This window comes from Ipomoea nil, unplaced genomic scaffold (assembly GCF_001879475.1).
Source record: "Ipomoea nil cultivar Tokyo-kokei standard unplaced genomic scaffold, Asagao_1.1 scaffold2926, whole genome shotgun sequence".
NCBI classification, from domain to species: Eukaryota; Viridiplantae; Streptophyta; class Magnoliopsida; order Solanales; family Convolvulaceae; genus Ipomoea; species Ipomoea nil.
In genome coordinates, this window is record NW_017619354.1 from 2,900,774 (window position 1) to 2,969,463 (window position 68,690).

General features: G+C 34.8%; 9 protein-coding genes across 16 annotated transcripts; 4 read left to right on the forward strand and 5 right to left on the reverse strand.

The window, feature by feature from the left end:
• Nucleotides 1-4,120: 4,120 nt before the first annotated feature.
• LOC109161687 (phosphatidylinositol 4-phosphate 5-kinase 4-like) lies at nucleotides 4,121-6,860 on the reverse strand. The gene is made up of 8 exons (XM_019310178.1): nucleotides 6,262-6,860; nucleotides 5,988-6,155; nucleotides 5,738-5,903; nucleotides 5,551-5,667; nucleotides 5,276-5,469; nucleotides 5,085-5,189; nucleotides 4,885-4,962; nucleotides 4,121-4,796 (listed from the first exon to the last, which is right to left on the reverse strand). The coding sequence occupies exons 1-8, from the start codon at nucleotides 6,858-6,860 to the stop codon at nucleotides 4,508-4,510; spliced, it is 1,716 nt and encodes a 571-aa protein (XP_019165723.1). The 3' UTR covers nucleotides 4,121-4,507.
• Nucleotides 6,861-10,251: 3,391 nt separating this feature from the next.
• On the forward strand, nucleotides 10,252-12,908 carry LOC109161872 (nudix hydrolase 16, mitochondrial-like). The gene is made up of 4 exons (XM_019310428.1): nucleotides 10,252-10,645; nucleotides 11,544-11,658; nucleotides 12,064-12,147; nucleotides 12,357-12,908. The coding sequence occupies exons 1-4, from the start codon at nucleotides 10,575-10,577 to the stop codon at nucleotides 12,627-12,629; spliced, it is 543 nt and encodes a 180-aa protein (XP_019165973.1). The 5' UTR covers nucleotides 10,252-10,574; the 3' UTR covers nucleotides 12,630-12,908.
• A 153-nt stretch (nucleotides 12,909-13,061) lies between these two features.
• On the reverse strand, nucleotides 13,062-16,383 carry LOC109161871 (transcription factor-like protein DPB). Of its 2 annotated transcripts, none has more exons than XM_019310426.1 (9): nucleotides 15,807-16,383; nucleotides 15,316-15,389; nucleotides 15,144-15,187; nucleotides 14,757-14,819; nucleotides 14,488-14,631; nucleotides 14,245-14,313; nucleotides 14,006-14,104; nucleotides 13,726-13,796; nucleotides 13,062-13,395 (listed from the first exon to the last, which is right to left on the reverse strand). In XM_019310426.1, exons 1-9 carry the CDS (start codon nucleotides 16,025-16,027, stop codon nucleotides 13,167-13,169), a joined length of 1,014 nt encoding a protein of 337 aa, XP_019165971.1. In that variant the 5' UTR covers nucleotides 16,028-16,383; the 3' UTR covers nucleotides 13,062-13,166. The 2 variants fall into 2 exon arrangements, with proteins under 2 accessions (XP_019165971.1, XP_019165970.1); XM_019310425.1 differs by having other exon boundaries at nucleotides 13,063-13,395; nucleotides 14,488-14,634.
• Nucleotides 16,384-16,525: 142 nt separating this feature from the next.
• On the forward strand, nucleotides 16,526-20,977 carry LOC109161868 (histidine--tRNA ligase, chloroplastic/mitochondrial-like). 3 transcript variants are annotated; one of them, XM_019310420.1, is made up of 12 exons: nucleotides 16,526-16,576; nucleotides 16,674-17,027; nucleotides 17,386-17,481; nucleotides 17,897-17,985; nucleotides 18,180-18,309; nucleotides 18,710-18,802; nucleotides 19,088-19,162; nucleotides 19,331-19,451; nucleotides 19,757-19,899; nucleotides 20,009-20,137; nucleotides 20,273-20,436; nucleotides 20,691-20,977. In XM_019310420.1, exons 1-12 carry the CDS (start codon nucleotides 16,565-16,567, stop codon nucleotides 20,827-20,829), a joined length of 1,545 nt encoding a protein of 514 aa, XP_019165965.1. In that variant the 5' UTR covers nucleotides 16,526-16,564; the 3' UTR covers nucleotides 20,830-20,977. The 3 variants fall into 3 exon arrangements, with proteins under 3 accessions (XP_019165965.1, XP_019165963.1, XP_019165964.1); XM_019310418.1 differs by having other exon boundaries at nucleotides 16,550-16,585; XM_019310419.1 differs by having other exon boundaries at nucleotides 16,550-16,585; nucleotides 19,334-19,451.
• Nucleotides 20,978-21,878: 901 nt separating this feature from the next.
• On the forward strand, nucleotides 21,879-26,281 carry LOC109161869 (transcription factor TGA2.2-like). 2 transcript variants are annotated; one of them, XM_019310422.1, is made up of 12 exons: nucleotides 21,879-22,099; nucleotides 22,351-22,528; nucleotides 22,923-23,026; nucleotides 23,583-23,653; nucleotides 23,749-23,949; nucleotides 24,095-24,172; nucleotides 24,262-24,321; nucleotides 24,396-24,473; nucleotides 24,574-24,625; nucleotides 24,743-25,014; nucleotides 25,428-25,676; nucleotides 25,835-26,281. In XM_019310422.1, the coding sequence occupies exons 2-12, from the start codon at nucleotides 22,428-22,430 to the stop codon at nucleotides 25,979-25,981; spliced, it is 1,413 nt and encodes a 470-aa protein (XP_019165967.1). In that variant the 5' UTR covers nucleotides 21,879-22,099; nucleotides 22,351-22,427; the 3' UTR covers nucleotides 25,982-26,281. The 2 variants fall into 2 exon arrangements, with proteins under 2 accessions (XP_019165967.1, XP_019165966.1); XM_019310421.1 differs by having other exon boundaries at nucleotides 22,359-22,528.
• A 1,130-nt stretch (nucleotides 26,282-27,411) lies between these two features.
• LOC109161870 (F-box protein At2g26850-like) lies at nucleotides 27,412-29,443 on the forward strand. Of its 2 annotated transcripts, none has more exons than XM_019310423.1 (5): nucleotides 27,412-28,480; nucleotides 28,562-28,647; nucleotides 28,734-28,906; nucleotides 28,985-29,059; nucleotides 29,148-29,443. In XM_019310423.1, exons 1-5 carry the CDS (start codon nucleotides 27,767-27,769, stop codon nucleotides 29,333-29,335), a joined length of 1,236 nt encoding a protein of 411 aa, XP_019165968.1. In that variant the 5' UTR covers nucleotides 27,412-27,766; the 3' UTR covers nucleotides 29,336-29,443. The 2 variants fall into 2 exon arrangements, with proteins under 2 accessions (XP_019165968.1, XP_019165969.1); XM_019310424.1 differs by having other exon boundaries at nucleotides 27,413-28,480; nucleotides 28,568-28,647.
• On the reverse strand, nucleotides 29,406-34,802 carry LOC109161867 (CDPK-related kinase 1-like). 2 transcript variants are annotated; one of them, XM_019310414.1, is made up of 11 exons: nucleotides 33,694-34,798; nucleotides 33,123-33,253; nucleotides 32,937-32,978; nucleotides 32,735-32,843; nucleotides 32,503-32,581; nucleotides 32,105-32,401; nucleotides 31,549-31,661; nucleotides 30,743-30,850; nucleotides 30,600-30,662; nucleotides 30,336-30,503; nucleotides 29,406-29,901 (listed from the first exon to the last, which is right to left on the reverse strand). In XM_019310414.1, the coding sequence occupies exons 1-11, from the start codon at nucleotides 34,174-34,176 to the stop codon at nucleotides 29,764-29,766; spliced, it is 1,731 nt and encodes a 576-aa protein (XP_019165959.1). In that variant the 5' UTR covers nucleotides 34,177-34,798; the 3' UTR covers nucleotides 29,406-29,763. The 2 variants fall into 2 exon arrangements, with proteins under 2 accessions (XP_019165959.1, XP_019165960.1); XM_019310415.1 differs by lacking the exon at nucleotides 29,406-29,901 and adding an exon at nucleotides 29,911-30,231 and having other exon boundaries at nucleotides 30,300-30,503; nucleotides 33,694-34,802.
• Nucleotides 34,803-54,129: 19,327 nt separating this feature from the next.
• On the reverse strand, nucleotides 54,130-55,716 carry LOC109162171 (transcription factor bHLH106-like). Its single transcript, XM_019310897.1, has 2 exons — nucleotides 55,243-55,716; nucleotides 54,130-54,891 (listed from the first exon to the last, which is right to left on the reverse strand). Exons 1-2 carry the CDS (start codon nucleotides 55,549-55,551, stop codon nucleotides 54,439-54,441), a joined length of 762 nt encoding a protein of 253 aa, XP_019166442.1. The 5' UTR covers nucleotides 55,552-55,716; the 3' UTR covers nucleotides 54,130-54,438.
• A 5,705-nt stretch (nucleotides 55,717-61,421) lies between these two features.
• On the reverse strand, nucleotides 61,422-64,820 carry LOC109162170 (probable auxin efflux carrier component 1b). Of its 2 annotated transcripts, none has more exons than XM_019310896.1 (7): nucleotides 64,475-64,820; nucleotides 63,344-64,443; nucleotides 62,645-62,903; nucleotides 62,477-62,562; nucleotides 62,236-62,393; nucleotides 61,902-61,978; nucleotides 61,422-61,787 (listed from the first exon to the last, which is right to left on the reverse strand). In XM_019310896.1, the coding sequence occupies exons 2-7, from the start codon at nucleotides 64,425-64,427 to the stop codon at nucleotides 61,721-61,723; spliced, it is 1,731 nt and encodes a 576-aa protein (XP_019166441.1). In that variant the 5' UTR covers nucleotides 64,428-64,443; nucleotides 64,475-64,820; the 3' UTR covers nucleotides 61,422-61,720. The 2 variants fall into 2 exon arrangements, with proteins under 2 accessions (XP_019166441.1, XP_019166440.1); XM_019310895.1 differs by having other exon boundaries at nucleotides 63,344-64,437; nucleotides 64,469-64,820.
• Between the last annotated feature and the right edge of the window lie 3,870 nt (nucleotides 64,821-68,690).

Consider the following 68,690-nt stretch of genomic DNA (forward strand, 5'->3'; position numbering starts at 1 on the left):
AATCGTATTTTTCTTTTTTCTTTTGTTTGTATTATTTTGTTATTTAAGTGGTGAATAAGGTTCTTTAATCCATACCACGGCTATGGTTCAGAGAAACGAACAGCTGCCACCACTCAGACACTCACGCGTGCCCACAAGTCAACTGAAGTGTGGCCCTATGGGGCATGTGTTATTGGATAAAAATGGAAAGCCATGTAATAAGTCGTGGTCAGTATTTCAAAAGCCAACAAAATGGCTCTTCACTCTAGTGTCAGGCTACATTATTATTACTAGACAAACCAACAAATATTTGCTACTCATCATATAATAATCATTAATTTTATTTCTATATAAAAATTTATAAATTTGTTATGTAACCTCTCAATTATTTTTAAAGTTTTATCATAAATTTTTGCTTAGATACTTACACCACATTATGATGAGGCATTATACAAAATATTATGAGTTGCTTAACCTTATTAAATGATTATTACAAAGTAGGCATATATATATATATATATATATATATATATATATATATATATATATATGCTATTACAATTTTGAAATATCAGGTTGAAAATTTTAAATATCATTTACATTATTGAAAAAAAAAAAAAAACATCATTCATTTTTCTATATATTTTAACTTCCCTGTTTATTAAATTTATTATGAAAATATATAAGTATATTATAGTTTTCGTGCATTGTACGAGAAAATTATTAATCACCAGATAAAAGAAATAATATTTGATAAATGAATTATATGTTGTCATGTCATTAAAATAAAAAGTCAAACATTGATAAAGTAAAATTTTGTAAAATGTGAAATAATACTTTGTTTATCTCATTTTACGTATTAGATTTTGTCAATGAAATTTGAACAACATAAGTTTGTTGCAATATTTAGTCAAGTATTAGCATATAAAGTTGTCAATGACTTTGTGGTCTGGTGGCACGAAATGACTCTTCCCGATGTGAGGCCATGGGAAGTGTGTGATATTGAATATCAAGGATGTCAACCCATTTACAATCATTTTCCATAGTTATATACAAGAATGAGCATACCCCAATCATGAACCGTGATAATATTGCACAAATTATTCATTCAAAAAGTACGAGACTGTGTTTAATACTTTTTCACTAACTAGCTCAATGATCCCATTTGAGGACCTCGGGCCGATAACAATGACCATCCTTAGGTTGGCTTTAACGCGCATCCCCACTACGTAGCCCATACGCATTTGGATATATATTTGATGCGTCTTGGTTTGAGATGTCCTTCGATATACCAAATTACAGATTTAGGAGATCACAAACCCAATTTGAAGAAATGTGTGCGCATATTGCTAAAAGGAATCACATATTGCTTTAAATTGGAGTACAAAAACCTAAAATTTCAGTTTTACCCTTCATTTTAACACCATATTATTCTTCCAAAATGCTGAACCCTAGGGATAACACCATATTATTACCAAAGCAAATGGAGGACCATTTTGGCTTAAAGCTTAAAAGCCGGAGGACCATTTTAGATAAATTAAAAGTTAATGACCAATTTTAAAAAAGAGTAAATACCAAAAATGGTCCCTCGACTATAGCTAAATTTACAAATTGGTCATCGACTTTCAATTTTAACCAATTAAGTCCTTAACTTTGTAATTTTAACACAATTTGATCCTCTGTCTATTTGACCATTTGTTGACTGTGATTTTTGAGCATATATATGTAATTGCATGGTCCATCGTCGGTTTTTTAAGGTTCTAGTTGCATTTCTAGACCCGCACTGTTACATTGAATCCACTGTCGAAAGCAATCTACCAAATTCGATCGTCTTTCTTCGTCCTCCCTTTGGATTCAATGTAGTTGAGTTCGTACCAGAGCGAAGAAGACGACGTGTTTCCAAACCAGTGCAACGTCATCTTGGAGGCCTCCACGTGCTCCGACGAGAGCTGAAGGTTTTTCTGGAGATCGTCGATCACAGTCAACAAACGGTCAAATAGATGGAGGACCAAATCTTGTCAAAATTACAAAGTTAAGAACTTAATTGGTTGAAATTGAAAGTCGAGGACCAATTTGTGAATTTAGCTATAGTCGATGGACCATTTTGGGTATTTACTCTTTAAAAATGACATAGTCGGAGGACTATTTTGGGAATTAACTCTAAAAAAAAAAAATTCATAAATTTATTTTATTGTGCATATTATGTACAAGTATGATTTGCTTCATTCATCCAAACTAACGCTAAACAGGGATAATTGAAAACCCTAAGGGCCGTTTGGTTCACGGAATGCTAGATTACCTTAGGAATGTTAGATTGCTGGGAATGTTAGATTACTGGGAATGTTAGATTCCTGTGTTTGGTTAAAATTGAGGTATGTAATATAATTATGTTTGGTTTAGGGTTATTTTATCTTTTATATATATATATATATATATATATATATATATATATATATATATATAAGCTAACATAAAATATATATCTTTAAATAATTAGAATTAAAATGACAAAATTCATAAATATGCAAGGTTATCCTACATTACCTAACAAAATGAAGGAAATCACATTCCCTTCAAAATCCTATGTGGAGGGAATGTTGCATTCCCTGGGAATGTTATATTCCCTCAGAGAAAATGAACCAAACATAGGAATGTAAGCTCGGGAATGTCACATTCCCTTGGTTATATAATATAACCTGAACCAAACGCCCCCTAAGTACATATGAGGAGATTCTTGCTAACTGCTAACACATTAGGTAACATGGTGCCTAGAAGGAAGTCCATTGCCTGCTTCCACAATTCGGTTAATAGTTGTGTGTTGATGTTGTATATCTACTGCTTAGCTTCTTCAATTTCGTCCAGAATTTATGAATCTTCGGCCGTCTCCAACTACTTTTTTTTGATGGAGTTGTTGATAAGAATTATGAAAAGAGATTTTATATGACTATATCCTATAGAAGAAGCCACAAACATTCGCATTAACACTGACGTTTTCAATGGGAGCTAAGTGTGACCACGCACACAAGTCCATAGAACATGAAGAACAAGTTATATATAGAATAGAATTGGCTACTGTAGGAATTGTCTGATAAAAAACGCTATTAATTATTATTATTATTTTTGAATGACGAGCAAAACTAACCGTCATTATCAGAGTATTTGAAGATGTGCATTGAGTGAAGTTCACCTTGTAATTTTAGTCCGTAAAGAATTACAAATAGATAAATTAACTTGTTATCTTTTTGAAAGTATATTGTTTTGATTGACTAAGAAGACTAATAGACTACTCGCTAAAAATCAATTTCTCATTTTTATAAGGTGACAAATCGCGATCAAAACCTATATAATATAATAAATATCTTCACATAAAACAAAATGTCAAAACATATCAATATGACAGAAGTAAATATTTGTGAAATTAACTATAAGTAGGAAATATCATTACGCATGAACAAACATTATTGCTGAGTTGGTTTCATTATAATAATTCTTTGATTCTTTGACCAAGATTCTTTTTTTTTTTTTTTGGTGGGAGCAAGATTCGTTATTTTTACGTGCGGATTAGGTATTTTGTGTTTAATTTTTAATAGAACTCGTAAAAATGTATATGCAAACAATATATTATTTAACATTCATATTTCATATATATGATAAAAATCGAAGAGAAAATAATAAGGAAAACAAACAAAATTTGTGGTTGGTGGGGTGGGGTAGGGGTTTGAGGCGGTGCGTCGTAACAGCCGCCCGCCCAGACCTGCCGGGAAAGCTTAGCAGCCCGGAACAAATGCCTTTTCGCCGGTGATTTTTATGTAAGTCTTATCTCTGGTTCTTCTCCGGTGGTTAGAAAATTATTTGAAATCTACTAACCTAATATCTCTTTCGTTACCCTCTGTAATGCTCAACATTCAGACACAAGAACCAGGGCGAATCACAGAGCTACACGAGATTTGCTGATGTCAGGGGTGAGTTTCTCGACTATGATTTGGTGGTTGAACTTCGGAATGTTATGTTGTCAATTTGAAAGCAAATGAGTGGGTTCATTTGTTCATTGACTACCATTGATTTTTTTGGGAACTTGAGGGATTTTAGTTTTATGTTAAGTTTGTTTGAAGATTTGAGTGTGTTTCATACTTTCATTCCGAAGTTAATCATAGTTTTATGTATGTTAAGTATGCTCTGCAGAATTCTAATCCCTCATGGAGGCAAAGGCTGCCAACAAAAATGTTCCTCGGATACATTACAGTTGTTGTGTGTGTTCCTGTGATACATTTTCTATACAATTGTCACCCCATATTTGTGTGTATTCCTACTACATTCAACCTGAAAATCAAGAAAGAAAGAAAGAAAGAAGAAGCTCTTGAGAGCAGCTCAATTAGTTAATCACTTTGGATAATCTGCAAATCGTTGAGCCATATCTTGCGAATGGGAGACCAGTGATTCTTGTCAGCTTCAAGTACAGATGATCCTTCCTATAAAGCAGGGTGTTATTGTCAAGCTAGTCTATTGGGATATACAGGCCAAGCTCCATTTAGCTGTCCTCTGCAAAGGCTTTGAAGATGTAATCGCGAAACCGCCTTGAGTATGCCTTTGGATTGATGGCTGATATTGAATTTGAATCATGCTGGAAAGACTTGTAGGCGTGCTCAAGCTTCTTGGAAATGTCATAGTCCTGAAGTATGTCTATGATTCCAAAGAACAACACTACATCATGGTACTCCCCTGTTGGCTCTCCTACTAGCTGTGGTTCTGGATCATTTCTCCTTTCTGTCTTTTCCACTCTTGCAGGCATGCCTATTCCCAGTTTCATATCGCCCGAGCTGCAACAATCAGCTCAAAAGAAATCAGAAATAAAAGATTGGTGTCCACTCTGATTAAATTGGGTCAGATTCATTATAAGAAACATACCATGTTGGATCTTGGGGCAACGGATCCATATCTGCTTGAGAGGATTCTGGTTCTGAGCCTTCACCATTCTCCACAACTGTGAGGAAGTAGTGGTATATATAGAGTATCATCAGTTTCTGGATTGTTCAGAAAATAACAGTTGACATATGGCAGATTAGCAGTAGTGCTTTGTAGAATGGGGTTAGTACTAGCCTGTGGATGTCTGGTCTCCAGCATTACCCAATTCTCTAAAATGAATGCCAACCAGAAGGCTATAGTCCATTATTCTTTCCTGCTCAAGAAACTCACAGTCCCTATCTACTTGCCTGCAGAAGAAACAGGTAGACGTTAATGTCTCACCAGGCAAAAGAAAACGCATGACAAAAATAGGGACTTGACATTTATGCTCTACTTTCGAAACTCTTCAAACCATTCCTTCTGCAATCGAAATATGTAGTTAAGATCAAGGTCTTTGAGAGTTGTAGTTGCATTAATCTCTGATTCCGACTTATCTGTCAAGCGGCCAAAGGTTGATCCTTTCAAGTCGAATCGTCTGTGAATTGTATACCCGGTACAGAAGAGATTCCCCATGATCATGAAGCGCACCTGAATGGTTAAACAAGAGTAAAGATGCTATTGTACTGCATGGTGAAATGAATTCAGATCCTGTTTTGTATTTATGTATACCTTTTTTTGTGCTGTTCCTGTTAGCCTCACACAGTGTAAGCCAAAGTACTTGGTCACAAGGGTGTTGCCAAATGCACGGACATGATTGAAATAGGCATTCAGCATCCTCAAAAGCACCTAAGCATGGAGAAGTTCAGTTGTGCTGATCTACTGTCAGGCATATATCGCGGAGAACTAGAGATCTTACCTTTACCTCTGCCTTCTTCATTGTCTTTATCATGTAACGATCATCATTTGTCAGGTAGAAGAAGCTTCCACTCTTCCCGGGAGAGGACAGCTCGCGGAGGGCCTCGTTTCCACAAATGGACAACATGTAATCTGCTGGATCCACATTGAACAGCAACCTCAATGCCCTGAAGTGTATATATTATGATCAGAAGGAATGAGAATGTGAATCAGATATGAGTTCTTGAAGACAACATGAAACCAGGTCAGACCCGAAAACTTTGGGGCAATAGTCCTTCCATTTGAATTTGCAGGATTGATGAGGTGGAGTGCTTCTTGATCCCTCTGGTGGAAACCTTGTCCAGAACTTCTCCTTGGGATCAAATGCTGATGGCTTGAGATCTAGTGATGGAGAAGGGCCGGGCCTTCCAACAGCATGTCTGTGCCATCATTTTCATAAGTTGTTTGCATTTCAGAATCTGGTGGCTAACATAATGATACAAGAAAGGTAATTGAAAAGCTGAGATTCATGAAACCATATATCACCTGACGCCTAACTGCAAATTGAGCATGAGTTCATAATTCTTATGGCCTTTGCAGATAACCTCTCCTTGCTTCTTTACACCCTTGGGGATCCTAATAGGGCTCTCTCTTGGATACCCTTCTTCATGGAAGGTATTGTCGGATGCACAAGAACTTCTACTAAGGGTATGGGATGGTCCTCCACCCCCATCTAAAAGTTGCGAATGAGTAAAATCCCTATCTACACCTGCACCTAATCTCACATCGACAGACATTCTTTTGGGCCTAATAATGCCGTGTTTCTCTTTAGTCTTTGCAGATCTCCAGACAGCCAGCTTCTTCTCGGAAGGCAGGATCAAGACTTTGAATACATCTTGAGGATCCCAGTCAATAAGTGTGCACTCATTTACTGAAGATTCTGAAGGGTAATGGCTCCTATTTTGTTCTTTAGGGTCTCTGCTCCAATTCCCTACATAGTACCTCCCATCTTCCCATCTAAATGTCCCATTCCCTTTAGGCACTCCATTCCCAGTGTCCTTCCTACACATTCCCATTTGTCCAATACATTTTCCCTTCCTCACAAATCGCCCCGGATTTCCACTCTCCGACGTAGTAATTCCCATTGCTCCATGTGTATGTCCCCTGCCACTCTCCAACACAGATTATTGTTACGTACGGACGCTATCTCGATGTGTATTGTTTCGTAATTTCGTTTCATCGATACCTGCATTTCCATCATTTCTTCATCATTCTACCTACGCCGAGGAAGATCTTTTTCTTCTCCTTTTCATGAATAGGGTTCGTGCCAAGATGAAGGACATGGATCATTTGACTATCTACGTAAGCAGCCATGCAAAAACATGCAAACGACAGAAAAACACTCGCTCTGATCTTCCCCTTTTTGGTTCTCTCTCTCAGCCTAGTTCGTGTTCTCTCTCTCCGGTCCCCTACCTTCCTACGTGTGAAGTAAAATGAAATAATGGAGAAGACAACAACACACTAATTCAATCAGAACATAGTTCACATTTTTTGTCCTTTCTTGGACATCATTTTTTTTTCCCTATCTTCTTTTAGGATTCTTGAAGTTACATGTGAGAGTACAATGCCCAACATGGGGCCAAAGTAGGAGGTCCAATAAGATTAGTGTTTTTTTTTTTTTTTTTTTTTTTTTTTAATGTGTAGTGAACATTTTGTCGGGTAAATTGAAGGTTGAAATGATTTTATTGCGTACATAAATTTGCTGTACTTATAAAGTTATAAACCAAGTAATCCGATTGGTATGAGAATGTGATTTGGGACGAGGCATTGTTTTGAATAATTTGCCTATATAATCTCTAGCTAACAAATGATTTTAGGCACATTATTATGGCAAATTATGCTGTGCATCCGTATGCACCATGCATGGTGCATACGGATGCAAAAACGACATCGTTTTATTAAAAATGTGCGTCTCCCCCTAAAAAAAAAAATTTCAGGTTCGATTCCTAGTAACAACATATGAACTAAAATTCCAAAATCGATGAACTATAATTCCATAATCGATGAACTATAATTCCAGAATCTATGAACTAAAATTCCAGAATCTAATCTATGAACTAAAAATTCCAGAATGAATGAACTAAAATTCCAGAATCTATGAACTAAAATTTCAGAATCGATGAACTACAATTCCAGAATCGATGAACTATAATTCCATAATCTATGAACTAAAATTCCATAATGAATGAACAACATAATGTTGTTGCTGGGAATCGAAGCTGAATTTTTTTTTAAGGGGAGACGCGCGTTTTTAATAAAACGACGTCGTTTTTGCATCTGTATGCAAAGCATAACTACTCCATTATTATACCATGGACTAGGGTTTAGTTATTAGTACATAATCGATTAATTGTAATATGTATATGGATGGGGACATGAGATCCCGAAGGTCTATTTTATTAGATAAGTCTCAAAGGATGTGTTACCAAGGGGTATCGAACCTACAATCTTATACATAACAACACGAGTTCCAAATCACTAAGGGCTCGTTTGATTCGCGGAAAATATTTTAAGAGAAGTGGAATTGAAATTTCATGGAAAGACAATTACTAGGAAGACGAATTTCATTGTTTGGTTGGTGAAAAAAAGAATTACTGGGAATACTAATCCTATTGTTTGGTTAGATTTGAAATTGTAAGGAATAACGAGTATAAAGACCTATATGCCCCTACAAATTAATAAGAGTAATATAATTAAAAAAGAAAACGAGGGTAAAAATTTGTAATCCATCTCACTTTTTCTTCTCATCTCCCATGGAAAACAAAATCTTTGGTCCAACCAAGGATTTTGTTTTCCTCAAATTTGAGGAATCCATTTTTCAATGGAAAATGAATTCCATGAACCAAACACAAAAAAACAACATTTTCCTCCACTTTAAGGAAAATGTTTTCCTTTGGAAAACATTTTCCACAAACCAAACATCCCCTAAGCTACCACACATTTTGTCTACTAGAATGTCAGATGCTCTATTTACTCATGTGAAGATCAATAGCATCCACACGTGTATGGCTAGAAATGAAAGCAATCTGGTGTTGTACATTTGTCGAGCATCTGGAGGGGTCTCTATACTATAAATAGGCACCCTTTCCTCTTAAAAATCATCTATTAGTTCACTCAATCCCCCCTGATTTAGTGGTTTGTGGTTCTAACCTCTAACCTATACACCAGGTTTAATTCCTAACATTGACATTATTATTTATATTCTACTATTTGGGCTATATCTTTTATTATTTGGGTCACCATTTTGGGCTACTATCTCGGGCTCTGTATGTACTTATTTGGTCCCGAGTAATATACTACTATTTTCCTACCCACGTTCTGTAATTCGATACCCTGTTTATGATGGACCTGATCCAGACAAAACCATCATTGGTGACGTCCGGAGGGTAATGCTACGAAAAATATGTGTTCCTAGTTTATACCCGTTCTACCCTTTCGCTTTAAGCAATCAAACTCGAGATACGCTGAAATGGCCAAAGTTACAAAACGAATGTTCTCTAGACTTACAGGAACGCAATAGCAGGCAAGGCGTTGGTCGGTCCAGTTCGCAAGGGTTGGTTCCCTATCCGGGGAACGTGAGAGGTCTATCTAGCTCTATGACCATTAGAGGAGACACTATCGTCGTGGAACCAACCAAGGTCTCCTCAAGAGTTAGACCTAGCGTCCAATCTTTAGCCCAAGAGACAACTAACGTCATCAGTGAGTTGACTGCCCATAAGCAATGGAGGGCGCAACCCGGCTTGTCCTGATAGTCAGCCGTTGACACAAAAACTCAAGTAAATTATCCCCTTATCTAACTCAGGACACCACGCGTTAGGAGTAGGGCACTGCCACAAAAACTCAATTATGAATATAGAGTTCAATAATTATGAATTTATAGTATAGACATTATAAATCTATAGTATAAAAATTATGAATCTATAGTATAAAAATTATAGATTCAATTCTATATGCACCATGCATTGTGCACACGGTTGCACAGCATCATTTGCCGTAAAAGTTTAAACCCATGGGCCTCTCATAAATGTTGGATTATGGGTGTTGGACATATATATATGGGCAAGCAATGGGACCATAGCAATCTGACAAGGCAACAAGGCAATATTAATTGTGGATTATGAGTTTGAAACTTTGAATGGGTACGTACGCATTTGACTGAACACATATAAAAATGGATAATATAGTGGTGACTTTAGTAAGACCATTAATGATTTCTGTTACGAAATTTGAAAACATTGATTGTGCGCGATGAAGTCGAGGTACAGTCACGTTTCCTATATTTCCTATTCCGGCTAAAAGACGAATTCACCCCGAATCCCATACGCTAACGAGGGCAGATGTGTCATTTGGGACCCAAGAGGAACCCGGCAAGGGACAATCTCTGTAACTAACGTTGGAGCAGAATTGACTGGCTTCCGCACGCCCACGGGAAAATCCCATGTTGCTCCGACTCCTTCGCTTCTCTTCTTAGCACCTTCGCGTTTTTCTTTCTCTCTCTCTCTCCCTCTCTATCTCTCTCTACCGCCCGCATTGTCTCTCTCTCTCCTCACTCGCACCGTCTTTGGCTCTGGAATAAGGTTGGCGAAAAGATTCACGTCGCGATGCGGAAGAGGTAGACGCCGAGGATTTTGATTCGGGTCGGAAGGGCCGGGGGTGGTTGGTTTCCCGAAAAACACAATTCCCCAGACATGATTCTACTTCTTCGTTGCGGATTCTGATACGTACATACAGACCCTCTTTTTTTTGGCGAAAAAGATTGGTGCTTTTTTTTTCTTTTTTTTGCTTGCTTAACAGAAAGCATGTCTGAATTGGTGGCTCGGACCGGTCGGCATCAGCAGCGCTATGAAAAAGGTTTTCGTCTCATCGCTGGGTACCTTTTTCTCTACCCTTTTCCTGTTCTTTATTTCTTTTTATGTTTCTTGTGGTGTTTTTTTGTATTGCCCGGGTACGGAAGGAGAATGTGCCAAGTTCGTTTTTGCTCCTTTGTCATGTCATTGGGGTTTGCGGAGTTGGTTTCCTTGATATAAAGAATGTAGAGAAGAAAGAGGGGATGTGGATATCTCTCTGAAACATTTATTTATATATAATGTATTAAAACTTTCTGAATTTTCTTCAATTGTGTGTTCTGCTTTGCCTTGGGAAATGTTAGTGATGATAACAGATAGGATTGAGCAAAAAGCAGCTGCAAAGTATCAATCTCTGTCATTGTTTGAACTTCTGTTTTGGAAAGTTTGTTTCTTGCTTGTGGGAATGCATGGTGGGCGGGGAAATTTTCTTGGCATATGGTAGTCTGGTTGTGAGGTAAAACTAGAAGTTGAAGCACAGTATGCTAGCTGATTAAAGATTAATACTTTATCAAGAAATAACAGAGTCTGTTATAATATCATCCAGTATTCGATCAAGAATGCAAAGTTCTTACTGGTAACAAGAGCTGTGACACAATGGAGATAGGCGTCAGAAGAAAGGAAGTGAATAAATAAGATTTAAGTTCCTTATCCCTTAGACCTTTTCATAGATGGTTTCTGATACCTTATTCAAGATGGCTACTGATAAACAGGTTTTGCCCATGGTGCCACTGTAATGAGTGTTAGGAATGAGGAATCGGTATTTTTGCTTCAAATATTAACTCGAACAGCAATTTATTGGAGTTATTCTGTACTGGGATTTTATATTGTTGATGGTCACTTCTTTCAGATCCATATTTAAGCATGGAAGAAAGATGGATATGAAATTTTATCCTCTTTTCTAACCAAGTATATTTCTTGTAGGTGTATCCCTTTTAGGCTTAGAAATACAGAGGAAAATGGTGGTGGCGTGTCTGAGGAAATCATTGAAGTGCTTATGATAAACTCAACTAGTGGGCCTGGTCTTCTTTTTCCTAAAGTAAGTAACTCACCATAATAATGTTTCCTTTGACAGTCAATATTCTGTTCAGGTTTAATTAGAAAGTACTACTTTTTATTTATACCTACTACTAAAATATACATTCTGGAGCACTTTGCTTCCCCAGATCTAGTTATTTTGTCTTCAACTCTTTTGCATTATGATTTGCTTTTAAGAGATCTTTAGCATATCAAATTGAAAAAATTGAGGCAGGCAGAAACTTTTTTCTTGTTTGTTCTTTTGGGGTACACTCTCATGTTTCTTTTATTTTCCTTAAAAGAAAGAATAAACCACAAAGCGAGAATAAAAACAAAATCAGGGATCTAAGCAAAGATCTCTGAAGTCGCAAAAAGAAGACTGAAAATGAACAACGCTATTAATGATTTGCCTTTGTTTAATAATTAGGGTGGGTGGGAAAATGATGAAACAGTTGAGGAGGCAGCTATGCGTGAAGCCATTGAGGAGGCTGGAGTTCGTGGGGATCTATTGGTAAGGTTCAAGGGCTATGCTTCTTCCTCGTATCTGTGTGATCTCAATGTGTAAAATATTATTGTCTTGTATATTGCAGTCCAGAAGGCCCGTACATGTAATGTGATTGTGTCATGTGAATATCTTGTGTCTTTTCTATTTACCTTTTGGTTGTGTATAGTTTGAAGTGACCTATTGTGAAAGTTTATATTTTGTTGTTAACATTGCAGCATTTCTTGGGATTCTACCTATTTAAAAGCAAAACGCTCCAGGATGATTTTAGTCCAGAAGGCTTGTGTAAAGCTTCCATGTTTGCGTTGCTTGTAAAGGAAGAGCTGGAGTCTTGGCCAGAACAGAGCCTTCGGCAAAGAAGTTGGCTGACAATTCCCCAAGCAATTGAATGTTGCCGGCATCCATGGATGCGCGAAGCCATTGAAGAAGGCTTTTTGAAGTGGCATGGAAGTGGTATGATAAGAACAATGAACACAAACGATGAAGACTAGTTTTTCTCTTTGATTATTCCTCCCTGACCGATTGATCTGAGAAAATTTTAGATGTTTACTGGAAGGCACAATTCTGAAGCTGTGATACTGGGCGCTGTTCGTCTCGCCATTTCTTTTAGAGGACTAGGGTGTGGAGAGATATGCTGCAAATAGTTTCTGTTTCTTTTAGTTTGTGTTCAACCAGTTCTGATTATACTCATTGAATTGGTTACTTGCTTTGCTCAAAGGTATAGCAATGAAGAACTGGAAATTGGAAAACACAAGAAAGTGAAGAAACAAGAATCCTCTTCATTTTTCTTAGTTAATGCTTCAATTTGGTTCCATAATCTTGCTGTTTCTCTTCAAATTATTCCAATCAAACAATCCCATTTTTTTCTTTTAAACTCTGTAAATGCAATCTGCTTTCCTAGTAAAAGTATAAAGTAAACAGGTCAATTACAGAATCATGTGACTGAGTTGCAAGAGCTGAAATCCTGCATAGGATTCTACACAATATACATGTGACATGAAATGACAACAACAACAACATAGTACGAATCAAGTGCTCGATGAAGGATGTTCATGTTTGATGCGTGCCTTGAGTATTCCAGGGAGGGGAGGAGAAACGGAAGGCATACCAGATACGCTTGGTACAGGAGGGTGAGGGGTCTGCGGTTGGAGCACGATGGGAGTGCTGGAGCTTTCCCCTCCATCACCACGCTTTGGTCTTTCACAAAGTTTCATTGCCTTGAGGACATAACAATCATCGTGTAGCTCAAAGGGTGTGCTGCAATAGCATAAGCACACATATCGCCTTATTAATAGACTGCAACATTACGTTCACAAGATTACATTGTAAATCACAACTGGCTCAAAAAGGTCGGAGAAAGTTTTCTTTTTTGGTATACCCAAGGTTTCCACCGTCGGACACAGTGACTAATCCCCTCGATGGAATGTAGGCACCTCTTTTGGATGGAACAGCTGGCCTGGAGATTTAAGGCTGCTCCATACCCAAAGCCAAGAATCGAACCCTTGACCTTTGGTAAGGTCGGAGAAAGTTGCACAACCATTGTCAAGCACCTAAGTGTACCAATATAAAGGTTGGGAGATTGCTAACCTGTTGAAGTCAAAGTGCACCAATTGCATATCTTCCGATATTTCTACTTCTACCGTTGCATGAGGTCGAGTCTGCAGTTCACGACAGCAAAACAAAGTGAGATGCAGGTGACTAATACCATTAGAGCTAGAGATGTGTTGTGGCGTTGGGGGCTTTGCATCAAGGTAATATTTATACAAACAGACCGATCTCAAGAAATGTTTTTTTTTTTTTTTTGAAAGGATCTCAAGAAATGTTTTAATCAATAACAATGGTTAAAGAAATTGTGCAGCTATTGTACCTGAACCAATATAAACGGAAAAGCTACACCACCACTTGGAGAGTTTCCCGAGCCATACAGCTGCTCATTGCGTTTTATGATGTTTTGAAGACCTACATACTTTTGCAGGAAAAAAACTTTAAGAAAACTGGTAAGAATTGGAAAAATAGATAGCTATCAGTGTCATTTCTCCAGAATACATAAAACTTTCACCATATTCAGGATACCGGACCATTAGAGTGACTAGATAGAAACACTACCTGTTCTTCCAGTTCTTCCAAATAGGTCGCTTTTCTTTCAATCCTATTTCTCAATCGAAGACACTCACTCTGTAATGACAATAGATAAATGAATAGCATCACTGAATATAAATTCCTTACAAATTACAGAGCAAAGGCAGGATAAGTGCCAATGAAGGTCAGGTTAACGAGAGAGATATTCAGCAAAGTAGAAAGGGAAATGGGGTGAAAATTAAAATGCGAAAAATAAAAATAAAATCAAACCTTTAGTTCTTCAATATCATTGATGCTTGTTTGTGGCAGACCCTTCCACTGTATTTCTTTTTTATCTTTTGAGATAATATCCATTGCCATAAGAACATTTAAAGCATCATATACCCGTCGTCGAATGTTTTTCTCATCATATTGCTGCTGTCAGGTATAAACCATTGATTTCATTATCCGTTTCAATTAAAAGAAGATGAGGGTGGAGAAATATACACTCAAGGTAGTATAGTTTTTTTTTTTTTTTAAATATTTTTTTTTTTTTAAACCTGATCTGGGGATGCAAGAGTGTTATTAGGATCAGCAAAATCAGCTACAAGTTCATCTGCTACCTGGATAAGATATTTACTTCTCCAATTATTCACACATAACAAGCAATTAGTTGAACTGCATTAAAATGTACCAGTTTAGTAACAGAATAGATTAAAAATGTTGTAAAATAGGATGCATAAAACATTGTTAGCGAAGCCACACTAACAAAACATCATGTTTTTATCATATCCATGCACAGATAACATAAATAGCATGTACCAATACTCACATCAGGCCATTTATGAAAGATGTATATGAGAAAATAAGAAATTACAGACCCTTAGCAAGTTATAGGAAGGATTTTGAAGTTTAGCAGCATTACATATTCCATTGATTCAACAAACCTCATTATATGTGGTTCTTCCCTTGCTTTCCACCTTTTCGCACACTAGAAAGGCAAGGAAAGATATTAATCTTCACGGAAGCTGTTAATCAAAGTCATTTTGCTAGAGAAATCCTAAAATAGATAAAACAAAATATTGGCAATCTACAGAAAGCACTAATGAGAACAAATACCCTTCAAGCTAAACTGTCTGAGTCCTCTACCACTCTTATCCCCACCAGATGCTCGTTGTCCTCTTTTCTTCTTCCTGTTACGACCAGGAACCATGCTTAGTTGTGGCCACAGTCAAAATACAATAAGCATGATACCGAAAGAGCACAAGAAAATTGGCATTTAAGAACCTAACCATACTCTTCACAACTACCGAGCAAAATGAAATGTTGGTAGTTCAGCCTGCATGAAAGACCTATGATATATGAAACACTAAAATACTCTTCTGCATTTGTGTTTGGATCATTCAGAACATACATTCCTACCAATATGTCCCTGTTTTGTCACATCCGAATGCCAGTGCTTCTCAGAGTGATCATCGACACTGACTATCCAGTTCATGGCAAATATTTAACAACTCCACACAACCAAAACAATACAAATTCCAAAACTTTTGTACTAGCAATGAATTGGAACAACATTAAGAAGCTAAATGGAGAGTCAAAGGACTGACCCAGCAGCTTCTTGAGGTCTTGCATCATCACCATGAATGTCAAGGTTATTTAGCTGAGCAAAAGTGGTCTCACTGGCGGGAGTGACCACAGCAGCCTCGCTTCTGCTGCTTGGTGACCCAACACTGCTGCTAGTTGACACTGATTGACCTGAAATCGTAGTGCCACAGGGCCTGGGTGCCCCACCAACTCCAATTTTAGATGGCTCCTGATTATTCACCATATCTAATAAAAAATCCCAAAATTTCAGACTCTTCCAGTTTCAATTGGGCAAGAAAATTTCTGGATTCCAGTAAAAATTCCTCAAAGGTTATAACTTTACACAACAAACACAAAACCCCCAGCAAAAATCAACAAACTTTCTGAATTTTGAGACACCCAGATAAAATCTGTGAAAATCAATTCATCTACAAGGATAAACTTCTTCAAAATTTGAGGACGATCTGGATGAGAGTGAGCAAAATCAATATGCGTTTCGGGAAATTCTATAGAGATTTGCATGCAAGAGGGGGCTAACAGGACATTTCTAATTACAATGTTATAAAAGGTGAGTGTGGTTACTACTTTGTTGCCTAGAATAGCAAGAAAATGAGCTTTTTGCTATGGCTGACTAGTGTTGTGTGATAAAATTGAGAATGTGACCGTTAGCTTTGGTTTCTCCGTTGCGGCCTGGGGACGGGGACGAGAGAAATGATCAAAAGAGGTTCCGGGTTCGAGTCAACGAGATGTCTGAATTGGAAGGCATAGAAAGGAGGGAAAAATGACCACTTTGATAATAAGGGTTTGTTTCTAAAGCTTTTTCATTTTTCCTTTTTTCCTTGCTCTTTTACGAGTATTTTTAATTTAATTTTTTTTACTTTGATTGAAAGGGAACGCGTGCCGCGGCGCGTTCACTCAAAGCTGAAGCCATGCCGGCGATTTCCATCCCTTCCCTCCTTATCTACCGCCACCACCCGCGGCGGCTGGCCACTGCACTCTCCTCTATCCGCCACTTAAATCTCTCTCTCTTTTCCCACTCCACTTCTCCATTCTCATTATGCGTAGAATCATCTGCACAGTCGCCTGCCGCGAATGCCCGGTCCGGCAGGTCCGGTTCTCTCGCCGCACCTCCGGCCCAACTCGACGGCGTGCAGAAAATTGAAGTCAATCCTCCAAAAGGCACCCGAGACTTCCCCCCTGAAGACATGCGTCTTCGTAGTTGGCTCTTTCAGAACTTCAGAGAGGTCTGCATTTTTCTCAATCTTTGTACATTCATATAGTCTTTGCTTCTATAGGTTTAAGAATTTTACCATGAATAGTAAAGAGTTAATTTGACTAGCATTTTATATTTGTAATGCTAAAAGTAAACAGTTAGATATTTGCCTGAAATATTGTCAGAGATAATTGGCTTTCTGGATTTATGGGACAAATTTTAAATTCAATAAAAACCATGTCTCTAAACATGAAGATCAAGACTTGGACTTCATGCAAAATCGAGATTGAAAATAGAAATATACATTATCATAAATGAAGCATGATTCTTGAGTTCAGCTGTACAAGTTTTTTTAAAACCACTTTCTGATTTCTTATCATGGGTTTTAGGTTTCACAATTATTTGGGTTTGAAGAGGTGGATTTTCCTGTGCTAGAGTCAGAGGCCCTGTTTATTAGGAAAGCTGGGGAGGAGATCAGAGACCAGGTTTGTGGATATAGTCAATACTCACATTTGATTGAGTATTTTATATTTTAATTATTACCAAAAAAGGTAGTAATTGATTACTTTTCCAATTAATTTGCTTCATTTTTTCTAATCCCTTGAATTATATCTAGATAACTTTTCTCTCTTTGTTTGCACTTTCTTCCTTGCTTTGATGCTTTGTTTTACACATTTCTGGTATTAAATGCTTGAAGTTTTACTCTAATTCAAATGTTCAGTGGGTAATGGATATAGAACAGGCGGAGTCAAGGATCAGATCAAGAAATAATGAAAGGAGGAGATTATAAACTTGAATTTAGATTTGTGTAATTAACAAAAATAGTGGACTTTTGCCAAACTTAGTAAGGAAGGTATTGATTCTGGTTTCTGTTGTTAATCTGTCTTCTTTCCTTGAAAGCTTTACTGTTTTGAAGATCGGGGAAACCGTCGAGTTGCATTGAGGCCTGAACTTACTCCTTCACTGGCAAGACTTGTGATACAGAAAGGGTACATAGATTCTATCTTCTCTTATTTGGTGCATAGAAAAATATTATGTGTCATTAACTTCTTGGTCATTATATTTGTAAAAAATTTACCTTGATAAGTGCCTGGAACACCCATAAGTATTTATTTGGTATTCATGTTTTTTGTATCCAGGTAATCGTGCCAGATTTTGATCTCCGTGTTTTTTTCGTGTCCAGAAAATCAGTACCCCTTCCACTAAAATGGTTTGCCATTGGGCAGTGCTGGCGTTATGAAAGAATGACCAGGGGCCGACGTCGTGAACATTACCAGTGGAACATGGATATCATTGGTGTGCCTGATGTTACTGTATGCCAACTATATTTTGCCCTTAGTACTCTTTTTATTTTTATTACTTTGAAAAACGATTAGGAAAGAGATCGGTACTTATTGCAACACTATGATTTTCTACTAGGCTTAGTAAGTACTAGTAGGATTTGGGGTAAGACACAGTTGCCTTTGTTACTTTATTGCATTTGATTAAGTGATACGTGTATATATTTGCAGTTGCTGTAATAGCAACACTCTCTCCCACTTGAGGGACACAATTTTCATTTTAATTTAGCGTTATGTTGGATTAGGTGATAAGGGTATATATTTGTAGTTGCGGTAATAACCACACTCCCACTTCGGGGGCACACTTTTCATTTTAATTTAGCTCTCTCTATGATACATGTTGAACTTGGTTTCTTGTGTGTTTTTATATTAGGCTGAAGCAGAGCTAATTTCCTCAATCATTACGTTTTTCAAGCGCATTGGCATCACATCATTGGATGTTGGATTTAAGGTCTCTAGTCGGAAGGTAAGGACCCTGTCTCTCCCCTCTAGAAAACAATTATACATATGAAATAGAGGCATTTTGAGCTTAATTTGTTAGTGGGCTTGTATTATTGAACTATAGAAACATTGAAAACATAATTGTATTCTCTAAGGTAGAGCATATGTTTTCTTTTTTCTTTGTTATGTTTCGCAAACATGTATGTGCCTTCAGAGCAGTTTGATACATAAATACTTCTTGAATCAAGTTCAATAGTCTTACAGAAGTATGACATGTTCCCTTTTTGTGTCACTAATTATGACTTCACAGGTTTTGCAAGACGTACTGCGTTGCTACTCTGTTCCAGAAAATATGTTCAGTAGGGTATGCGTAATTATAGATAAGGTCAGTCCTGTACTATAAGTAGGGCAATGATCTTCTGTTTTCTTCTAGTTATATGGAACTGATGAGGCTATGATAGTGGAATCTGCACTGTGTTTTTATTTTGCGTTTGATTGTTTGTGTTACTTTCATGTCTTTTTCTGATGTCTACTCTACTGTACTTTTGGGAAGCAGTTGGAAAAGATTCCTATTGAAGATATCAAGAAAGAGCTTAAATCGGCTGAGTTGTCAGAGGTGGCAATTGAAGAGCTATTGCAAGTCCTCTCTGTGAAGTCTTTGGAAAAGTTGGAAGGTTTTGAATGCCACACCTTTCCATTTATTAACTTACCTTAACCATTTTCTTCTTTTGGCTTAAAGGTTTTCCTTTCCATTTAAAAGATGGGAACTTTAATTGGTGTCAACCCCACTTATAGCCATTGGGAGTGGAGTGTCACTTTAGTACTTTTGCAATTAGATAATTGCTGGCAGTTAGAATTGAAACTCTGACAGTGGTGTTTTAAACAATCTTTAGATTGTGAGGGATACATATAACTTTACGTGATCTTTGAAAGCGTATTGTTATTTTCATGCTTCTGATGGCGTATCTGCACTTTGCAGAGAAGCTTGGGACTGATGCCGAAGCACTTGCTGATCTGAAGAAACTATTTTCATTGGCTGAGAAGTACGGTTATTCTGAGTGGATCCAGTTTGATGCATCAGTTGTACGTGGTCTAGCCTATTATACCGGAATTGTTTTTGAGGTTGGACTTTCAGAAAATGCTTCTAGCAAATAAGTAATAGCGGAAATTTTACTTTTACCGCTGCTTTTATGTGTTGCAATGCATATCAAGAAATCACTGTATTTTGCAGGGATTTGATAGAGAAGGAAAATTGCGAGCCATATGTGGTGGTGGACGATATGATAAACTGCTGTCCACTTTCGGAGGAGATGACCTTCCGGCTTGTGGCTTTGGATTTGGCGATGCAGTCATAGTAGAAGTGAGTTGAAAACTTGAAATTGCCACATTTTTCATTTCTATCTGCACATTCAAGGGAAACATGGTTCTTTTCCAAGTAGAATCATTTGGAAACATGTCTAAATTCTAAACTGCACCTATATATGATGTTCTTCAGCTTCTTAAGGAGAAGGGGCTTATACCAGAACTCAGTCTGCAAGTAGACAACATAGTCTGCTCCTTGGATCCTGATCTCCAAGGCGCCGCTTCTTCTGTTGCAACCATTCTCCGGGAGAAAGGGCAGACCGTCGATCTGGTTTTGGAGAACAAACCATTGAAATGGTACAGAGATTTCTTTCCTTTTTGAGTGACAATGAAAACTCACCGCTAAATTTCTCCTTGTGATTCTAGCTGGCAAAGTAGGCCAACAGGCCTCTCTCGCTGTGGAACTTGTAATCTCGTGATTACCAAGTCAACAGTCCAACCAATTTGGCTGGCTGGATACCTATATCCCATTTTCTTGATTGGTACTGAACTTGTCATCATCAGTTATGCATAAATTGCGGTCTCTGATATAAAGTGTGTTGATATGATAGGGTGTTCAAACGGGCTGCTCGGATAAATGCAGGCAGGCTGATCTTAGTTGGGAGTGATGAGTGGCGCCGAGGGACGGTCGGCGTTAAAATTCTTTCTTCCGGCGAGCAATACGAGGTCCAAGTGAAGGAACTGCAGTAGCAAGCTCAGAAACGGGAGAGAAAACGCACAATATACTCTAGATGTTACATTTTACCTGTCTTGTTTATTATTCATGAGTTAAACTAACTCTTTCTTCATTTCTTATTTTCTTTAGTAATTTTTAATTATTTTTAAATTTAATTTTTTTAAAATTTAATAGTACTTTTAATGTAGTTTTATTTTAATGAGATGGAGGGAGTATATAATTGTGTATTACCTACTGAATCACAAAAAGTCAATATTGCCTTCATAGAGTTCGAACCCATGACCTCCTAGACCACAAGATCTTTTGCAATTATTTTGTTTAAATATGCATAAATAGTAGTTGTTTAAACATTTTTTGCAATTCCTATAAATATTTATTTTCGATGTACTGTGTATTGTGTTTGTGTGGGCGTGTGTTTAAAACGAAATTGTAACTTTTTACTGTAGTCTAGTCTGCTTCTAAAATCGCTTTTTACTGCTAACTTTTTGCTTTAATATTTTGACGTAATGTATCGTGGTTAAAAAGATTTTTTTTTTCTATTTATTTTTGGTGTTATGGATTCATTCCTAATTAGATGTTGACATGAAGTAGTATTTTATTGGTTCCAATCCTTTATTGCTTTGTGTTACTTTAAAACTTTAATAATGACTTTGGAATTTTTTTGGTATAACTTGGAAACTTACGAACAGAAATAAAAATAATATCTATTGTAAATTATGTATCATTTATAACAATTAATTAAAGCAATAAACTAAGACAAGAATTCTTGGTCATGGCTTCAAACATATCTGGGGTTTGGAGATGTTAACATGTTATAACTGTTAGTATATAATTATATGTGATTTAAGTTTTTTTTTTTATTTTTTATTTTTTTTGTCAATTAGAGTCATAAGACAAATTTTTTCTTATAACTAAAAAAAATAATAATCCTGAGTATAAAAAATGTAAAAGAATAACATAGGGAGGGGGTGATGGTCTTGGAATTGGGTTTGAAAAAAGCAGCACTTGAGGATGACGTGTGGTCTTCCTTAGCTTGGAATCATCTCAACGTCACCCATCTCTCTTGAGATAAAATAAAAACTGGAGTGCTAAAAAAAAAAGATGCTGCTGGGTCAGTGGAATTTTGTGCACAAAATGTATTCGGAGGTGGGGAAGGAAGAGGGAGACTTCTAGATGAACATCATGTTCTTCACTCCACCCAACCCCAATCTTTTCGAATCTAAATTCATCTCAGTTTCATGCTTTCTTCACCCTTGTAAACTTGTACTCACTCTCAGCGTCTAGGTAATTTTTCATTCTGTGATGAAGTATGATCTTTGATATATTTTATTGAAAAAGTTTTCAGCTTTATGGTGATTTCCCAAGAAAAAAAGAGGGGGGGTATTCAAGGGGCTTTTAGTTTGCACGGAACCTGGCTTTGGTTTGATTTGTATAGTTTAATTTGCACGTTTGGATTGTATGAGTAGAAATTGTGTTTGGGAGTTCTGGGTTTTTTTTTCTATGTATTTAAAGCATTGATTTTTGGGTTTTGTAAGTTTTGCAGCTCAAAGTCGACTGGAGATTTCTTGATTTTGAGTTGTGGGAACTGTAAAACTTTGAGGATGGTTGGTTCATGGATGGTAGTTCCACACTGAAGGTTGGTAGGGAAGGTAATAAGATTGTCACTGCTGGGATGCCAAGCTTCATTTCTCAAACACCAGTTTCCAATCCTATGTAATTCTCTCTTTATGCCTTTTTTCTTCTTGTGATTTTGATATTAATTTTCTTGTGCACAAGATTACCTCCTTTGTCATTGAATTTATTTTGTATTAAGATCACTACATGTCAATTTAAGAATTGCAGTTATGGGCCACTTTTATCCAAGAAATATGTCCTTATAATGTATTTTGAGTTCGACATGGAGATATGATTTATGTCTCATAAGACTATGCATCACTTTTGTAACCCATGAAGAGTCACTAGTCTGACCTCTGACAATGTATATGATGGTCGTGATTGTTAATTTATGAGCAGAGGCTCCTTTAGTACATCAACTTTTACTGATCGTCTTGAAACCTAATTCAAAATTAAGCTGACCTGTTTGATATTTCGGCCTTTTGGATTCCAGGGGCACAGAAGGGAACACTACGCAGAATCCAGTTATATCTGATTTTGGGGTGCTTGAGCAATATCTTGGTTTCCGAATTGGAGATGGTGCTAATCCTAGTCGAAGTTTGTATCTTTATCCTTGCTTTTGATTATCCACATTCTTTTTTTGGTACTATTTCATTTATTGTTAGAAAGTTGGTATCTTTTAACATTCTTTTGGTTTTTCTTTCACTTTGGATGTGGATTAACTGTGTCTCTTCCTTATATTTTATTTAGCAAATGGTGTGAGGAACTTTCCAATTTTTCTAGGACCCTTTTATAAGCCATTGAACATATTTAGGTGAAATGACCTGGATTTTTAAACTACTCCATATAACTGGAAAATAGATGGTTGTGGCAGAGAAAAAAATATGCTTATCAATTTAGTGAAGAAAGGCGTAGTATAGTAGACCTTTGGGAATCTAAATGACTTGTACTTCATATTTGTGACTGATAACTTATTTGGGGATTTATCATTTTGGAAAGGTGTGTTTAATTTTGAAAGATATCGGGACTAATTTTTTTTTCTTCTTATCAAAATTGAATCTTTAGTTATGGTGCAAGAAAGTGCATGTTGGTCTGTCATTATATCTATATTGGTTTGTTTTCTAGTGTGTAATGGAACATTTTCGTGGTGCAGGGCCCCTTTTAAGTTCAACATCTGGAACTAATTCATTAATGGGCACTGATGTGTCTGGAGCACTGAACAAGGTTACTGTGGTTGCCCCTTCTGATAAAATTCGATTAGTTTACTTAAGTATTGTGTTTTGACCAGTTTTAAGTCTCGATTTTCATTGACTGTTCAGAATCTTGCTTCTCTAAGCACAAGTTTGTCTGCTGCTGCTACCGGATCCCAGGCACTTCAGTTGCAAAGAGGAATACCGACAAATCAAGTTCCTCTATCTGGTACTACTCATCATGAGAATTGGGCGGAGTCGCAGATGGCAGATTCCAGTTCCCACACTGATACTTCAACAGATATGGATGCAGATGATAAAAATCAAGGGGTAATCTGTGTCATCCTCGTGACTTTGGACTCCTTGCTTTATATTAGTTCCAAAATCCGGCTATTATGCCATTGGATTTCTCTCAAATGGTCTAGCCATTTTGTACTTTGCTCTAACTTTAAGGTTTTCTTTTGCTTATTTTCAGCATGAAATGGGTCAATCTGCAGGTGTCTTAGCTTCTGATTCCAGTGACAAATCAAAAGGAAAAAACGTGGATCAGAAGGTTAGTTCTTTGCACATAATGGCTTTCATGGTGAATTGCAAAAAAAAAAAGGGTCCAACTTTCTCTTGATTATATGGAATTTTTTGCAGACATTAAGAAGACTTGCACAAAACCGTGAAGCTGCAAGAAAAAGCCGGTTGAGGAAGAAAGTAAGCCTCTTTCGAGTTTCGACTCTCCAAATTTACTTGTGTTTTTGTGATATTAACTCAAACCTGGCAATTAGGCGTATGTACAACAGCTGGAGAATAGCAGACTTAAGCTAACACAACTAGAACAAGAGCTTCAGCGAGCACGCCAACAGGTTTGATGTGCTGGGCTTTTCAGGGTTCCTTTTCCTAATAGCGTGTTGTAGAGTTTACCCAAATAATTTTGATATTTAGGTCATTATCCTAATAATGTAGGGCATATTTATTTCAAGCTCGGGAGATCAGTCCCATGGAGCAGGCACTAATGGTAGGCCTTCATTTTTGTCCTGTCATGTTATCTGAGATCAATGTATAATGTTTGAACACTGCAAAGTTGCTATCTTTTTCATTATATTAAGATGTTTTCTAATTTGCCGTTGTGCAGGGGCTTTGGCATTTGATGTGGAATATGGACGGTGGTTGGAAGAGCAAAATAGGCATATTAATGAATTAAGGACAGCGGTGAATGCACACGCAAGTGACACTGATCTGCGGACTATTGCTGACAATGTCAAAGCGCACTTTGATGAAATTTACAGGCTGAAAGGAAATGCGGCCAAAGCCGATGTCTTCCATGTATTGTCGGGAATGTGGAAAACCCCTGCAGAGCGGTGTTTTATGTGGATCGGTGGCTTTCGTCCTTCTGAACTTCTTAAGGTATGTCTCATGCTCACTCCTAGACAAATATTCCGTTTGTCTTATCCTCTAGTACTTTGTCATTCAACCAGCTTGGTTGGCGTGAGTGGCCGTGCACTCTCGTCCCTTAAGAGAGGTCGGGAGTTTGAACCCCCTCTCGTATGGAAAAACCAATTTGACCAGCACTTTGCCCGTTAATTGGGCCGGCCGGCCTGGTGCGAACGGGGATTAGCCTGAGTATGGTACGGCTTTTAAAGGTGTCTCCTACAGTTAGGGTCTGCTTAGGATACCTCGTGGTCTTACCGAAAGAAAAAGTACTTTGTCATTCATAACTCACTTCATCCGAGCAAACATAGCATGCTTCTAATGCTATTTTCCCGACTTTTGGACTTCTTATCGTTGATGCTTACACTTTCTATGGGTCGATCCTGCAGCTTCTTGTGAATCAATTGGAACCTCTAACTGAGCAGCAATCAGAAGGGATATACAGCTTGCAGCAATCGTCCCACGAGGCCGAAGATGCACTTTCACAAGGAATGGATGCATTGCAGCAATCTCTTGCGGAAACATTGGCCAAGGGAGCTTCCGGTCCTGAAGGGTCATCGGGAAATGTTGCTAATTACATGGGGCAAATGGCAATGGCCATGGGAAAATTAGGCACCCTTGAAGGTTTCCTCCGCCAGGTAAAATTTCAACAAAGTTTATTGTAGTCATTATTTTTACCAATATTTACAGGAAATGTGTACTCCAACTATCAGCTTAGCCTTTTAGTTGAGATGGAACAGATGCTTCAATTGTGCAGACCATATTTTAGACTCTTATAATGTTTTCCATTTACCAGGCGGATAACTTGCGACAACAGACATTGCAGCAAATGCACCGGGTATTGACTACCCGACAATCAGCCCGTTCCCTTCTTGCCATACACGACTATTTCTCCCGCCTTCGTGCTCTCAGCTCTCTTTGGCTTGCAAGGCCACACGAGTGATAAACCGCCCATTTGCTTGTGGATAAGGAAACCCCGTTCGATCCTCTGAAGACCCAGAAACAAAACACAAGGTGGCATCTGTTGTGATTTATCTGTGCATGTAGAAATATATGATTTGTAGCATATATATGTCTGTACTCTAATTTGATCCTCTGTATTCTGTAACAATAGGAATCAATAATGTGAAAATGTTGTCTGGACAAGGGAAACAGTAGATAGGATCTATCTGCAGAAATATGTAAAGAGAAAAATAATCAATATTATATTCCCTTTGACTTCATTTTAATTTTTATTCAACCATATCTCTGAGTTTTACAATATGTCAAAAATCAAAATGCTAAAATTCACATATATATTCAGATGTTGTTAAACTAAATTGGCCGTCAAGTTAGCTAAACTAATTTAACTTCCGTGTGATTTAAGGAATCTCTGTCAGGTTACGTGCACCTTAAAAATACAACTTTTAGTGAATTCCAAGTCAAGATTGTGTAACATGTTGAGGGTATGTATTTTCTTGGGTGACGAGGCCGGGAAATCTGCAGCCACTACTAAGGGTGTGCGTTCCAGGTCTTATGACCGTAGCCGGTAAAAGATCATAGGGAGGAGATAAATTATCCTATGTTGTCTATAGTTTATTAGTTAATTGGCTCAAACCAAGAACTAACATGTTGAGGTTTTTTTTGTTTTTTTTTGTTTTTTTTTGTTTTTTTTTGGTGATGAAGGAAACCCATAGTCGTTATTTGAGAATGTGCACTGAACAAATATTGCCTTATGGTCCTAGTCGGCAAAGAGCTACATGAAAAAGATAAACTAATCTAGGTTGTCTATAGTTAATTAGTTCTCAACTCAAGAAGACCAATAGGTTGTTCCCGCCTTATGGCCCTAACCGGCAAAGGAAAGTAAACCAACTTAGGTTGTCTATAACTGTTTAGCTGACCGGCTTAAACCAAGAAAGCCAATAAGCCACTCCTGGGGGTTTAACTTGTAAGTTTATCAATAATCTGACCAATTTGGTTAGAGGGTATGTTTTATTTCAAGAAAATATTGTTATTATAGAAATTTCCATAAAAAGAAGAAAAGTTAAAGCACTTAAATTAATGATGCATGCTAAAGAACAGACATGCAAAAACATAAGGAATGAAAAAATAAAATCCTTCATTTTCTGTTGGTCCAGCTGATGGTGTGATTGTGTAGCAAATGCATTCCACATTCCACAATCCACATGGCTTGTCTGCGGTCCTCATGTGAGATTAGTAGCTTTTGTGGGGTTGGTAGAAGTTAGGCAAGCTTCAGATGGCCTTCCATGGCCACCTCAGTAATCACTTTGTTCAACTATGACACCCACTTTTTTCTTGTATCTAAAGGAGTGCTATATAGATATATATATATTAAAAAAAACATCAATCAGATGAAAGACAGCATCCCACATAAGCCCAGACAAATTGTTGGATGAAATTTAGAGTTACCACTTAGTATTCATCCTCATTTTATCACAGCTAGCTTTTGCCAACACATACTTTAATTTGTCTTGCCCCCACCCTCAACTTCTGGTGGCAATTCACTGTTCCTGGGTGCCCAAGACATTTAAGAACCAACCATATATATCTCTTGAAATTGGTGGTTGATTCAGTCACTTGTAACTCCCAACTACCTGAGCTGTCTTTGTCGGTTGTGTTGTCCAACTGTCCCTCTCTTCAATTGAGTTATTATAGTAATTACTATGTTAATCCTTCCTTAAAAGCATGGGTATAAAACTGGTTTAGTTTGGGTGTCTCCAGGATATAAATGCATCCCCTTACTAGTCTCACAAGGAAACCCAACCCAAAGCTTATAATTTCTTGTTTTTCTTTCATCCTGCTCTCCAACTGCAACTCACCCTTTGAGCCAATCCCCAACTGGGACATGGGAATTTGGTCACTGCCCTTGTTCTGGGAGGAGTTCTCAAGATTCTTGGTAACATGGTTCAGAAAAGATAAGAACTTTCTGAATGGTTTCTTGAATTTTGCAAGAATCTTGACCCCGGTGACGATGGAGATGACTACGGCTACTGTGAAGTTAAGACCAGAAAATGTGGGGTTTAAGGAGGAGACCAGTCTGCTGGATTTGCCAGACTTGGCTCTGGACTGCATTCTTGAGAGGCTTTCACCAGCAGAGCTGTGCAGTGTGGGTAGGGTTTGCAGTTCACTGAGAGAGAAGTGTGTGAGTGACCATTTGTGGGGAAAACACATGGATCAGAAATGGGGGAAATTGATTGGAAATGCTGCCTGTAGAGAATGGCAAAGCCACATTGCCTCAAGAAAGAAGTCTGCCCAGTTGAATTCCAAGAATCAGACAGATATATTTGGGTATTTTTTGAGTTCTGCAAATTTCCTGTTGAGTAGACCAGAAGCAGAAGAGAATAGATTCAAGACCTCTCTATACAAGGACTCTATCATGGCTTTATATTTCTCACTTGAAAGTGGCAAGTTTTGGTTCCCAGCTCAGGTTTATAACCGTGAGGTAATTTCCTCAGTTTTAATGTTAAAACTTTACTGTTTTATAGATTCTTGACAGTCCATCATAAATTATTTCTTTTTTAAGGTGCAGAATGGGCAACTTGGGTTTACACTATCCTGTTATGATGCTGAAGTGAACTATGATTCTAATGCAGACAAATTCAGGGCAAGGTACAATAACAATGGAATCCCATCCTAAGAACATGATGATCACTTGTTGTCAGTAAGGGTTGTAATCTTGTTTCTTGAAATTGCAGGTATCTGACACAAGGGTGGAGGTCAATAGAGGAAGACATAGAGAGGAATAGGATAAGGGCCCCACCTGTGGATACTCCTTCTCATGTTCTTCACATCTCTGATTGCTTAAATGATCTAAAACCAGATGACCACATTGAGATCCAGTGGAGAAAGAACAAAGAATTCCCTTTTGGTAAAAATGTTCTCTTTATGTAAAATCCCAGATTTGCAGCCATTTCTGGGAGCTGACAACTTCATGCATTCCTTGCAGGTTGGTGGTTTGGAGTTGTAGGACACTTGGAATCTTGCAGTGGCAGTAAATTGTATTGCAAATGTCATACCAGTGGTGAGGAAAAATGGACAATAACCTTAAAGCTTGCAAATTTCTTAGTTTTTTCATCTTCTTAGTCTTGACTCTTGAGCTTGTTTGACAGACATGGTGATACTGGAGTTCAGGCAGTATTCCCCGGGCTCGAGATGGCGACAGGTGGCAATAAACAGGAAGGATCATCAAGAAATTGGGAATGAAATAGATGGGTTCTATGGTGGAATCAGAAAGCTTTACAATGAAGAGGAGATTTCAGCATGGAAGTGCTTTTGGCCAAGCTGCACTTTGGATTAACACCATAGATACTGCATTCTTAGTGCTTATTCTCTTTTCTGCACTTTTTTTGTATGAAGAAAGAAGCCAATGGGCCACAACAAATTTAAATTTTTATTGAGTGCACAAGGAATACATCCAAAGCCACAGAAACTCATTTAATTTCAGTGCAGTTCTGAGCTTAAATCATCTACATACACTTCTTAACCTACCCTCCTCTGTACAATCCTCTAGATCTGATAGCACCAGATAATGCAAGAAAAATAAAATTTTCTGAGAAACCCAGAATTGAATATGCTGCAAATGGCTTTGAATGATCAGAATTCCTTGACCAGCCCTGTCAATAGTAGAGGCATGGCATGTGCTCCCCCGCTGGACACGAAGAACTCTATCTCCGACACAGATTAGTTCAAAGATGGATGCATTTCATTTAGTCGAGAGCAGGATAATCAAGCCTTTTGGATGGCTCGGGCTGAGAGACCGTGCAGAAGCCTGACAAACCCCAAGAAGCTGAGCTTTCCGTCAGAATGTCTTATCCAGTCCTGCAGAACTACATGAACTGGAACCGAAGGACTAAGTCCAAGCTCCTATGGCAAAGATATACAGAAACATCGATCAGCATGAAACTATCATAGGACTGTAAACTCATGAAGCATTTAACTGATTCAGATATTTTACGTTTAGTTGTCTATGTATGTATAATTTCGACATTGTGGGGCTACATGAAAATATTAACTGATTAAGATATTTTAATGTTCGATGCATAATTTGAACATCCTGGGGCTACATAGCATTTAATTCTTGCTTCAATTATTCTCATGCATTTACTTCCATGTTCATCCTTTTTGTTTTCAAGGGCACCCCACAAGAATATGATAGGAGCCCTTAAACCTGGATATACTAGCAATGTTAAGTGCCATTTTTATATAAGATGCTAGCAAGTGATAATGTTTCAGCTTGATACTGCCCATATAAAGAACATAATAATTTCAAACAGATTAGAGAGAGAGAGAGAGCGTACTGAGGCAAGTTCTTCTATCATAATAGGCCTGTTCCCGTCTTTTTCAAAGAACTCATATCCCTGGCGAGCATGCTGTTCCCAGCTTTCCATTCCTTCTAGCTGATGAACACTTATTGCTGCAGCACAAAATTCCTCGAAATCCAACTTCCTATATTGGAGAGAACTCACCTGCATCACATAAAAATACCATTTAGAAAATTTTAGCATATAATCAGTTTATATACCAAATGAAGAAGAAAAACCAAAATTTGCCAAGAATCTCACCGTGCTAACAAATTCCAAGACCCTAGAATCCTTCATTGCGTCGGTTGAGTTCTTAGTCACAGCCTGCCAAATCACGTTTCTCTCAATATTATCCATGGAATCAATTCAAATAAAGGGAGCAGAGAAGGGTGCCGAGGTCTAACCATTTTAAAGTTTTGTAGAGATATATTCCCACTTTTGCTTGGCCCTAATAACGTGAATTGTTCCTTGAGGTAAGCTAATTGTGGTATGGTCAATGTCTTTGCCAGGGCCTGTTAGAAAGCAGATTAAACAAGCAAGTCACACTTCTAGACACTGTAATCTTGAGCATAAAACAATTTTTTACTCCTTCTGCCCGACAAAGTTACTATCATACACAACAAGATAATTTGGGCGATTTGTTTAACTCATTAACAACCACACTTGTTCAAATTCTCTATTCCACCGTCCCCCCCACCCCTCCCCCCTTATCCCTGTCCTTTCACTAAAGAATTGTGCCTATCCTTTCGGGGACAAACTCCATGTGACAGAGGGAGTATGTAGAAGGCAGAATCTGGTGACAGATTGTGATTTGAAAACAATCGGTCACTTTTGTTCGCTCCTTATTCACAGTTGACTACAAGTTATAAAAGGGGCAATCACTTCGTTCCACTTGTTCTATGTGTATCCATCTAAGGTGGTGTAATTGGAAAATAATAAAACATAGCCTGCAGAAGAAATAGTGTATGAAATTGACATATCTCAAATCACAAGCAGTATTCTATGATTTCTATCCTTGTGTTTTGGTTTTATTCGTCTAAGGTTGTATAGATGGAAATATTGAACATAAAATGCAACAAAACATAATCTTTAAAAATAGTTTATGTAATTGACATGTCTAAAGTCGCGAGCAGTATTATCCTTGCATTTTGATTCTATATGATATTAAAACTTCCTATTTAGAAGAATTTAAGAAGCCAGAATTACATACCCTCAGCGCTGCTTTTCTTAGAGACGAGGAATATATGTAAACTTTTACAAGCTTGTATATTATCAGATCCAGAGGTATCTTGACATCATGATAACCAGCCAGCCAAGGATGACCTTAACACATAAATGAGAAATCAAGTTCAGAACTCTGCACTGCACCACATCCCAATATTACAAATAAGACATGTCAGGGGCAACCCCAGTCAAGTTGGTCAGACTGTTAACTTGGTAACCACAAGGTTACAAGTTCGACTCCCAGCGGAAATGGCTTATTGGCCTTCTTGGTTGAGCCGATCAACTATGGGCATCCTAGGCTGGTCAGAGTGTCAGACTGTTAACTTGGTAACCACAAGGTTACAAGTTCGACTCCCAACAGGAGTGGCCTATTGACCTTCTTGGTTTGAGCCGGTTAGCTATGGGCAACCTAGGCTGGTTTACCTCTTTATGGTCCTTTGCTCTAGCTAGGGTCACAAGGCAGGGTTTACCCGGTGCACACACTCGGGTAGTGGCTGCGGGAGTCGGGAAGTAATTCATAATTATTATCGTTAGTAACTTACTTAGAGCCTGAGCTGCAGTTAGCCTCTTGCGATAATCCTTGTTCAGCAATCTCTTTACGAAGTCTACTGCATCAGAAGACAAAGTGTTCCATGGGGCCTCATCAAAGCTTGGGTCAATCTTGAGAACAGCCCGAAAGATTCCAGATTCCGTCCGTGCCCAGAAAGGTCTGCTTCCACTGAGAATAATATAAGCAATGACACCTATACTCCACATGTCAGCTTCTGTTCCATATGATCTATGTAAAACTTCAGGGGCTACATAATATGCACTCCCAACAATATCATTTAGCCTTTCATCTGCAAAAATCTTCTCTTGTCAAAGGTCTATTATAATGTAGTGGATTAGAAATTTTAAAAAATTATTAAAAATATAATACGAACATCTAGGCAATCTTTACCTGGTTTTACATAATCAGAAAGTCCGAAGTCAATGGCCTTCAGAGGAGAACGCTCATCCTTTGATGAAAATAGAAAATTCTGAAACAAATTTATCAAGCAACTGTTAATCCCAAAGTTATTAACATGCTTATATATGTGCTTATCAAATAATAATCTCTGCACCTAATATTAAAGTTTTTAACACGCTCTATAGGACAAGAAAGTCCATCCGGGATTCAAGAATATTTGTACCTCAGGCTTTAGATCACGGTGAACCACTCCCTGAAGATGACAGTATGAGACAACACTTAAAATTTGTGCCATAACAGCTTTAGCATCTTGTTCAGAGTATTTTCCACCCCTTGATTACGAAAAAACGATATTAGTAAGTTCAATGGCTGCAATAGAAGGGAAACATGAACCCCACAATAGAAATAAGATAAAAGATATGCACCTCGAAAGTATCCTGTCAAGTAATTCTCCTCCTTTACATAATCTGCGGGAACAAACAGTTAACAGATGTAAGAGCACTGAAAATATCGACAACTTATAACAGTATTGGGCAAAGCTGACTCTCCTAATAACATTTAGCTGGATAAAGTAAGAAATCATGGATAAGAATCAAAATCTTCAAACTCACTCCATTACTACATAAACATTGTCCTCATCTTCATATGCATCATAAAAATGCACGAGGTTTCTATGCCCAGTTAAAGCACGCAGTATGTTAACCTCTCTTCTTACGTCTTCAATGGCAATAGCCGTAGTCATCTGCAAAAACATTCCTCTTTAAGAATAAGATAAAACAAGCGAATGCTTTACATGAAAATAGTACATTCATTAAAGAGGTCAGTATAATGAGCACTAATAATAGAACTTCAAATTCTTTAGGCAAAGGGAAATGTTTGAAAGAACCTCCTCTTGTAAGAGGATAAATAAAAATGCCATGAAAGACATTTCAAGTGTCAATTTGCACCATATGATAGTTATGCAAAACAGTGTAAGAATTAATGCAAAATCTATAGAAAAGCAGAACAATAAAAACTCATCATCACTAAACACGAAAGAAATGGTCTCTAATGCGCAGCAAAAGTAGATTAAATATAATCATTGGAAAGCTAATAACACACTAAACTTACAGAAATAGCCAGAATAACCTTCGAGACTTGAGAAACAACCAGAAGAAAACATATATGTTAAAAAGATCGAACCTTTGATTTTGGGATGACTTTGACTGCGACATCCTGACCCTTCAAGCTCCCTTTCTTTCCCTTAGCAGAACAAGTATACCCAAAATGTCCCCTCCCCACTTCTTCCCCAAGCTCATAGTGGCTTGCAAAATTCTTGGAAAACCCAAAATTCTTATCCAATCCAATATCAAACTCACTTCCTTCTGGGATAGTGGCCTCATTAGGCTTCACTGAGCCGTGCCTCCTAGCAAGCAACGCCCGCAAATGCTTTGCTGGTGAAGGTGGAGGAAATGGCCTCTTGAAGAATCGCAGAGGGGTTGAATTCACACTGGAATTAGCAGGTGAATTCTTGAATGCATTGAACAACGGACTAGGGCTGTAAAAGGGGAACCTTGGAGTTTTCCCAGTATGGGAACTCAATGCATGCTCATTCTCACTGGGGATTATCGAGTCTCCAGAGAAGTTCTGGGGAGGTTCAAATGGTTTCCCATGACAAATCCCCATTGAATCAGAAACAAAAATTGCGCCAAAATTCAGAAAACTCAATCACCCAAAGCCAAACAAACTAAAAGTTGTGAGCTTTCTTGATCGTTACCAAGAAGTAACAAAACAATGAATCAAAAGAGAAAACCTAAACCATTACACCAAAAGCTGGGGGCGAGGAAAGTCGAAATCATGAACATGGAAAGTCAAGAAAGACGGGAATTTTGAGGTCTGAAGAAGCAACCGGTGGAGGAATTTCAGCTCTTGGGAAAAGAGAAGAAGAAAAGAAAATAAAATGATGGAAAGGAAAACGACTTTCTGGAGAAATGATCAAATGGCAGAAGGGCAGGTGAATGAATGAAGAATAAGAAATCTCAGCAGCTCATTTCAGTGGCAAGGAAATAGGAGAGAGCATAGAATCCAGCAAAGCAAAGCAAGAAGAAGAAGAACTGAAGAAAAAAAAAAAGTGAGAGAGCTAAGGTAAAGAAATGAGCAGTAGCTTTAACAAGGAAGGTAAAGAATGGAACTGACAAGAGAGGAAAAAGCGAGTTAAGATGCTTAAGGCACAGAGTGTAGAAGAAAGAAAGAAAGAAAGAAAGAAAGAAGGCTACAGGAGAACAGGCTCCCTCGCTTCTCGGCTTTTTTCAAGATTTTAGTTAATTTTATTCCTTCTTCTCACGCCTCACGGTGGTGTTTTTCTTTTGTTGTTTTCGGCCTTCTTTTCATTTGTATTTATTTTATGTTTTTCGATTGTTTGGTTGTGTGAAAATTACATTTTAGAGGCTCTATAATTAATTGTTAATAATGTGAGGTCGCGGGGTTTGGGTTTTGGTTTGGATTCTTCCAGCCTGTCCTTATTGGGAGGGGAGGATAGAAAGAATTTGTGGCATCCTATGATGTTTACATTTGCAACCTAATCCAACATCTTCATCTTCATCTTCATCTTTGACTGCTTTTCCACTCCCATCAATTATTGTTTTTTCCTACTTTCATTTTTTACCCATCTTAAAATACCGTTTACATAATAAATCTGTTCACTTTGAACGTAATCTTTATATTACCGCTGCTAAATTTGAACATTGATCTCCCGTACAAATAACAACAGTTTAGTATATAAAAGCGATTTTAAAAGAACCCGTATGAATTATTTACATCTTGTATGATGTGAATACTAATGTATTTTTTTTTTAAACTTCCATTAATAATGACACCTTTATAACAACATCCTATATCAAATATTATATGCCTAGAAAAATATATAAATTGACTCATATTTTTTTTATTGAAATTATTTTTAAATATTCACTCTGGTTAATTTTTTTAATTTTTATATTTAATTATTGTGTGGAGTTTTACCTGCAAAATATTTTATTGTAGTGATTTTTTTTTCCAAGATTTATTTAACAATCTTTGTGGCTGTGTAATCTTGCCAAAAAGAAGCGTGATACGTAAGTTTTGATTTGTAGGGCAAGCTACCTCACCCTCCATCATTTTCTTAATTAGTAGGTATAGAACGTATTTTTTTTTTAAATCAAGATTTCTTTATTATTCTTTGATTTATAGAAAAGTTCGTAGCACTACACAAATGTGTACTTTTAATAAAATATGTCTTGTGACCTTAACCGATAATAAATCACAATGATATAAATTATTTTAAATTGTTCATAGCTGATCAGCTATGTCTTGTGACTCTAATTGATCATTACATCCCTCTAATTATCAAACTTTAATGTGGGGTTTAGGTAGGTGTGGTCAAATATTTGGTGGATGAGTGCATCCACACGGTTTACAAGTTTATTAGGGGGTGTGAGTGATTGAATTCATTCAAACCCTGTTTGGTAAATGACTGATAGCTGATTGGGTTAATTAGAAAGTATAATTAGGTGATAATATTAGCGGATTGTAGAAATACGTTTGGTAAATTAACTGTTAGCTGATAACTGTTTTGTATAATTTCTTTTCTCAATAAGTTAATTGAAAAAGTTGTTTTGAGCAGCTTTTTGAATTATAGCATTTTAGAGTTACAAAAAGCCAATTAACTAAACACTTATATTAATTTTTTAACAAAGTCAAAAAGCTAATAATAATCAAATAAGTCAAAATTAGTCTGATTATAGACTAACTATTTTATCAAAAATGACCGCAAGCTACTAAAAGCTATGTAGCACATATGCCATACATATACACACAAACACTCGTGAAGTGTTTTCATTTCCTTCGTGTGAGTTGACAAAACAAAGCTACCCAGACATCTCAAGTCATTTGATGTTTTTCTTTATCTCCTATTCCTTAAATATTATGAGAATTTATATATTTAGGGAGAAGAAGAATGTATATATAATACTCTTTATATATATATATATATATATATATATATATATATATATATAATTATATATATATATATATATATATATATATATATATATATATATAATGCATGCATAAAATTATTTATCAATTATTCATAATTCTTAATTATATTTTTAGTCATCTGTTGTCAATTCATTCAAAATGATCTCTCGGATATGTAAGATTTACTCAATTTAATCATTCGTTGTATTAAATTGAGTAAATTTCATATAATTGATTTATCATTTTGGATAAATTGATAGTAGATGATTAAATTAAACAAATATGACATAGTCCAAGAACCATAGTAGGTATTATCACTAACTATTTTTAAATGAAAGAGATGTAAAAATTGAACAACATGAGTTGTTAAATTATGAGATATGACAATAACTCCACTCCAAATTAATTGAAATCTAATATAAATATCAAATACTAGAGGTTATAGTACCCACATATATGTATGTATATAATCTCAATTTTAAGATTAATATTTATACATTTTTATTTGTATATTATTGTTAAAAACGAGAGTTTGTAGTTGAAAATAGCATTTTAGATCATTTTTGGTATCTAATAAATCTCAATAATACGAATTGTACGTCTAATACGATTATTAAAAAAAATTAGACTTCTATATGGCAAAGCTGACAACCATCATATATGCACTTCAAAAAGAAGTTGCATTTTTTTAAATTTGTAAAATTTCATTCACTTTTTAATTAATAAAAATATATACATAATTTTTCAATTGTGTATACATAATACATGTATGCGTGCACGTACAAAAAAAAAAAAAAAGAATATTCCAACTAGCGATATGATTAGGGAAACCAAATATGTAACATCCAACAAGGAAAAACAATAATAAATACATACACAGTATATGATAATTGTGTGAGTTATTGCTAATTTTAGGGCTTAGTTTAATTATTACATTTCATTTACCAATTTGAAGGTCGGTTCAATACCTATATATAAAATATAATACATACAAACATAGGTTGCCCCTCATTATCATGATTGGGCTTCTTTAGTTTCTTAACAAATAACACTTAATCACGTACTAATCACATACATTAAATATGACAATTATTGCGTTCCACGTACCCAACATTTTGGATCAAAATTCACCAATTTATATATTATACACTCGCACCGCCCATCACAATGAATAAAACTATCACCCATCGATTCATTTAAAATGTGATTGGAATGCTAGATTAATTAAACTTTTGTCACAACTTATTGCTCTAAAATGTTAAAATTCAAAAAGCTGCTCAAAGAAATTTTTTGAAAAAATAATTTTGCATGTAATCAGCTATTCGTGCTAATTCAACAAACATTTTTCTACAATTAACTAATGTTATCAATTAGTCAAATTTACTAATATAATTAACTAACAACTTTTTACCAAACATTCTCTAAATAAGGAGATATTACAAAATTCTACAACTAACGCTATTGAACTAATAGTTGGAACGTACCGCCGTACCAAATTATTATTACTTTTGAAGTAATTAAAGCGCAGTATGTATCACACAACTCGAGATTCTAAAGTTGATGTTATTGTATTGTATATTTGTATGTACCAAAATGTTCAAGTTGAGGCGATAATATATGCTGCCTTTCTGAGTGTGACAATACTGAAGTAAGGCATGCATATATGCAGCATTGTATGTATATATTTTTAATTTTATATATTTGTGTGTGTTCAATTTATAGTCAATAATAGGTTACCTTCAATAATAATAATACAACGAACCTTGGAAGTATATATTTCTAATTACGTGTACTGGAAATGTCATTTTCTATAGCGACGATACAAGAATAAAGTAGGGCTGGGACGTTGAGAAAAGCAGCAAAATTACAACAAATAAGCAACAGATCAGATTGATGATATGACGGAGGCCGGAGCTGATCTGATGACCCAGCCATGCCAGCCGGCCAACATATATAATATATTTATTTATTTATTTATTACGGAGTAATTGGCATGCATGACAGTACAGTACCACGTAGTACACTACATATCACTGTATGTATCAGTCAATATTCCAAAGTTATCTTTCAATATCTCAAGTTTGCGCTGGTAAACTATATATATATATATATATATATATATATATATATATATATATATATATATATATATATATAATTAGGTTCTGGTGCAGTTGGCAGTCTCAGGTGCGATTGTGGGGTTAAATTTGAGCCATTGATATTGCTTAAATCAAGGTTCAGATTACCAATTTTTTTTTTTTTTATAAAAAAAAACGCGTTGGCAATTTGGTAATTTTTGCATCTAAGTCAAATTTAAGGGGCATGAGTTTTGTGCTTAAGGTGCGTGAGATTTGTGCTTAAGGTGCGTGAGTTTTGTGCTTAATGTGCGTGAGTTTGTGCTTAAAATGTGTGTGTTTTGTGCTTAATGTGAGTAATTATTTTTTTTTTAGAAAATGTGAGTAGTTGTTAAAACTTAAAGTGTGTGGGTTTTGTGCTTAAGGTGCGTGGGTTTTGTGCTTAATGTGCGTGACTTTATGCTTAAGGTACGTGGGTTTTGTGTTTAATGTGAGTAGTTAGTAAAACTTAAAGTGCGTGGGTTTTGTGCTTAAGGTGTGTGAGTTTTGTGCTTAATGTGCATCAGTTTGTGCTTAATGTGTGCCATTTTAAAATCTTAGGTGCTAGATTTTGTGCTTAATGTGATTTGTTCTATGCTTAAGGTGCGTGTTTTATGTACTTAAGGTGAGTGATTTGTGTGCTTAAGGTCGTGGTGATTTATGTACTTAAGGTGTGTCCAACCGCACGGGAAATCATTCCTGCACCTGAACCTTTCTCTCTCTCTCTCTCATATATATATATATATATATATATATATATATATATATATATATATATATATATATATATATATATATAAGCACTCTAGTGAGAACGAACGCCTAGGCGAGAAATAGGAACTAACTTGAACCATGCATCCATCTGAAAATATCAACGGATCAAATGTAATTTTAAAAAACAAAAATATGGTGACATTTTTGTAAATAACTAGAATTTTGAGTTCAAGTAAGAGATGCAATTGTGCAAATACAATGTGCAAGTAAAATCACTTAAAACTGCAATCGTTTACACTTACTAGTGCAAGTAATTTACCTTTTCACATTGGTGCACTCAATGATAATGTCTTTCACATTGGTCGACATGATGATAACATTTGGTCTAACTAAGGATAATATTTGGTGCACTTAATATTGTTGTTCGTTATACATTATTTTTTGCACTTGTAATATATTTTACTTGCACCTAGGTGCACTATATATATGAAACTGCATGTTACTTGCACTTTCAACACAATTTACTTGCACTTCAAAGTTCAATTATTTACAAAAAATACCATTACGTTTTTTTTTTTTAAGTGTTTCCAATCCGTTAAATCAATATAGATGGACGACTGGGATGAATTCTTTCTCTCACGTGCGTTCTCATTTAATTCGTTTCCTATATATTATGGGAGTAAAAATTCCAGAATGATTGTGAACTAATTGACAGACTATGGAATGCATGTCTACTAAAAATCTAACCTTTTACGAAACGAGCAGCTAGCTAGCTTAATCCATGGGATATGATTATGGGAATTTATTCCACTTATCCACTACTATGCATTTCGCAAGAGAATCATCCCTTTTCAAACGCTAAAAGATAGTGGAACAACAAAGGGGGAAAAAAAAAATAAATTGATTCAAAGAGAAGTACTATCTTTTCCTTTATCTTTAATATGGCCAAGCGTACGTGTTAATTAGGTGACGTTCGAAATCTCACACAATATAATACTCAAATAATTGGTTTGTTAACCACAATGTTCGACTCTTTGTGAGAGTTACTTATTTGCTTTCTCGATTTGAGTTAGTCAATTAGTCAACTATGGACAACATATATCGATTTATCTCTTTGCGATCTTTTGATAGCTAAAGACATAAGGCGAACTCCACCCAGAGTGCATGTTTAATTTAAATAACGATTGTGAGTTTTCTCGTAATTAAAGTAGTATTTTATCTAAAAATTACAACAATCAATAGTTTATATATGTCAACTGATATATATTAAACTGATAAATACAGAGATTATTACCATTGATCTAAATTAAATTAAACCAAAAAGATGAGAAAGGTTTTTGTTAAAGAAAGTGATGATATGATGCTCTTCCCCTTTCTTTTGTGATAGTGGAGATTTGTCCGGACACCAAAAGAAATTCTTATTCTTTGATACCCTTCCCTCCACCATATATTATATCTTTTTTGCTTGTGGAATAATTAAAGTTTTCGCCGCGGAGTTCCTGATCGAAAATAGAAGCTGGTATTTTTAGGTCGGACCATCCCGACCGAGATTTTAAATATGAGTAATATTCAACTAGATTTTAAATAATGTTTAACAAATTAAATATAATTAATTGTATCCACTCAAATACATAAATATATAATTAAATTGTATAATTAGAGATAAATATATATTTTTTTCTTTTTTCCGTTTATTATTATCTTTTAAAGTGGGTAGTGTAAGAATCTGTGTGTTCTTAGTGGTTTATATAAAGCTGCATAGAGACAATGGGATATGGGGTACATATGTTTTCTTGTTATCTATGACATGCATATATATAACTAAGGTTTCTTCACCAAGAAGCTAAGCCAATCTCTAAACATTAATTATATTATATAGTATGGTCAAATTTTTTTGGGGAATCCGATGGAGTTGGGCAGACGCCAATCACGAAGCACTTATGACTTGAATCTACGTACGATTATGGCATATCTACGTATTACTGTCACATATTTATTTTAATTTTATAATGATGATTATTTATATACTAATGAAATGTTCTCAATATTTATATTTAATAATAGATGCATTATTATTCAAAGCGTCGGTGCAGCACGGCCGCAGTCTCTCATAATAAGGTACACTTTTTCTTGTATTTTAGGCAGGTCAGACAAAAATTAGTATAACTACGTACCATCCAGTTGTCTAACTTTACACACTTCATATCTGTCGTACATCATTTTTGAACTATAAAACTGCCCTCTATATATAGAAAAAGTTAATTCCAATAATATTCCTATAAATATTGACATTTTTTAATTTTTATCTCCAACTTTCAATTAAATTATAAATGATCCACTGATTATTAACATTTATTAATTTTCATCATTAACTTATAATTTGATCATAAATGTTCCATTGACTATCGATTTTGTTCCAAATTTGGTTCTCCAACTAAATTATCCATGTACTAAACATTAAATTTAAAGGTAATAATGTAAAATTTTAGTTCTTCACATTCTACTAATAATGAACCCAATGTATAAAGTTTATAAATTCAATTTGTTCATTTCAACAAAAAGTCAAATTTTACATTATTACCCTTAAATAATGTTTACTAAATATATATTTAACTTGATAGGTCAAATTTGGAACAAATCAATAGTAAAAGAATCATTTATGATCAAATTGAGAGGCGATGATGAAAATCAGTAAAGATCAATATAGTTAAAGATCATATATGGTTCAATTGAAAGTCGATGACAAAAATTGGTAAATATCAATAATCAAAAGATCATTATCAGAATAAATAAAATACTAAATACTTTAAAAAAAATAAAAAAAAATTAATTTGATTAATGAATAGTAAAATAATAAGAGTATCAACTAATTGGAATGTATTCAATACAATGAATTCATTAGATTTTTAATTTTTTTTTTAAATTTATAAATTTGGATGGTTCATAGTGCGAGACAAATGCAAAGGCTAGTTGAATTGGACCCAATGCTACTCTCACTATTGGGCTATAAATTTCCGAAATCTGTAGTGGGCTGAAGCCCCACAGTAATGCATACCCAATAACTCACATGCCCACAATCGTTATGCTATGGACCCGTGTCCAGCATGCATTGTAGACACGGTAATAGTGTCATTAGTGGCACCATTACCTTCCATCATTTTTTATAAAAATTTCGGACCGCTTCGTTATAAGAGCGTATGTTCATAATTTTATCACTATATGTTCATAATTGTAAATTTATAATGTCAGAGCTCTGTGTTCATAATTTCATAACTGTACATTCATACTTCCATAACTGTACATTCATAATTTCGTAACTATACATTCATAATTCAATAACTGTAAATTCATAATTTTCGAAGCTCTATGTTCACAATTTTAGAGCTGTATGTTCATAATTGTAAGTTCATAATGTCATAGCTCTGTGTTCATAATTCCATAACTGTACATTCATACTTCTATAACTGTACATTCATAATTCCGTAACTGTACATTCATAATTCAATAACTGTAAATTCATAATTTTCGAAGCTCTATGTTCACAATTTTAGAGTTCTATGTTCATAATTTTATCACTATATGTTCATAATTGTAAGTTCATAATGACAAAGCTATGTGCTCATAATTCCATAATTCCATAATTGTACATTCATAATTCCATAACTGTACATTCATAATTCCACAAACGAATAAAGCCGTTAACGGCGAGACAAAATCAATTTTTTTTTAATTAAAATGCCGTCGTTTTCTTAAAAACGACGTCATTTTCCCTAAAAACGATGTCATTTTGGACTCGTGTCCACAATGCATTGTGGACACGAGTCCACAGCACAATTTAATTTGCGACATGCCCACCAGTCGGCCTCACAATTGTTATACCATTAATAAGGGTCCATTTTAATGCATTAGACAATTTATTTACATGTAAATCAATTCAAGGCACATAAGTCAACTACTATGTAATGTAATGACAGTCACCATTTTAAATGTGTAGCCACAAGATCAAATTCTGGAGATGGAGACATTAACTCTTTGGAATGAAAGACTTTAAGAAATATATAGAACAGATATTACATTGTAAATAATTATGTTTATTTACAAACCCAGAATGTGAACATAATTTGAAGGTTATTTTGGATCAAAGTTAACAATGCAAGGTAGATTTTGGTGGTACCATTGGCAATTATAGATAAGTTATAAACATTACTTATAAAGAAAGAGTAAATTATAAAAAGAGTTTATTCTAAATCACTATTTCATGTAGCATTAAAAAAAAAATCATAGATTTTGTCATTAATGTTATCCTTGTTATTTCTAAAAAATAACACCATTTATTCATCCCAATCAAAATCCTCCTAGATCTCCTTCTAAGAAAAAAAAAAAAAAAAAAAAAAAAAGCATTCTCAAAAGCCCCATCTTTTTACATTTTTAAGGGAAAATAGGGTTTCTCTTCAAGAATTGTATGCTTATAGTTGATTCAGTGTCTGAATTATTTTCATATATATTCATGAAACCTCTTTAACGTTTAAAACGTGACGGATTTCTGATACCCACTTCAATTGTTTAAAAAGTGGTGAATTCCTAATAACCTCTCAATTGTTTAAAAAGAGACAGGTTTCTCCCTCCCCACCCCCGCTATTGTCTTTCTCCGTTATTTCATGTTTAATTATTAAAGTATACATATTTTATGAATTTTTGTGTCTTGTGTTTGAAATTTTGTGCCAATGAATTCAAATTATGTACATAAATCAGATTTAAAAAATAAGTAAATATATAATATGTGTATGTGTCTTTATGTACCTTAAATATGAATTATGTACTCGTCATTTCGATCCATTATTGTCCATAATACTATGTGGACCCTGGTATATGATATAAATTGCCTTATGAATCAGACTAAGCCAAAATTTTTATTGTTTGGTCCAACACAATCAAAACCAATTGTTATATCGTGCACCCTGAAAACTTACATGTTTCGTATGTACATAATTGTATATAAACTTCTAACATAATACATAATACACATAAACTCTTAACATGATACACATAAACACAAAAAATAAAACTGTAACGGGATTGAATCGACGAAACAGTGTCCGTCGCGTCAACTCTCCATGATTTACATTCTCCCAAATGCTCTGTCAGGGCCGGGGTGTGAGGGCCCTTAGGGTTGGGGTTTAGCCTTTTGGAAGAATAAAAACGATGTCGTTTTAGGTCAAGGCACACAATACATTGTGCACTCTGGTACATGATATAATTTGCCAACCAAAACCCATATTTTAAGTTTTTAACCATACAACACAATATAATTTAAATAATAATCACACAAATGGAGGGTCAATTCGGACATTTGACACCACTCAAAGGAAGAGACAGAAACAAAAATTTTGAGCGTAAAATAAGAATTTATAAATAAAAAAATTCCGAGTTAAAGTTTTGAAGACATTTTCAATCAAAATAATTCGTTTTTCCTTTAATTAAAATAAATATTTTGCGTTTTCAAAAAACAAAAAAATTTTGCGTTAATTTCAATTCTTGTTAATATAATAATATCTAAACGGTAAAAAATGTAATAATAATAATAATAATAATAACAATAATAATAATAATAATTTCTGATTGTCATTCTTTAAAATTTGAAACAACCCCTAATCACCGAATGGAGTGAGGGGCCGTTTGGTTCACGGAATGTCAGATTACCTTAGGGAATGTTGGATTGCTGGGAATGTTAGATTACTCGGAATGTTAGATTCCTGTGTTTGGTAAAAACTGAGATATATAATATAAACATGTTTTGGTTGAAGTATTGTTATTTATGTTATAATGATTATTTTACTTTAATACCCTCAATATATTTTAATGCATTTCAATATTCCAATGCATGTAACCATGCAAAATTTGATATATATATATATATATATATATATATATATATATATAATTAATTAATTAATTAATTAATTTTCATTCCTTCATCCGAAAAGTTGACTCGTGGCTTCATACATACAGATTCTTTAATTTCTACAAATTCAAATGTGGCTTCCACAAAGTTGATTTTTCATGTTAAGCAAAGTGAACTTAGCTTGCTTGCTTTAACCGAAAGGTTAATTTTGATTTTTTTATTTTTTTTTTAATTTTTCGGTAAAAAAACAAAGCAATGTGATGGAAAGTGAAGGGCAAAGTTAGTAAAATGCCAAGAGAATCTTTTAATACCTAAGAATTCTAAGGGAATCACATTCCCTTCAAAAGAGGGAAAAAGATGATGTAGAGGGTAAATTTTATTCCATGGGAATGTTGCATAACTCCAACCAAACATAGGGATCTTATATAACCAACCAAATATAACCTTGGTTATCTTAGATAACCCGAACCAAACGCCCCTGAGAGTGACGCACAGAATGAACAATGGTGGAGCATTATAGGTCTCATCACCCAATTAAAGCCCAGAAAATATATATGGTGCAGATGTAGAGTCGTAGAGGTAAAGGTAGGAAGCCCAAATAGAAATAGAGAGCAAAAAAAATAAAAAAAAATAAAAAAATAGAGAGCAAAATTGAAAAGAGACGACAGAGATAAGTAATGATTGTTTGGAAGGGAAAAGTGAAAAGTTAGGGATGGTGGGGGAAAGGGAAAGAGGCTGAGGGGCCGACAAAACAGCACGCTTGTCGCCACAACACCCGACATTCCCTTCACATGCGTCACTGTATTTGTCCCCTCGCCCCACCTAACCCCACTAAATCATGTATCACTTTACCATGTCTACATAGGTAGCTCAATTGGTCATAGAAGTGAAACTTTAGAAGAATGATTAGGGATCAAGTCTCACCAACGGCGGTGTGAGAGCAATATCTCAAAATGAGGGGAACTCTTTGTGCCCAGTGAGCACCGGTCTAACCTCTGTGGTTCATGTTCACTTGAATCAAAGTGAGGGGGCTCCTTGTGCGCAGTGAGCACCGGTCTAGCCTCTGTGGTTCATGTTCAGTTGAATCAAAGTGAGGGGGCTCCTTGTGTGCAATGAGCACCGGTCTAGCCTCTGTGGTTCATGTTCAGTTGAGTTACCATGATTTACAACCTCCCAAATGCTCTGTTGGGGTTCAACCTTTTGGAAGAATGTATCACTTTACCATTTTATCTGTCGAGTTTGATTAACGAAGCTTGATTGAAATTATTTACAATTTAATTTTTCATAATATTAAATTTAGAATTAGTATGTAAAATTTATATATTTAGAAACTATATTAAAAGTATTATAAAACACAAAAAATCAAATTTAAAAATTACGGAGTATTAAAAATGCTAATAGAAATAAACAAAGAAGAAAGAGTTGATTTGACCAACAAATAATAAGCATGACAGATAAAATGTGACAATGGAGTATCAAATTTCCTTTATCGATCAAAACATCCCATATTGGTCTAGCAAATAAAAAATTTCACTTAAGATGTACAACATAAGTGGGGGTTTAGATTTGAGATAGACTCATTGTGTGTAAAAATGTATAGTTTATTATTGAGTTTTGAAACTATATTAACCTGACTTACCTCCTTATTGGTTTCAGAGCATATTTATAAGGTCCAAATTATATTGTCTAAAATAATTTCAAAGGGTAGATATGACTCCCATACAAAAAAATTGCACATTTGATTTATATGACACCCTATAATTGATCACTCTATTCGTAGATAAATGGCTCAACTCAGCTTGAATATAATTGATTGTTCAAGTTAGCCATTAAAAAGTTTCATTAATACTCAATACAAATTTAAAATTTGTTCTAAAATTTTTGAATTATTGCATCATATACAAGGTATCGATGTCCATATTCATATATAATATTATAATTTAGATGAAATATATAACATAATTTAAATGTCAAATATCTTGTGATTTGATGACGTCACTATTACTTTTCATAAGAAAAGTCTAAAGTTTAAATTTCTTTCCAAGTGAACATAATTATAAATTGGTTAGGGTCTACTAAAAAACTATAATGAAAATATTTATTGCGTATTTATGTGGTAATGTCATTTTTATTATTTTGTGAGCAAAAGACAAAATCTCTTACCCAAATGACTCATTTGTATATTTTTTTTATAACGACTTGGTGGAGTAAATATTTACTTTTAATTTTATTAAAATAAAAATAAAGCTAGGCATAAATGGATTTAATTTCAATTAATTAGATGTAGACAATAAAGGAATAATAGTCAAATAGGCCACTCAACTACACACTATTGTGCAATTAGATCATCAAACTCAAAAAATGCAATTGGATCCCTAGACAACACATTTAAATACAATTAGGTACAAAATAACTTATTTACCTGATGTGGCAGTTGCGTATTATAAAAATAATTTTAAATAAAATATTTAATTAAAATTCAAAAAAAAAAAAAAAAAACATCACGACCGGAGACGAATCATCTCTAGCCGGCTTAGTCTCCATGGCAGGAGACGAAGGTCTTCGTCTCCTGCCATGGAGACGAAGCCTGTCTTCAGCTGTACTGTTTTTATTTTTTGTTTTTTGTTTTTTTAATGAATTTTAATTAATTATATTATTTAAAATTATTTTAAAAATTATTTTTAAAATTAGCAACATTCACGTCAACAAAGTTCAAGGTAAATAAGTCATTCCAGATCTAATTGTATGAATTTGTGTTGTTCAAGAATCCAATTTTTTTTTTTTTTTTTTTTGAATACGATAGCTTAATTGTATTTTAATGTGTACTTGAGTGACCTATATGACCCTTATTTCGACAATAAATAAGTGATTTTACTTGTTCATTTAGAATTGCTAACTTGATTACATAACCCTCCATCACCTACCTGGACAGTCATTGTCCTATTATTAATATTCATAAATGTCTAATCATGACTATTGCGGACTACATATTTACATCCTCAACTATGGAAAGCTCTAATAAAATCAAGAATGAATGTAATAGTTAGGACAATCCCATCAAAGTTGGTTAGACTATTGAAATAATACGTAATCAAAATATTATAAATTCGATTATATTTATAATGAGAGCGGTCATTAGCTTTCTTGATTTGAACTACATACTATACCTATATTGTGGAGTACATATTTACATCCTCCACTATAGAAAGCTCTAATAAAATTAAGAATGAATAACATAGTTGGGGCAATCTCATCAAACTACAAGACTTTCTTAGTTTGAGTTACATTTTTTTTTTGAATGCTCCTAGCTTTCTGTTCCTATACTTTCCCAACCTACTGAAACACAAAGAGTCAATAACGCCTCTACTGAAGCTTGAACACACAACCTTCCAAATGGAAGTCCAACCCGGGTACCATTAGACCACATAGTCCTGGTTGAGCTACATATTATACCTAAGGTAATTTAATTACATTCTTGTGTGTACATTCTCGGGTACATAAGAACTTGTAACAAAGAGAAAGTATTTCCAATGTTGCAAAATATATACATGTATGTATATTTCGTATGTGTGAAAATTGTGAATGAGTGGGAATATTATTAAAATAGAACTTACCGTGCTTAAGATTATATGTTATTAGGGATGAAAATATGTAAGATACCTGCTCATTTGGTCATTTTCAAACTCAAACTCAAATATATTTGAATATATTTGGAACTATCCAAATCTGAATGAATACTATTATCCATGTCCGTCCCAAACTCATAGGGTATCTAAAGCGGTCTTAAAACATTGTTTCACACACACACGAGTATGGAGTAAGTACATGTGTTTTACTTCTACTAGCTTGAATCCATGTCGAGAATTATTTTCTCTACTTGAACTTGCTATATCAAGATTTGAGTAGGTTGGATATCGAGGGTTACTTGACTTGTTGTCATCCTTTAATGTTATTTATATCATACAAATTATATATATATATATATATATATATATATATATATATAAAAGAATATATCTCTTGAAATTTTAAAAATTCAAAATAAAGTAGATATCACCGACACAATCTGACGCATACACATGTCACACTATTTGATATTTTTGGTACTTATTATTAGCACTAGTTTTTTACGCGCATTGCGCGATTAGGATAATGCCCAATGTTTTTTTTTTTATTTATTTTTAAATAAGTACTTTAAAGTATATTAAGGCAAGATTATATTGAAATTGTTCATGCATAGATAATTGAAGGTTGAATTTGCGTATTTAAATAGGTAATTCTTCTCCCAAAGGTTGAGTCTCCAACCCCAAGGGCCCCCCACACTCCGACCCGACAGAGCATTGTGAGAAGTTGTAAATTGAGGTGACTCAATGGTTCAACAGACAGGACCAAATGCCGGTGCGAACAAGGAATCTGACCATTTTGGACATAATTCCCGCACTGCCGCCGCCGAGGTTCAAACCTTGGTCTCTTCTCCCAAATACTGCCCACTAAACCATTGAGCTAAGCCCGTGCGGGTTAAATAGGTAATTCTAAGTTTACAAATGCAAGATAATATAGTCAAGATTGATTATAATTGTCAATAAAATAATTGTATAGGTATGGTTGAAACCAAATACGGGACATAAGGGAGAACAAATAAAAATTAGGGCATAAAATATTAAATATATACTAATATTGTTTGAGGAGATTTCGACATTAGGATTTGTGGTTAAGTTCTATTAAGACTTTAATATTAGAATTAGATTAATGGTGTAATTATAATTCTATATTAGACGTTAATATTAGAATTAGACTAACGGTGAATTAACGGTATTTAACAAAAAAGTTAAATGGATAATCATATAATTAAGGATAAATTAGAAAAATTTTTAAAAAAAAATTAAAACCTGAACAATTTGAACCATTCATTTGATTTAATAATTTGGCGGTCATTTTTTCTACCCAATGTTAATAATTAAATAAATTCGTTGGTCAAATCCGCTAATATAATCCGTTAACTGCTGATTGTCAAACAAGGACATTGCAAGGTAGTTCTCACTTCAATTTGTTGTGTGATTTGAATACCCTCTTTGTCACAAAATCTCTCAAGTAGTTAATATGGTTGGCTTTATTAATTATATATTTTTTTAATCTTTTCATGGTATTAATAAAATACTTGGTAAATAAATATATAGCATTATTTTGTATTATAACTTTGATATTTAATTAGAAAAATAGTGCACAAAAAAGATAATAGACAATGTAGTGAATATAATCAATTGATGAATTTGAATGTAAAAATTTTTACATTTGAGAAAAATAAATACAATATAACTAATGAAAATATTTCTCTTAATTAATTTATTGATAATGAATAATTTTTTTCACTGAATTAAGACATTGTAAGGACAATGTAGCGAATATAATCAATTAATAAATTTGAATATAAAGAATTTTTATATTGTAGAAAAATAAAGACAATATAACTAATACAATTATTTCTCTTATTTAATTTATTGATAATGAATAATTTTTTTTTTGAATAAAGGCATTGTGGACACATAATTCTAAATTAAAGAAATGCATATCTATAATTTTTTGTTGTAGCTACTAAATTATTATTTATATAATTTAATAAGAGTAAAATAGAGTACTAATTATGCCAACTTTGATTGGGATGAGGTTCGAACCTAAGACCTTTTTTTTTTTTTTTTTTATTGAAATCAATGAGTAAGTTAACGGTGAACTAAGGGCAATTCTTAAAATTTTAACGGAATTAGTAACGGTGTGTGGGTATTTTAAGAAATTTTAGTGTAAAATTTAAATCTTATCAATCTTTTAATCAATTTGAGCTATTCATTTGATTAAAATCTGTGACCGCCATTTTTTCTACCCATTATAGGCCTAACTCTCTTGGGCTCTTATTAGTATAGTAGATTTGTTGGTTAAAATTTTAACAACAAAAAAAAAAAAAAATACACATACATTTGTGGTAAAAAAAAAAAAATAAATCACATTTTATGAATTGAAAAATAATATGGAAAATATTTGAATATGCGTGAACACATTTTTTTGTTTTTCTATAATCTTGTTAATATAAAAAAGGGAGAAAACTATGAAAAAGGTAGAAAAATGAGAAATAAAGAAATGGACTATATAAGTACTAAGAGCAAGGCCATCGGTAAAACTCATTTCGAGATTTTTTTTGGAAGGTCATTGCAACAAGGATATGTGTAGACCGGGGGGGGGGGGGGGGGGGGGTTAAAAAGAAAAACCAAACACGCATAAATGATGTGATCGCTAGTAGGCGCACTTTGTGCGTTAGACGTGACTCACACTGTATTTTATTTTAATTTTTTTTTTTTTCAAAAACCGTAAAAAACTTAGGCTTGCAAGGTCGGAGAGTTGAGTTCTTTCTCTCTTCTTATTCTTCTCCACAATGCATGTTTACCTTTAAAAACTTTTAGGCTCTGTTTGGAAATCCGGAAAATGACTTCTGGAAGTCATTTTCCGGGTTTTTGGTGTTTGGCTACACCTGGAAAATCCAGTCAACGGAATCCATTTTTCGTTGACTGGGAAAAATGAGGCTAATTTGGCGGAAAACGACTTCCGCCAAATTTGGGCGGAAGTCGTTTTTCGCCTCTTCTTTTTCATTTTTTTTTTTAAATTCTATGGTTTCCGGCGGAACTGGGTTCCGCCGGAAAGAAGCCATAATTTTTTTTTTTTTTTTTAAAGATTTAAAATAAATTTTTAATTTAGAATAAAATAATTAAAATATTTAATTATACCATTCTACTCTCATTTTCCAGAAAATGAACCAAACACACCAAAACAGTTTTCCAAATGCAACCAAACACTGGAAAAGGAAAATGTTTTCCGGAAAATGACTCATTTTTCAGAAACCATTTTCCAGAAGTCATTTTCCTGCTTTCCAAACGGACCCTTAAAGAAAAATTTCTTGATGGGGTTGCTCTAAGTATTTTTACAATGAGTAATCTATATTTTCATTGTGCATCCTTGTAGAGAATTTCTTATAAAATCAAAAATAAAAAATTATCAAAACAATGTTTTCAATTTGGACAAAGGCTACTTAATACCATTCTCAAATTGTATTTTTTCAATTCGATGCGTACATTTTAAGAATTAATTTTCAATCACCATTATCTATTTTAAGTGTCTTATATATATATCAAATTATACATCTTATTTAGCAGAACCCGAATCAACAATGACCCAACTTAAATCAAAAGTAAACCCCACTCAAAACATTAACTCAAAATGACCCCTTAACATGCCATTTTTAACTGAATTTCCAACATATATATATATATATATATATATATATATATATATATATATCTATATATATATCTTAGATAATATTATAGTTGGCTTAGTAATAACAAATATAATAGTTCAAGTTTAACTTTTCATCAAATTTGTCTATTAATATCTTCTAGTTTGAGCCGATCAACAATGAATAACCTAAGTTGGATTACATCTTTGTGGTTCTGATGAGAGCTATATTTCCACATGGACATAATAGCATGATCCTACATGCTTAACCCACACTTCAAACGCTGGATGCGAAACGCTGACTGAGGAGCCTTCACCGGACGCTGAGAAAGGGTTGACGCAGGACACGGATGGGAACTAGGGGTGTAAACGAGCCGAGCCGAGCCGAGCTCGAGCATGGGTTGGCTCGAGCTCGACCTCGAGCTCGATCGATCTCAAAAAATGATGCTCGAGCTCGGCTCGAGCAGCCCGATTGTTCGAGTTCGAGCTCGAGCTCGATCTCGATTTGAGCTCGAGTTCAGGCTCGATTTTAATCTCGAGTTTGACCTATTTGAATTATTCATATTTTAATTAATAATAAATATTATTTTATCCATACATAAATAATAAAAACTTAAAAAAAATTCAAAAGTCCAAACTTCAAGATTTAGGGTTTTCCTACTTTACGAATTTTAAGTAATATATATATATATATATATATATATATATATATATATATATATATATATATATATATATATATATATATGTTTATCTATTTATTTAATTATGGCTCGCGAGCAGCTCGACGAGCCACGAGCCTAGAATATTTGAGCTCGAGCTCAGCTCGTTTACTAAACGAGCCGCTCGAGTTCGGCTCGAACTCGATTTTGACCGAGCTCGAGTCGAGCTTTGACCGAGCGGCTCAGAAACCGCTCGCGAGCCGCTCGGCTCATTTACACCCCTAATGGGAACCATCAAATTCTGATCGCGCAGAAACAGAACAATCTGGGTGCGCCAAAATTTAAAAAAAAAAAAATTAAGATGTCAATTTAATACTGACAAAGTGATGCGCAGTAGACAACAAATTCATGGCCACAAGTAAGAAATTAGCAGAAGCTACATAAAAAACGGTCCATTCGAAAGACCCAACAGAGCCGTCAACGGCAATAGAGGGCGTAGACATGGTGAAAAATCCTAGCTAATTTGATACTAGTTGAGAGCTATATTTTAATTTCTGGATTTAATTACATCAAACACAAGATACAACAAGTTATATACAAGAGTTACAATAAAACTAGAATATATGAAATATTATAGTCCTAACCAATCAACTATAGACAACTTAAACTAATTTATTGACACTTTTGAGTAGCGAGCAAATGCAAATTTTTCAGTAAATCAAATACTTTCATAGTACATGGCTCATTCTCTTCTGAATTGACCGATCCGACAGCAATTTAAAACAAAGTTCAACTTTTAGTTCTATCTTAATTACCCCAAATTAATGTTTTAACAAACAATAATTCAAATAGACTAGAGCAACCTGTAACTTAGCACTTACTAGCTACGTACTATATATACAACTACAGTTATTCGTACCATGAATCAACAAAGAAAAAAAAAATAAAATCAAACAAGTTAATAAGTACATATATATAAACCCATAATATAAAGATCAATCAAACTACACCCAAAAATTTACACCAATCCATAACATAACAATGCACGCAAGAAGATTTTAAACCTAACAATGGTAGATATTTCTTCAGAATCTGAAAACACCACCATTTATGTACAGAAAAGTTGGACAACAACGAACACTTATACAACGTATAATATAAATTCACACCAGAGCTCACTCTCGAATAGTGGCTACATTTTCTTAAGAAAAAAAAATATAAAAATGAAATTTTGATATGAATTTGAGCATATAATTGATTAATTGATTACTCCATGATCAATCATTCTTCGTCTTTTGGAACGCTCCCCGGCGCCACACGCCGAACGTTCCACCACGGATTTCAACGCATTTCTGAGAAACAATATGGACGATTCATCAGCACAGGCGTGATCCTTAAGATCTCCGGCTAAAATGAAAACGTTTCTGATTCTTCCGCCGAGGGTTACCATCTCAGCTCTCAGGGGGCTTAGCCGGAGAGATTTGAGGGTGTGGATTAGGTCAGGGATGAGATCCATCCGGTCTTCGCAGCAAAGCGACGCCTTGATCACCAATCTACCGTCGCCGGAGCACTCGTCGTCGCTCGAGAGTAGAAGCGTGATCTCGTCGCTCTCCGACGGGATCCCGGTTTCGATCTCCATAAGTTCCGACGCCTCTTCTTTTAGCTCCCTCACGCGTTCAACCACTTTTGCCAGTAAAGAAGCTTTATCTGTCTGTACACAAATATAAAGCTAGAGTTTTAATTAGGAGATTCTTTGTCTTGTCTACAAGAATCAAGAAAATTTGAAACCCTAATTTTGTGAAAAGTGACACCACTTTAATTTTCCAAAACCCTTCACTGGTACATTCTAGAATATATAAAAACTAAAGCTAACTTGTTTAGATTCTTTTTCATTCTTCCAAAAGAGAACCTACTTTGAACCGAAATCCCAGACGACAAAACACGACAAAACAAAAAAGAAGAAATATTAATCTTTGCCACTTCCTCGTATCTGTTAAGGTTTAGTCTTCCATAGAAATAAAATAAGCTCAGAAAACAAGAAGAAGAAGAATAGAATACGAACCCTAGAGTTGCAGGGAAGAAGGGTTCTGAGGCAATCAAGATGGGAGTTGATTCTCTCCCGGCGTCTTCTCTCAGCTTCCCTGTGATTCTTGGAGGCGGCGAGAGCTCGGGCTTCCGGCGTGCAGTCGGAAACTGTTTCCGGCAACTCCGTATGGTAAAATGCGGAGCTGCAGAAGCTTTCATGATTGGAGGGCGGCGGGATTTCGTAGGTGGCCGGAAGGCCGTAGCTGCTTGCGGCATTTCCAGATAAGCTGTAATAATTATTGTTGTAGTAGTAGTCAAAGATTTCCGGCGTGTTGTCCGGCTGCATGTCGATGGTGGGTTCTGAAAAGAGCGAAAGAAAGAGCTTTCGGTGATATGATGATGAGGGTGTAGTACGTATTTGTCTAGGGTTGGCGATTCTATGGACTTAGCATTATTTATTTAGGTCTTTCTTGCTTTGAATATAGTAGTGGAGTTTGTGGTCAGTACACATGAAACCCACGATAACCTATGCCCAAATTTTTCATTTATTCTTTTGCAATCATTTTCAAAGCATGCACCTGCAACCTAGCTTATTTTAGAATATCAATAAATTTTATATTTATTGTTCCCAAAGGTTGAATCTTCATCCCGACAGAGCATCAAATTAATAAATTATAATAACTCAACTAAAAACACATTTGTTTATTGCGCACAAGAAGTCCCTCTCGCGCTAGTGAGACTCAGTCCGGGTTATTATTCAACGTCACCCCTATGACCAATTGAGCAGTCTATGCAGACATCAATTTTATATTTATGTTATCTTAATTCTTCTTAAGTGGTCCATGCAAATACTTAATATTGACTAGGGTTATACACAGACAAAAAATCAATAATATTTGTCTATTTTTCAACCATTCAATCAGTGAATGAAAATGTGTATATTTTGTTTTGAGTTTCTCTAGGCACATAAATGCTTATGTCGGAACATTCTTGTAATGGTTGCTGAAAATATTTTGACAACTAACCATGGCTAAAACCTCATTCTTCTTCTTCTTTTTAATTTATTTAAATGTAGACCACTCGTGGTTGAAAATTTGGACCACTAGTAGTTGGAACTCCATGAGCATGTCCAGTAACTTGACTAAAATTTTCAACATCTTTTGTTGATGGTTTGTGTTACCACCTACGCATTTTCGACTTATGCCCAAAAATGTCATTTCTGATCACTTTTTAACACTGTTGAAAAAGACGTTAGACGCCCGATTTATTATTATTATTATTATTATTATTATTATTATTTTATTTTTAGGGATTATTCGCCAAAAAAAAAAAAAAAAAGGTTCAACGTTAACCACTTAGACCGTCTAGGCGACCGGCCGTAAAGGAGGCCGATTTCGATGTTTCTCAACGTAGTCGGACACCGTCTAGGCGCGATTTTTACAATACTGCTTTTCAGTGATAGAACTTTATTCAAAATTTCCAGCAATAATAGAAAATTAGTTAACAGATAAAACTTAAAATCAAACTTTAATTTGATCTCTCTATTGTCTCCAAAAAAACAAAAATTTAGAGAAGGAAATCATATTTTCATATGTTAGACTTAAAATCTTTCGTTCATCAAATTTCAATCAGATATTTCTTTAATCTTGGTGCATATATGCATTACATTTGTAAGAGTTTGTGCATGTAAGTATGTAATCATATCTTGCCTACTAGACCTAAGGCTTTGATATATTATTTATTTGACTCACAATATAATGCTGAAATTGCACTAAAACCCATTACAATTACAAGTATTTGATTCATATTCAATTTTAATTCCTATGTACAAACCAAACACGTACACCCTAAATGTTTACTCCGAGCCACAATGAAAAACATTTCTATGAAAAGTTATTAGTGATATCCTCCCTACTACTATAAATTTGTTTATAAAGAGAGTGGATGTGGATCCAAATTGTGTCATGTGTGGGATATCTCAAGAGGACACTGTGCATGCTTTAGTGTTGTGTGATTTCGCAAAGGCCACATGGGGGCAATCGAACCTTCCAATCCCTAATATTGTGACAAATATTTTTCATATTTGGTATAGTGAACTTCTAAATGTTCTAGACTTTGATGGGATAATATATGCAGCATCAATTTTTTTTTTATCATATTTGGAGAGCACGGAACAGAGCGGTTTGGAACGCGTTTCTCCCGCAACCAAGAAAGCTGCTTGCGGTAGCCGCTGCGACTATGCATGCATGGCGACAATCACGATCCACCACCGCCGATGCTGGAACAATGCCCAAACACCCAAATGCAGTCGTGGAGCCATCACTGCCACACGCGACGCCGCCTATAGCCGCTGCTACAAACGCCGCCCCATCGCCGAGAATTTGCCGAGTCGATGGGGCCGGTTACCTCCACGACTCGGGCAAGGCAACGATAGGGGCAATTCTCCTCGATATGGATGGGGGATATGTTGCAACGTTCAGTGCACCATTCCCGGATTGTTTTTCACCACTTATGGCCGAGGCATTCACATGCAAGAAAGCCTTATCATGGTTGAAGGACCGAGGCGAGCGGTCAGTAGAGCTATACATAGATTGTCTGTCATTACAGTGTTATCTTACTTCACCACCATCCACAGTTCGTTCGTACATTTGCTATACTATTGATAGCTACAGAGCAACCACGTCTTCGTTTGATTTCTGTTCATTTAATTTTGTTCCTAGATTAGAGAACTATTTAGCACATGCTTTAGTATCTACTGCGTTCCAGCAGCCTACTATTATATACTGAGATCTATTCCCACCTAAAACGTTATTACGACATATTTATAATGAAACTACTCCTTATTATTTAAAAAAAAAAAAAAAAAAAAACAATGACCTTACCACAAATAATGCAATAAATGGTTTCATTATAGCACTACATTATCTTATATATTTCATCTGAATTATATAATTTTATATATGCATGTCTACCGAAACCGATACTCTACATTGGATCGATGCAATTCAGAAAATTTTAGAAAAAAATTTAAATTTGTATTAGGTATATATTGTGGGGCACTCATAATACCATAAGGACAATAATATACACTCAAAATTTTGTTCATTCTCTTTTGAATTACACCATATATAAGAGACATCCATATTAAGTAACATTTTAAAAATTTCTTATGGTAAAATATGGTGAAAAAGTGGGCATTATAAAAATTTTGATATGATGTGGGCGGTCCATAGTTGATTTTGATAGAGCTGAAAAAGCAAAATAAAAATAAAAATAAATAAATAAATAAATAAAATAATCATGAGTGGAAATGATGGCTCTTAGATTTTGTGGTGTGGCATGGAGAGTGCTTTACCCAAACGCATGCATGACTTTGGATAATTTAAGTGGATCGATGTGGAAAATATTATAATACTACATGTACTATTGTTCTATTTTTACTCCTGCAGGTTGAGGTATCATTTTTTTTATTGATTTAATTAAATAATAAAGTTTATCACTGTTTTTATTCATTTACTTTATTTATTTAAAAAAATTTGTATATGTGACAAGAGTTATACTCGTACATATATCATTTTTCATAAAGCGTGTACTTTTAAATTTCACCCTCTTACTTTTACTCCATGATGTGACAAACAAAGATATGATATTTTCATCATGTGAATTTTAAAAAAAATGTTTATATTTAAAATTTGTGAGAAGAATAAAAATTGAGAATAAAAGATGTGAGTATTTAGTATTTTTCTTTTCTATATTATAATTTGTTAGGACAAAACACTGCAGATAAAGGCTCCATGAGATGTCGGGGACGACGACTCCACGATCATGATGATCCTATATACTACTTTATTACCTAGAACCGCAGGAATTAATTATTATGTTTGTTTACAATGTTAATTATTAGGTATGTCTCCCTAATATGGAAACGTTTTTACCTTTACGCAACCCGAAATCACAATTTTCTTTTTCATTCAAATCAAATTTGTAATCATAGACTTATATAGTGTGACAAAAATATAATTTACTTTTTTTTTTTTTGAAGACATATAATTTACTTTTTAAAAATTTATTTATTGTACACTTTTAAATAGTGATGATAAATTTCTTCCATAATTTAAAAAAATATGTATAATAAATTTTTGTAGAGTTTAAATATAAAGTTATAAATACTTAGAGAGTAAATACTCAAAATGGCCCATCGACTATAGCTAAATTCACAAATTGGTCATCGACTTTCAATTTCACTCAATTAAGTCCTTAACTTTGTAATTTTGACACGATTTGGTCCTCCATCTATTTGACCGTTTGTTGACCGTGATCGACAATCTCCAGAAGAACCTTCAGCTCTCGTCGGAGCACGTGGTGACCTCCCGGATGACGTTGCACTGGTTCGGAAACACGTCGTCTTCTTCACTCTGGTACGAACTCAACTACATTGAATCCTAAGAGAGGATGAAGAAAGGCGACTGGATTTGGTAGATTGCTTTCGACAATGGATTCAAATGTAATAGTGCGGTCTGAAAATGCAACCAGAACCTTAAAAAATCGACGATGGACCATGAAATTACATATATATCCTCAAAAATCACAGTCAATAAACGGTCAAATAGACAGAGGACCAAATTGTGTTAAAATTACAAAGTTAAGGACTTAACTGATTGAAATTGAAAGTCAAGGACCAATTTGTGAATTTAGCTATAGTCGATGGACCATTTTGGGTATTTACTCATACTTAGAATCGATTCTTGCTAACACTCTTTTGGTATAACATGTTGCATAGCGTCTTTCTAGTGTAATTTACTCCTTTTACATAATTTAATAATTTGTAGACTGTTATACAAGATTTGATTTTACTTATTACACACTTTTAAATAGTGATTGTGAATTTTTTGGTTATCCAAAATAAAATATAAAGTTATATACCCAAAAATATATATATATTTCCTTCATTATATTTGTAATTTATTTAAGCTATATGTCCATATCTCTTTCATTTAGTAAATGTATTTTTTGTTCAACTTAACTTGCACGGCTGAAATTTCAATTTTAGAAGGTAAATAAGATTTCAATTTTTGGGGCATATTGTACTAGTATAATGTAATATCACATTGTTAGGGCCTGCTTAGGACACCTCGTGGTCTAACTAAAATGTAATATCACATTAAAAAGGGAATATAGTATAAGATAAATTTGGAAGGAGAATGTTGCAAGGCTTCTATTTAAATTGATTTGTACTTAAATATAATTTTTTTTTGGTATACTAATGAATGTTCCAACTACACAATAATTTAGAGAGTAATGAAACATAGTTCACACTATTATAATAATAATAATAATAATAATAATAATAATAATTTATTAATTTGTAGTTGGTAGCAATAAACAGATCTAGGCTCTAGATGTGGCTCTTTAAATGCAAATGGTCACTCCTTTTACTACCTATACTCTTCAGAAAATTTATTAGTTTTGTAATTTTTTAAAGAAAAAATTCGCAATCGCTATTTGAAGATATATATATTGAATAAACTCTATTTCTATATAATAGTTTGCAAATTATATACGAAAGAAAATTACACTAAAAAAATCATATATAACGAGCTTTGCTAAAATAGTGTTGATAAGAATTAATTTCAAGATCTTATGGTATGAAAATTATGCTCTACTCACTCTGTCTTTCGTCAAAGAGAGGAACTAGGCTTGAGAAGAAAATGACATATTTAAGAATGGGGATCCAAATATTATTATTTCAATTTTAAATTATATTAGTAACATTTTAAAGCGTAATTTTGTTTATTGTCATCTGATGATATTTGTAAATCATCTCATAATTGCAATATATATATATATATATATATATATATATATATATATAACTTAAATATGCACCAAATATTCGCAGTTGTTATCCAAAGGGTTTGTACTCCTTAAATTTATTTATGTGTAATAATTTACAAACAAACATAAAAAGTAAATCGCATCAAAAAATTCCGCACAATAGATTGAACAAAAATGTGTTAACAAGTATAGAATTTTTTAATTTTTTTTAAAAAAAAAAGAAGTATCGAAATTTTTATTAATTTATGTTGGAAGTGCGCAGTGCAGATAAATATGCAAGTGGTGTCTACTTTATTTGTACATAGAGATTCTGTTTAGGTGCGAACGAGTGTCCAGTATCTTTTTGGTCTTCCTTTAGAAAAGGCGGAACACACTAGTATCTGAACTAGAAACAAACTTCACTTTCTCCATTAAAAAGGACTAAGCCACAGGGTTTCAGAATAAGAAATAAAAAAAAGAAGACAAAAAAAATAAAAAGCAACAAAAATAATATTCTACTAGCTGCCTTCCCACTTTGCTACATCATCATCTTCTCTATTTCTGCCATTCTTTCTACTTTCTCCTCTCTGGTATCCATAATTCTTCTACTGTTCTGTTAGAGGCCAAAATATGGCCTTAAAGATGTGGTCTCATCTTTTTTTTCTTTTTTTTTACTATGGTTTTGTTTTTCAACTTCTGCTTCAAAGTCCCAGCAAGATGTAGTATACCAAAGTGACGGGTAGAGCTACTAACATCCCAAATATCACTCTGCAATGGAGAAAAAAACATTGCAGAAACATCATTAAACTGCAGCCAAAGTTGTTAATTATTGGAGCAATGCAGAAACAAACAAGAATGTTATAATGTAACAAAGATCCTTACCCAGTGCTGAGGATATCAGGATGGACATTGTATTCCTTGGCAAACACAAAGGGAACAATACCTTGGGGTAGGGCTGCCTGAAAATCAGACCAACAAACAAACATAACTTCACAAGATTAATGAAAGCTCTAATTTAGTCTGTTCAATCCAAAATGATGCAATTGAATGTGTATCTGTTGGGTGGAGGCCGGTAAGGGCCAAGTCCAGTACCGTGTGGCTAGGCAGAGACTGGTAAAGGGCCAAGTCCAATATAAGAAAATAAAGTTGCGTCTTTGCTACTAGCTATAGCTATTGGTGTAGTGGTAAGCGCTTGATCCTAACAGTATGGTTTTACCTGAACAATCGCGATGTGCAGGAGGACGCCTCGAAGGCCAACTGCAATGGAAGCAGCAGCCATGACAGCAGGTCCAGTAATGAACCTTATAGCCATGGAGAAGGAAGCAACTGTTTTCCCACAGGCAATCATTCTAGGCTGCAATGCCATGAATAAACCTGCAATAAAACTTTCAAAGAATTAGATATCACAACTAAATGTGCTATATTTCAGATATCAAAAGTTTTGTTTATGAACATACCAAGACTAAACATTGCCATTCCAAGACCAGCATCCGACAGAATAGCTATCGATTTGGCCACAATCGCAGGCATCTCAACATGCCATCTGCAGACATTATTGTAAACTAACTATCACGAGTTTTATTCAACAAAAACGATATCAAATTCAAGGTCAGTTTGTCGCATACTTGAACGAGACCAAAGACCAAACAATGCCAAAGAGGCTGGAGTAAGTATTCGGGTTCCTAATAAGCTTCCGCCACACCATACTCATAATGAGTTTGGTCATGACACTTGCAGGAGGCATAGCTGCAGGCTTCGCATCTGGAGCAACCTTTGCATTGAGTTCAGTAGTCGAGCTCGAGCCAAGCTTGGATAGCACAGGCCCTTCTCGCTCATTTCCATTCGGGTTTTGCCTCGAATCATCTCTTCCAAATTCATCATAATCTATAGAACATTATACACACTTCAATTTGATTGTTAAGTATGCAATAAAATGCCAACATTATAAAGGAAATGTGGGTTACACTACTAGCTGGAAAATTTGTAGATGTGACAAATCACAGGAGAAGACAAATTCGACCAAAACTTCTGGGACTGTGCAATGTAAGAACATACCAAAAACAAGGAACCTATACTAGGTTAGAGCAATGCAAACAAACATATCCACTAGGATCAAACAATAATTAAATTATGCAAAGAACTTAAGCATGTGTTCCATCTCAACTAAAAGTCTAAACTGATGCACTTATTCTTATATATATTATATACTCAACACGTCCTCTCATGTATGTGAACTAATCTGTTAATAGTTGGACTGCACATTTATGTTTATATATTATATGGTCGACAAACTATAGAGATAACAAAATATAAAGTGTGCAAACCTTTTGGAGGAGCACCAACAGCAAGTTCATGGCCATAGTCACCTTTCCTGAAGACATGAATTCCACCTTCAGACACCGGAGAACCACCGGAGCTCCAGACGAACATGTGATGATCTTTGCCAGCACTATCGGTCCCATTGGCCTTCTTCTTGGCCGCCGGCGCAGTCATCGGAGAGAATATTCCGGCACTGGCCGGAGCAGGATAGCCAGCATAACCCCTTCCAAAACCAATCTCCTCATCGAACCCAGAATTGGACCGCCTTGGGCTCAGATTTGCGTTCTTCCCGTTCACCAGGGAGTAAAAATCTGTGTGGTTAAAGCTTGAGCCTCTGGGAGTTGGGTTCCTTGAAGACTGCAGAGAGTAAATCTCTGCATTAGAGAGATTTGAAGCTCTGGGTGTGAAGGAAAGCCCAGAGTTTGGGCCGTGCCTGGAGAAAATTTCAGATCTTGAGCTGGTTGATTTTCTCACAGTCACATGAAGCCTTCCATCCTCTCCAACCTCAGCTTGAGTCTCCAATGGCTCCTTCCCATCCAAGGAGATAATATCAGAGTCAACTTTGAAGGAGATAATGGAGCCGGCATTGTCAGGGAACTGCTCCGCAATCAGCAATCTGGCACCTCTGAACTCAAACAAGAAGAGCAGCAAAGTGTACCAGATAATACACTGAAGCACCACAATCTGAACCATGAGAGTCCCAGAGGCATCCCCATACATGCCCTTCAGCAATGGAATGCCCATCACAAGTGTGTTAGGGAGGGTGGAGACAGAGAACAGAGTAATGGACCATTCAAGGGACCCCCTGGAACTGGTCCATGACCACACGGCTAAAACCACAAGGACAATGATTTTCTGCAGAGTGTCAGCAGCTATGAACCTGTAGTTCATCTCATATGGATTGTTGGTGGAGATGAAGTGAAAAGACAAAAGAGGAACGGCAAAGAGAGCCACAAATCTGTTTATCCCGGAGCACTGCCCCGGGGTGAAGATTTTCCACCATTTCACTGACCCATAAGCCAAGATCATAGCCACATACAATGGAACCACTGCAGTAAGAACATGGTAAAGATCTGAAACTGTGATCATTTTCTTCTTCTTCTTCTTCCCCAGATCAGAAACGCCTATCTATCTGCCAATTCTTGCAAGAAATGAAGCAAAGACAGAAGATAGAAGGAATTGTTTTGTGTTCCCAAGAAGAAGGAAGAAAAAATCTTGAAGTTTTTGTGGAAAAGCTCCAAGCTTTCCTCACGCACGCATTGCATTAAATGGATGCATGTATGTATTGCGAAAACCCAACAACCTGAGCAGCCCTGAAAGGAGAAAGTGGAGTGGATTTTTGGTTGGAAAGGAAGGGTGGGGACATGAGAGAAGTGATGGGATATATTTATGGGAGGCAAAGAAATAAGATTGCAAAGCTTTTTTTCTGGTCATTTCATGATGGGGGAAGACACAATCCCCATCTTCACCCTATCACGCGTCAGACACATTTATACATATGTTTTCTGCAAATATATATATACATATTATCATATCGTACTATCAACACAGAACACTGCTTCAAAGCTGATTCTCAGTGAGACGTTGGAAGACTTGGGAGCCAGCTTTGATTCATTATTTTTGTACTTTGATCTTCATTATCTCCATTTTTTTGTTCTATTTTAATATTAAATTTGAAATACTTATAGTAATAATAAAAGTTATTATCATTATCTTTCTTTACTTTTCAACTTTAAAATAAATAATAAAAAAATTAAATGGTCAATTATGAAAAAATATCATCCGAATATTGGCTTTGAAACTTGAACATATATATTTTTTGATAAAGAAACTTGAAAAAATCTGTGTACTATTGTTTTCATTAAAATAGTTTTAATTAATAAATGTTTTCTTGCTATTCCAATATGTTGAAAAAAATATAATACTAATTAGAAATAAATTGTTTGTTATTTATAAGAAAAATTGTAATACTTTTAAAACAAAAATTGTAATATTTAAGAATTGAACGATTACTTATAAGAAAAAATATAATACTAATCATGATACATAGATTCGTTGCTATTTATGAGAGAAAGTATAATACTTATGAGGAAAAATATAATTTTTTTTAATAAAAAATGTAATACTTTTAAATCAAAATATAATATTAGAGGTTATAGAGTCGCTTATGAGGAAAATTGTAATACGTAATGAAAATCCAATCAATTTCACGAACGAAGATCTGCATAGTCGTACTTAGGGGCATTATACCAGCCAAAAAGTAAAATGACCGGATAGTAATTCAATCTGAAAAAGGTAGACTAGTCAGATAGTATATATAGTCAACAAGGCCGAATGGTAAGAAGACTCAAAGACGACGAGTTCAAGACTCAAAAGATGCAAATGTCGAATAGTGGAAGGGCCGTATAGTTAAAATAAGCGAATGGTTCAATGGTTCCATAGAGTAACGCTCACGGAAAGTAACATCAACATAATGGTTCACAACATATATTGTTGTTGTTGTTATTGTAGTTGTTACGTTGTAAGATATTTTAAATGATAGATTTATGACTTTATGCGTTTTAATGTGATACAAGCTCATCTTTATTTATCATCTTTATGTAAGAATTTGATAATTATTTAAGAGTTTGGTGGTTTGTTTTCAAAAAACAAAAAAAAAAAAAAAAAAAAAAAAAAACTTTGTGCATTTTGTCCAACTTTTTCTTATATCTAAATATTAAAATGATAGATTTTGATTCCTTCAATAGCGGTGAAAATGGACCGTTAAAATATAAACGGGGTAAATTAACTAGGCAGAGGACAAAATAGGGGACTTCAACCCAAAACCTTTTGATGAAAGTTTTTAAACTCCACTATAACTCTTTTGATGAATGTTTTTTTTTTTAAAAAATAAATTGTATTTATAAATTTAAACATTTAGAAGCAAAACACTTGCCACAATTATATATATATATTTTTTTAATGCTATTCACTTTATTACAATATAGTATATATTCAAACCTGAGATCTCACATTTGAGGGGTCATAGTTATGCCGCTCGACCACAAGGCCTTTGGCACAATTATATTCTTTTAATTTGTGTAATATGCCCTTTATTTTATTCAAAAGCAATACATGGTTTTTATTAAATTTTTTGAAACAATATTTAACAACATTAATTTTATTCAAACAACTTTACAATATATTTGTAAAAGCTTCAAAACTAATTTTATTTAATTAAATATTATTTCCAAATGTTTAATGTTCTTACAACTCCTTTAACTTTTATCAATATTAATATGTATTTTATTTCATTTAATTAACCGTTTGAAAAAAAAAATATTGTAGTAACCTTACAACATGATTTTAGAAACTTCCAAACAAATTTTATTTAATTTTACATTGTTTCAAAATGTTTATAGTTCTTAGAATAAAATTAATTTTTAGTATTGTTTCAAAATGTTTAATAAAGTAAAATTAATTTGAACATTTTTAAAAATATATTGTAAAATTCATGAAATAAAATAATTTTTTAAAAAATATTGTTTCTAAATTCGTTATTAGTCCATAGTACAATTTGGCTCTTGTGAGCACCAATGTAGTAATTCTTTTCTCAAAAAAAAAAAATGTAGTAATTTTAAATCCATTATACATCCATCATGTGCCTCCCCTATAAGACCCTAATAGCTTTCTAAGGAATAAATTAGAGGCGAAATGAATTGTAATTCGGTAGGAAAAGAATAATGTGATAATAAAGTAGGAATTCAAATTATAGTGTTTAGTATGTAAGAATAGGATTTCAGGAAATTGAAAAGGAATAAGTGATACAATGACTAAAACATCTTTTATGTAACAACAACAACAACAACAACAACAACAACAATAGTAATAATAATGCAATAATCCCACACTAGGTAGAGGTGTAGAGCAATCAAATTTAGCCTCCAGCTGATGCGCATAGGTGGGGGCAAAAATGTCTTCATACTTCTTTTTTTTCTCCCATTCAGAACCGAATTGCAATTCTTTGGGGAGGTGGGAATTGAAACATGTGCTCCATCTCAACTAAAAGCCTAAGCTGATAATTGGATTGCAACGTAATAGCTATATGCTCACAGTGGGGAGGGGGGGGGGGGGGGGGAAGAGGGGTCTGAATTCTAATTCAGCAAATGGAGGGAATTGGAATTGCAATTTCCTCTAACCAAACAACATAATTGTGGCCTCCATTGATTCCCAATTCAACTATAGCTAAATTACAATGAACCACTAAAGGGCAGTGTAATATACATCTTCAAGGTTACGTTGAAGTTCAACATTTTTTAGAATACTCCAATTGTGTTCCCTCATTTAGGCTACCTTAGCTATACTTCTTCTCATCAGCTGAACTCGCATGTCTTTGGCCCCACTATGACAAGTTTCAAAATATCGTTAAAGATAAAGATGTAATTGAAGAGCAACCTCATTTGTTTTTGTAGACACTTAAATTTTGATAAATATTGATTATTTATCAATATTAGTATATTTGAATATATTTGAAATATTTTGGATAATATTGATATTATCTAATTTGTTAATTAGATAATATCAAAAGAGTTTGAGCTTATCAAAACTCTCTATCCTACAGCTATAAATAGGAGTTCTCATTTCTATGTAATCACACACACATCCTAGGAAAAGTGATGTAAACATCTAGAAAAATATTATTCAGGATCACAATAAAAATGTGATACTGAAAGTAGAAGTCTCTCCTCCATAATGATCATGCCTATGCCTATTGATCCAAACCTCCATTGAAGATCAAGCCATTTGAACCCGGAGGCCCTTCAAGAAGAACAAGCTATATATACAAGCCCTTCTTTGAAGATTAAGCCACTTGAAACCCGGAGGCCCTTCAATGGTAGAGTGTTCAAGGCACCAATTGAAGAATCAGAGGATATCCAGAGACTTGTACTCACACCGCATTGATATTTGATATGTAATCTAGAAAATTGAATTTTAAAATATATATTTAATTTTCTTTGTTTACAAATTGGCACGCCCAGTGGGACAGCTCTGCCTCTCATCTCTTCATAGGTACTTTCAACCGATATGGGGGCAAACCCTGTATGAAATTTGAAATGGAGGAAGCTAGACAATACTCCTTGGCACGAGTAAAAACGGCCTCATATCTTTCAAGGCTCCTTGGCACGAGTTGAAACGGCCTTATATCTTTAAGTTGTAGTGTCGAGACTTTCTTGCACTATATACTTTCGAGTGTTATATGCTCTCAAATGGTGTACAAGCAAGTCTCGAGGGGGCATTTGTAGACACTTAAATTTTGATAAATATTGATTATTTATCAATATTAATATATTTGAAATATTTTGGATAATATTG

Bases quoted from the DNA above. Each gene is read 5' to 3' on its own strand.
- LOC109161872 (XM_019310428.1), top strand. From the start codon at position 10,575: ATGTCTGAATTGGTGGCTCGGACCGGTCGGCATCAGCAGCGCTATGAA. The intron at 10,646-11,543 runs GTACCTTTTTCT...TATTTCTTGTAG, and splicing joins GGTTTTCGTCTCATCGCTGG to GTGTATCCCTTTTAGGCTTA. The intron at 11,659-12,063 runs GTAAGTAACTCA...TTTAATAATTAG, and splicing joins CTGGTCTTCTTTTTCCTAAA to GGTGGGTGGGAAAATGATGA.
- LOC109161871 (XM_019310425.1), bottom strand. From the start codon at position 16,027: ATGGTGAATAATCAGGAGCCATCTAAAATTGGAGTTGGTGGGGCACCC. The intron at 14,314-14,487 runs GTTTGATTTTAT...TTGTCATTACAG, and splicing joins ATGATATTGAAGAACTAAAG to AGTGAGTGTCTTCGATTGAG. The intron at 13,396-13,725 runs GTTAGCAATCTC...ATGCTATTGCAG, and splicing joins GTGCACTTTGACTTCAACAG to CACACCCTTTGAGCTACACG.
- LOC109161868 (XM_019310418.1), top strand. From the start codon at position 16,565: ATGACCACTTTGATAATAAGG. The intron at 19,452-19,756 runs GTTTTGAATGCC...TGCACTTTGCAG, and splicing joins GTCTTTGGAAAAGTTGGAAG to AGAAGCTTGGGACTGATGCC. The intron at 20,437-20,690 runs GTACAGAGATTT...TTGATATGATAG, and splicing joins GAGAACAAACCATTGAAATG to GGTGTTCAAACGGGCTGCTC.
- LOC109161867 (XM_019310414.1), bottom strand. From the start codon at position 34,176: ATGGGGATTTGTCATGGGAAACCATTTGAACCTCCCCAGAACTTCTCT. The intron at 32,844-32,936 runs GTGCATATCTTT...TTCGTAATCAAG, and splicing joins CTTGACAGGATACTTTCGAG to GGGTGGAAAATACTCTGAAC. The intron at 32,402-32,502 runs GTAAAGATTGCC...AGATTTTTGCAG, and splicing joins TTCTGATTATGTAAAACCAG to ATGAAAGGCTAAATGATATT.
- LOC109162170 (XM_019310895.1), bottom strand. The intron at 62,904-63,343 runs GTTTGCACACTT...AATGTTCTATAG, and splicing joins TGTTGGTGCTCCTCCAAAAG to ATTATGATGAATTTGGAAGA. The intron at 62,563-62,644 runs GTATGCGACAAA...TAATGTCTGCAG, and splicing joins TGGTCTTTGGTCTCGTTCAA to ATGGCATGTTGAGATGCCTG.
- LOC109161870 (XM_019310423.1), top strand. From the start codon at position 27,767: ATGCATCCCCTTACTAGTCTCACAAGGAAACCCAACCCAAAGCTTATA. The intron at 28,481-28,561 runs GTAATTTCCTCA...TTCTTTTTTAAG, and splicing joins CTCAGGTTTATAACCGTGAG to GTGCAGAATGGGCAACTTGG. The intron at 29,060-29,147 runs GTGAGGAAAAAT...CTTGTTTGACAG, and splicing joins TTGCAAATGTCATACCAGTG to ACATGGTGATACTGGAGTTC.
- LOC109161869 (XM_019310422.1), top strand. From the start codon at position 22,428: ATGGATGGTAGTTCCACACTGAAGGTTGGTAGGGAAGGTAATAAGATT. The intron at 24,474-24,573 runs GTTTGATGTGCT...CTAATAATGTAG, and splicing joins TTCAGCGAGCACGCCAACAG to GGCATATTTATTTCAAGCTC. The intron at 25,015-25,427 runs GTATGTCTCATG...TCGATCCTGCAG, and splicing joins GTCCTTCTGAACTTCTTAAG to CTTCTTGTGAATCAATTGGA.
- LOC109161687 (XM_019310178.1), bottom strand. From the start codon at position 6,860: ATGGGAATTACTACGTCGGAGAGTGGAAATCCGGGGCGATTTGTGAGG. The intron at 6,156-6,261 runs GTGATATATGGT...ATGATGGCACAG, and splicing joins AATTTGCAGTTAGGCGTCAG to ACATGCTGTTGGAAGGCCCG. The intron at 4,797-4,884 runs GTATGTTTCTTA...TGATTGTTGCAG, and splicing joins TTGCCCCAAGATCCAACATG to CTCGGGCGATATGAAACTGG.
- LOC109162171 (XM_019310897.1), bottom strand. From the start codon at position 55,551: ATGCAGCCGGACAACACGCCGGAAATCTTTGACTACTACTACAACAAT. The intron at 54,892-55,242 runs GTTCGTATTCTA...ATTTGTGTACAG, and splicing joins TTCTTCCCTGCAACTCTAGG to ACAGATAAAGCTTCTTTACT.